A 72,089-nucleotide genomic window follows, 5' to 3' on the forward strand; every position below is an offset into this window, starting at 1 on the left:
GCATGTAAAATGAGAGGCATCTTTTGATTCTCTTTACCTTAGACATCTCTGCCTTCCCTGATTGTGACTGAAGGGCTTGCTCATATTTCTCTGGGTCATATTCAACTGAGAATGTTTTGGAAGTGAGCTTTTCAAATTTAAAAATCAAAAATTCAAGATTTTTTAGAAGAGGGAAATAAAATACCCTGTTTCTTATCATCTTCTTCTTTGTGAAGAAAGAATACTTAGGAATTTTGAAAATCTGTCCATTTAGTTGCCTAATTATACACAGTTGAAGTTTTTTATTCCTCTTAAAAAAGAGATTGGTCTGCTTTTACTCATTAGTTGATGCTAAACATACACTTATCTTGAAAGAGCTCTCATTAGAACAGGGAAGATTTACATGTTAAATGAGATTTGTATTGATAATTTAATTTGCTGGCAATAATGTCTCAGATAAGTAATACGTGTTTTAGAGCCCCTGGGACAAAATCTGATAGGAATATTCTAAGATTTCTAGATTTCTACCACTAAACCAGACACTGTTCTTGAAAAAATCAATTAAATCTACTGAGATGGAAAACCATGCAATAAAAAAATAAAAATCAACCGTTTTTGTGGAGGGTTGATAACATCTGTGTCTAGTTAAAAAATAACAAAAAATTATACAGGATATTTGAAAAGTTCTTTCATTTTGAAAATTCCAAGTTTAAACTTCAAGGTGTTTTTTTTTCTCCATAGAGCTGTTCTTCAAATACAGACAATGTTAATCTTTTTGCATAATTTCCTATAACAGCTTGAGTTAGCCTCCAAGTTATGCAGAACACTCATAAGTGTTACCTGTCCAATGTTCCTATCTAATGCATTTCTGGGTGTTTAGAGACCCTTAGATTTTAAAGTCAAAAGTGTATGAAAATGTCACTGGGGATCACATTTTTCAGGGAAAGTAACTATGGTACGAACATGTGATGAAAGAAATTTTTAAAAGAGAAGAAATAAAATGAAAGTTGAACAGTGGCAGGTTAGGATATGAGAGGCAGGAAGGAACTGTCAGATGCAGGAGCTGAGGCTTGTTTTGAAACAGGGAGAGTAAGAAAAAAGTGACTTCTAGCAAAGCCAGAATGAATCTGCCTAATCTGGCAAGCAGATTAAAGCAGTTTTGCAGAGCTCAAAGATCTGCATTGACCACATGAATCCTCTTCTAATAACCACATTTGAAGGAGCACAATTTTGAAAAAGAATCCATACATAAAGTTAATAATATAAAGTTCTTAGTGTTACTGGCTTGGATATTTTTCTGCTCAGTTGTGAAAATTGATATCATGATAGTTTCAATAACCAAAGAAGGTCTTGATCTCACTATTCCGTGAAGCTGTGAGGACATTGATCTCATCACTATAGTACTGTTGATGATAATGAAATTTAAAATGCTCAAAAACATCCCAGGGCCTAGTAGGAGCAATAGTAATGCTTAGCATCTTCATGTGCCAAGCCTAACATTCTCTTCTACAGAATTATTCCACATATTTCATAGTGTTGGGACAGCATAATCCTTAGGAGGCACAGAAATCACCACTGGATTTACATAATTTTTGTTACAAGTGGAAGCTAATAGTAACAGGGAAACAAGTACCTGACTTTAAAAGATTTTGTACTTGTTTGTTTGGGCTTTTTAAAATATCTTTGAGGCCAACTGTTTTCAATAAACTGTCTGAAGAAATTGGAATGTTCTGGTTTCATACACCCTTGTCTAACTTAAAATTTTTCTTATTTAATAAGTTGTGCCTTCTTTCCTAAGCAAGGAAGAATGTGCCCACCCATATGGATGATGTCAGAGCATGTGATGAGTATACCTCTGCAAGCTACAGAAAATGCACCTGGTCTGGAGGAGAATGTGGGAAATAGCGAATAGCAGGCAATTCTGTCACTGGTTATTTCTCTTACAAATGAAAATCAGTTGTAATGAAGGCAACCTTCAAAATTTGAGCGTGTCACCATAGTGGCCACTGCCAGTTTCATCAGTGGTTCATGACCTGATAAAAAGCATTTACTTCTTTCTGGGGATGAAGAAAGATATCAGCTCCATGACTGGGATGATCATATTACAGTAACTTTTGATTATGATCTTCCTCTATTTTTTTGCTCCCATAAATCCATGGGCCTGGTATCCAGTCTGAATTATACAGCATTGTGGGAACACATAGTGAAATTCAGCCTCAATCAGAGCTAATGATAATGCTGTGGCACAGCCTAACTGCTGTCTTCTCCTAAATGTCTTGGGTGAGATCCTGAGGCAAGAGATCAATGGAATCGGGAACCATGTCCAGCCTGCCAAGGACTGTGGAAGCAGTTGGACCATTTTTCTGCACTGAGACCAAATATAAACAGATGGATTTTAAGAATTGCCAGACCAGTGCAATAATTTTCAGCCCGTAGTCAGCAAACCACATAATAAAGGCAGAGCAAGTAAAAGTGTACTGAGCAGGAGGCACAGGACTTTTGCTGAACTATGTAAGAACCCACAATTAACCTTAGGTTCTGAAAAGGTCTGTCCAGATTTTGTCTTACATAGTTTTTTTTTTCCATGCATACAGGGGTACTAATGGACCTTTCCCCCTTTGAAGAATACTTTGACAATTAAGGCTTTTTCATGAATGATCCTTTACATAAGAGCAAGAACTCCCTCCTTTAATTTATAATGAAATAGATTCCTCTATATTGAATCAGCGCTTGCTTAGAGGTAATGCCAAAGCTTATTGATTTTGTCTTCAAGCATTTCCAGGCACATTGCTCTTTCTGGGGTAAAGCAAATTCTGAAGTATTTTCTTATTTCTGTGGTCTCTGTAACAGGCATTGTGTCATTCCCTTTTCTGCTTAGCCTCCAGCTTTCTTAATTTCAGTCTGCCTGGAGTGTATGAGTGCAAGAAGTCCTTTTTGACCTTGGAGATATTTTCACTTTATGTGGAATGCAATTTGCTGCTTTCAGTCTCAGGGGGAAATATGTTTTTATGAGTACCTTTTGTAGGCCCTGATTCTCTGTTTGGCATGTCATCTAGAAAATGTCATACAAAATATTTTGAGCTAAATGAGGAGCATCTGCAGCCATCAAACAAGGGATGGATGTGTGGGTTATAAAATCAAAACTGGTTACCAATGGTATGCAAATTGAAAATTGTTCATAGCTTGCTTTGAATTTTACTAAAACACTTGAATACTTTTCTGAAGTCTCTTCAAATATATTCAAATACTTCTGCCCTTTTGAGTAAAGATTATGATGGCTTTAAATGGACTTTGGATACAATGCTACTCCACAGATGACGTGGAACCAAATGATGTAACAAATCAAGGTAAACACAATATGGATCTTAAATTTATAGACACACTTCAGGAGATCTCCAGGACATCTTTGACAGCATACAGCATTTTTTAAAAATATACAGTAGGGGCAGTATCCTATAGAAAACCTGTGAAAAATGTAACTCCATTATGTGATCAACCAACTATTAACCTGACATATAGGAATAATATTAATACAGCATCATATTGAAGGATTAGCCTTGCTTGTATGGCTTCTTAAATTGGATCTGAGATGATGCTGACACTTAGGAACCAACTGTCTAGCCATTATTACACCATGACACCTCATCTTCCGAGAAGATTCTATGATTACTATATAAGTTTAGCACTCCTAACCTGTATATGATGTATCTCATCTGCTCAAATGTTTGCATATTCTTTGGTTTCTGTTGTAACTCACAGGTTTTTTTCTCTTTTCTTGTCATTAATATTTTATTTTGAGAAAGCTGTCCCTCTGTTGAATGTTGTGCTTTGAAATACTTCAACAGTTGTTCAGATCTCCAGCAATGCACAGACCCCCAAATTCTTATCAGTTAATTAATGAGTAGAAATATTAAATGAATGGACAAAAAGCAGAAATAGAATTTGAAACAGAGTTCATATTAAAAAAGAAGCAAGTTTAAAGGGGACTCCCTGGTAGACAGAATGAGAGGATGTCTCTACAAATATGTGTGTGGTACTATTCCTGACTTTTTCCCCCTTAAAGAAAATTGTAATTGTGGTAAATTATCCCTTTGTTCTGCTTCCACATCTACACCAAAGACAGGGGAAGACATTCTCAAACTATGCAACAAAATGCATGACAACTCAAGCTGCATTACCAGTGCATGCCTGCTTTGAGTTCATCACTGCTGAAGGGAAAAATATTTCCTTATCCAATTGTACTTTTATATGAAAGCTCATTGGTTTTGTCTATATGGAAAAGAAGTCTTCAGATTTTTTTTCCCCATTGAAAAAAAAAATAAATAGAGTTAATTATAAATCTGATATTGTCAGCCAGCAGAAGACAAAACTAAGTCTGTCATCTTGTATGGCTTCTATCACACATGAAAGAGAGAAAAAAGCTGTTTGCTCAGCACTACTCCATTTGAGAAGAAAAAAGAACTCAGCTTCAGTAAAGGTATTTCAAACAGCAACACCAGGAGGCATTTTCAAGCATCTCAAATGAAAGAAAAGGGAGACCCCAAACTGATGTAGACAACATTGCCATAAGCACAATTAGTACAGGTGAATCAATACCAGGGTAGTATACCTCCAGGCCTTGGTTGCTCAAAATGTTTGAACCATCAAGAAAGGTTTCCACTGGGAAAAAAACCCATGGCTTATCAAAATTTCAGCTGGACATGTAAGTGCTAGAGTCGGGGCTTTCCATTCATTGTATATTCAATTTTTGCTACTCTCACGAGAAGATTTCTTTTAATATTGACTTTAACTGAGAAATCCAGCTGCAGATCAAAATATATATATAGCCATGTCCCCACCTCCCACAGTCCACTTTATTTTTGACTCAGATCTGTCAATGAATGGCAGCATCTTTTTTTTGTATTTAATTCATGGTCTACTCAGTATGACAACACCTGCAGCAAAAATTAATTCTTTTTTTATACTAAATATGCTCATTACTTCAGGATTTTAGTGGAAGAAAAACCTCTGAGGTTTAAATAGATAAAATTTAAAATAATTTTAAATTTTGTTTCTTGTTCCATAAAAAGGTAAATATTTTGGAGAATTAATTTATTTATTTAAACACTTTCTAAGCATGAGCACAATATGTCATACTGTGCAACAGGCTAAGCTGTGCTCAACTAGGATATATTAGTGCCTTGCTTTTGTGATTTATGTTGCTTGAGGAGATTGTGCAGAGCAATATTCATTGCTTAAAGGTTGCAGGAGAATGGAAAGCTAATCTTGGGGGAAACTGGCCTGTGGAAAGATTCTGGAAACCTCTCTCTCTGAGCAATTCTGAGGACAAAGGTAAAAAGTGTCCCACAAAATACTTTTGAATCTGCAAATAAATTTGCCTTTGATAAAGTTACTTAGAACCCTTGCAGAGGTATAAGAATTAGAAAAATTTTGAAAGCTGTCATTTGAAAATAACTCATGGATAATGTGCATTTGGGGAATGTGTATTGATGGAAGCACTGAATATATTTTTATGCTGTAAAACTACTTCTGTGTGTGGAAAACCAATGCTTTCCTTAGAGAGACAAATCTATTTTTATACAAGATAATAGAAATTAAACATGAAAAAGACTTTATTAGATCATTATCTTTGTGCCCTTCCAATTAAATTATTTTGTAAAGTTGTAGACTGGGTTTTTGAAAGACAGCAATTTTATTCCCATGTTAACACTATTTTTCCCTAAAAATTTAATTTTATATTTGCTATGGCACTTTAAGTAGTAGTGCCTTTCTGCAAAATCTTTCTAGGTGATGGCAATAACTAAACTCTCACACAGATAATTTTTTGGCCACGTGTAACATGTGGAAGACCAGCCTAATGTACAATCCAGTGTCCTTTCTGGCTCTGATTTCTGTGACTCTGATTTTCTGCTGAAATAAATCCAAACATCTGTGTGCAAGCAGAAAGAAGCAGTGGTATCTGTGCAGTATTAAAAAAAATATTTAGTCAAAGTTACTGTAAAATTACAAAGTGTATAGGAAAACACTGTTCCTGCCACTGGCCTCCCAGCAAGATGAGTGGTTAGTTAAGGTATGGATAGTAACTGTGGCTAATTTTGTGTGTGTTCTTTGCTATTTGCTTGTTCAAAATTAGGTTTCTGTTGTTCAACATGTAAGCATATAAGAAAAAAATTAAATAAAAACCCACCAATGAACTAGCCAACCAATAAAATATACTTAAAAAATCAAACCAGACCAAAACACAACACTACTACTTAATTGAAGAAGTAAATTCAAAGTTGTGTAAAACTATCTTGTTATGTCTGGAGGGCTTCCTATGTCCACTTGTGCCTTCCTCAGTACAGTGTGTTATTGTTATTTCTTCTTTGGGAGTCTGAATACATTGTTCTTAAAGACATTCAGTAAAAGCAGGGTAGATGCTGTAATTTGCACTGTTTTGTGATACAATTACTAACCTAAGTAATTGTAACCTAACCAAACAGGTTGCATACATTTTAGGACATATTTTCTCCGTTTTGTACTTGTTTTACTGTAGGGGTTTAAGATTTCTTCCAAAAGGGATTATGTGTTATGCTATTTCTCTCCCAGAAGTGTATTTTAATGTGTTGTTTGTGAAGCATGTAACTATTCAACCTTTACAGTACCATTAAATCAGGTGTGCATGTAGGCTGGGAGCAGTAGCAAGCAACAAAAGAAGAAAAGTTCTTTTGTGTGCCATTAACACATCTTTGCGAGTTTAGCAGCCCACACCCTGTTTTAGTGTTGATATTGAAAATTGTTTCTATGAGAAAAAATAGAAGATTTTAATAACATTTCCCTCCCTGCCTCCCAAACTCCCCCCCAACCCACACCCCCCTCCACACACACACACAGTTACACATCAGTTTGGGTTGCACGGAGAGCTGTGCTGTGTGTGCTGCTTGGACACCAGAAGGATTGCAACCCTATTAACACTGTTTTGTGCCCTGGATACCAAATACTTTTGAAATATTCTATGCACCTCTTCTATCTTAATTAGCACATCTGAGATTAGCTGTGAGACCTCCAATCGCATCAGCACATCATTTATGCATCTTGTAGTACTTTTCAGCTAACAGATTTCAGGTTCCTTAGGCAAGAGATCAGTGCCTGTGAGATAGCCTTGGATAAAGCTGAGATTTAACTCTGGTATCCTCAGACCTTGTTTCATCACTCACATCTGAGGAAAGTGAATGTTGCCATTCCAACATACTGATGCACATAATTTCACCAGGTATGCAAATCTGCAGATGAGCCCAAGCTGAGTTGACACTCCTGAGGGACAGATGCCATCCAGAGGGACCTGGACAAGCTGGAGCAGTGGCCCATGGAATCTCACCAGGTTTAACAAGGCCAAGCTCAGGTGCTGCCCCTGGGTCAGGGCAATCCCTGGTGCCAGCCCGGGCTGGGCATGAACAGATGGAGAGCAGCCCTGCCCAGAAGGACTTGGGGGTGCCGTGGGTGAGAGCTGGACACGAGCCAGCCATGGGCACTGCCGGCCCAGAGAGCCAAGCGTGTCCTGGGCTGCAGCCAGAGCCCCGTGGGCAGCAGGGCAGGGAGGGGATTCTGCCCCTCTGCCCCGCTCTGCTGAGACCCCACTGCAGAGCTGCCCCCAGCCCTGGGCTCCCAGCACAGGAGGGACACGGAGCTGCTGGAGAGAGCGCAGAGGAGGCACCAAGGGGATCAGAGGGATGGAGCACCTCTGCTGGGAGGGAAGGCTGAGAGAAGGGGGATTGTTCAGCCTGGAGAAGAGAAAGCTTTGGGCTGATCTAATTGTGGCCTTCCAGTCCCTGAAGGAGCTCACGATTTTTTACAACAGGATGTATTGACAGGACAAGGGGAAACTTTTCAAATTGACAGAGAGTAGATTTGGATCAGATATTAGGCAGAAATTTTTTTCTGTGAAGGTGGTGAGGCCCTGGCACAGGTTGCCCAGGGAAGCTGTGGCTGCCCCATTTAACAATGTGGAAGTGTTCAGTGCCAGGCTGGATGGATCTCTGAGCACCCTGGTCAGCAAAAGGTCCCTGCCCACAGCAGGGATGCTGGAACTGAATCTTGCACATCCCTTGCAATCCAGGCCATTCTATGGTTCTGTGGCTGACACTAAGACCTTCAGCAAGGGGGAAGCCAATCCCAAGGCCTTCTTCTGGCACATATCAATTTGTGTTGTCTCTTCTGACATTTAGCAACATTATTGTACCTTTATGCTGTTAAAAAAGTAAAACCAGTCTCTCAAACTTCATAGGAAGACAAAAGTCCTTGTGAAAATGTATTTTGAGGTAGTGCATAATTACTCTGTACTAAGGCCTGATTAATCTCAATAGTTCAATTACTCTCCTTGTACCATGTGATCTAGCACAATTATATAATCCATGTCAGGATTTAACACTTGGTTTTACAGAGAAGATTTTGCAATTGGAATTACATTGAAGCCAAACATTTTCTTTCTAGAACTAAAATGAATGAGATAAACAAAGGCTGACTGCTTTCTCTTATCCAAAATAAAACTCATAGTCTTCTCATAGAGTAAACAGAATCTAATTTGAAGCTTATTTCTTTGCTTCATGTTGAAACATAGTATGTTGGCTATACGGCCTGAGTAATTTCATTTTGTGTTATTAGAGTGATGCTATTACACTCAGCTAGCAGTCATTCAACTATAGAGATGTTTCTCCATGCCATTATGTTGGGTTTAGCTCTTCTGACCTTTATAGGCCATATAACAGAGAGAGAAAGCATGAGAGATATATCTTATTGTGTCAGACAATATATACAGTAAAGACAAGCTGCAAAGAGCCATAGTTTAATAGTATAAATCTCTTTTGCCTCAGCCAGGTTGGAAATGCTCAATAATTCACAGGAACAACCTTTAATTTACTGTTTTCCTTGAATACCACTGAGGGCTGGTAGGAGGGAAAAAACTCATTACAAAGAGCATCTTTTCTCTATTGGAGAACAAATATGAGAGCCAAAAGATGCCAAGGATTGCTTATCTCTTGAAAACTGAGCTTGAAACTCTTTGTAAATTATTGTTTAAGGATGTTATAGCAATTTCTTTAATTTTGTAGTAGGAAGAAAACAAAATTGGAGACATGGTTAAATTAATTTAAACTGCTACTGCATATTTTAATATCAGTAAGCTCTGAGGGTATACTTTTTCCCTGCCAAGATAAAATGTCTCATTCTGATCAGGTTCTGAGGTCCCTCTATAAGCCACAAATAAAATTTTCCAGGATAAAAGATTTGCAAGGCTTTGTCACAAGTCTTGGGAAATTTGTTTTCTTTGCGCCCTGGAAGAGTTGCTTATATTTCTCAGGTGGAAAGGGGGAAGGAAAAATGCAAAAATGTCAAATATGGGGAACTGCTGCGTCTTTTCTGTCAAGCAAATATTTTATATTCACTTCCCCTCCTGCTTTGGTGAGTTTCCTGCTTTTAGTGACATCAGGTGCATTTTACATTATTTAGTAGATGGAGGCATGGTTGCCGGTGCCAAAACCCAGTGTTTTTCAATGCTCCTAGGCAATGAATAACTGTAGTGTTTTGGGTTACTTCAGTTACTGCAAGTTCCATGGGCTCTATTGAAAAAACACACACAGCCACAACAGAGAAATTTTCACAGTATGAAGAAAGACAGCAGCAGTAGAAAGCACACTGCTTCAGACCATGGCTTCTGATTTCTCAGAGGCTCATTCACAACACTGTGCACTTCCTGGAATAGAAAGTCAAGCCTCAGTTCTTCAGAAGAAAAGCTTTTCCTAAACAAAAGCTTAGCATGGTGTTTCAGGGACATTCTGGGAGTTCCCAGAGTGTTTCAGGTAAAGACACTAGAAGAAAAGCATCAAATAGTGTATTTGTAATCCCTAAGTCATCTGAAAGGACATCAGAACTGGACTGGAGTGTACAGAACAGAGAGAGGTAAAATAACAAGCAATATCTGAGATACTCTTGCTCTGATCTTCCTCTTTCATGTAAGAAGTATAACCTCAAAATCGTAATATTTTTTCCATTATCGATGGAGTTTCCTTTTTACTAAAAACTATAGAGACAATTCACTGAACACTTCAGTAGGGAAAGTCTGTAGAAAATTACTTTAATCTGAAGATCTGAAATAGAAATATTTGAAATTTCTCTCCTTTAGGTTAGTAATGTGTAATGTTAGTAATGTTAGTAATGGATTTCACTAGTACTCTACATACTTTTTTTCTTCACTGTTAGTAGAATTAATGGAGCTTTTATTTTATACAGTTTTGGAGATATTTTATTTCAATAGTTGACAATTCCATTCCATGTTTTTAATATTTGTAATAATTTTTATTTGGATAACAGTTGAATTTGCTTTATCTGGATAGTATTTAATTTTATATTCAGTGTGTCAATTATTGCTTATGTTGGATGGAGTTGTTGAACACCCAGTGTGCTTCTTAGTTCTCTGGCCTTTGTGAAAATTTTCCTAATCTGGCCTTGTTACAGCATTTAACAATGCTGTAAAATTGTCATTGTAATTATCTCTAGAGGTACTGGCAGGGGATTAAAGTCCAATTTCATTTTGATATTTCAAAGATTCATTGGGTAACTTGCTTTGTCTGTACTTAAATGAAAGCAGAGAAATCTGCTTGAGCAATAGTTTTAGGTTGTCTACATGTTGTAACTGACAAATGGGTACTGAGGCAATGTTTTCAAAATGAGGGTGCTTATACATTTTCATAAACAGAAAGTACAAGATATTTAATTACTAAACCATAATTGTTGTTGTTGTTATATATAAGATTCTTTCACAATGTCTGAAATTACTATTCTACCACTGTTTACCTGGCCTTGAATTTTTACTCTGAGAGAAGTTCCAGTGATATGAGTGAAACGATGTCGGGGCCTCATGGAATATTTTGTGACTTCCTAAGTACTTTTTTCCAACTTATTCAAAAATTTAGGACTAGATGCTGCATCACACAAACTCACCTTTCTTCTTCTTCAAAGGCATTGGAAGTAATGACATGTTATGCTGAGTTGGGTAAGAAAAGCTGCTGTCTGCAATCATCATAGAATCATTGAATCATTCGTTGGAAAAGAATGATTGACCACTTAAGACCATTGAGTACAGCCCAGTGCTTCCAAATCCATCCTCAAACCATGCCCCTAAGCACCACCTCTATGGGTCTTTTAAATACCCCCAGGGACAGTGACTCAGCTGTGTCCCTGGACAGTCTGTTCCAGTGCTTGACAACCATTTTAGTGAAGAAATTTTTCCTAATATGCAATCTGAACCTTCCCTGTCACACAGGCAGGTTTAATAAACAACCTTCCTACTGCTGTCACTGGCATAGGGGTTCAGAGGGGGTGTTCCTGCCATGGTTCTGCCCTGAGGAAGAGCAGGGAGTCTGCCTAAATGATGTACTAGCTCTTTGAGCTGCCTGTGTGTTTTATACCTCACAGTGCTAGGAGCTTCTTTCTTGCACTTGAAGTGCATTACTGGTTTTGGGCATCCTTTTGTGTTGAGGGCCATTTTATCTGAGCAGGTATTTGAGCAGAGCTTTATCATTTTGCCAGGTCATATGTGTTGGTAGGCATTTATAGAGGAGTGGTGGAAACAGAAGAGAGGGTTGTTTTGAAGCATCATGGTGGAAGGAAGAATTGCATTTTTCTGGCAAATGTCATCTTTGAGCAGGTGTGTGTCAGCATGAGTGTGCTGGGCTGTGTTAGCACAATGCCACAGTGTCATCCTGCCTTATATCTCATGGCAACTTTTATGATAATATATTTATGTCAGTGGATAAAATTAGAGCTGCTGTTATTAACAACTTGGGATTACCTAGATTTGCATCTCTTAAATATTTTTTTCTGTGTCATGCAGTTGTTATTCCTCCTACATATGATATTAAAAGTAATGGATAAAAATTTATTATCAATAATGTAGTGCTATGTTGCTTTACGTTATAACAGTTATGGTGCTGCAGTACTGAAAATGGCTTATTTTAAAAAGTAAAATTCTATTGTCACATTTTAAAATCAGAGTAAGTGTAGCTATACAAAAACCTGTAATTTCTTAGTGAGAAAGCTTCATATTAATTAATGCCAGTTCTTGTTCACTTCTGTTATAAAAAAGTCCTTGCCCTGGTTTAGGGCGAATTTGGGAGAAAACCTTTAAAGGGGTTCCTCTAGAAAGCAAATTCAAGCAGCCTCCTCCCCAGCTGGTCCGGGGAAAGATTTCCTTGGAGAAAAGTGGAAACAAACTGTTTATTTAACAGTTAAAGCATTTACAATCAAAAAAAATGAACAATATTAAACAATATTAAAAAAAAAAATGAACAATATTAAACAGTAAAACCTCTCGCCGCTCTGAAGAGATGACAAACTCAGAAAGTCCCCTCCGTGGGCTGCAGCTCAGCTCACTCAGTCTCTTCTCAGTCCCTCCTGGAAATGCTGGCTCGGCCCTGGTGGGCCACAGGGGGGATCCTGCTGCTCTACTGGGTGGGTGTTTAGACCCTGGAGAAGGTCTAAACTGTTCCAAGAAAAAGAAAAACCACAGTCCAGGGAACTTCTCTGCCTCAGCTAGCTAAAAACTAACTAAAAGCAAAGGAGAGCTCTGTCCCGCTGTCTGTCCATCCACAGACAGCACAGTCCAGGAGCAGGAATGTGGAGGAGTGAGTGCAGTTTCTGATAAGGAACTGCGCGCTTCTTCCTCCCCCCTTCACTCTCCGAACCAGTCTTAGAGGCACAAAACTTATTTCTGGGCTAAACAGATGAATGGGGATACAAGCATCATAAAGGGCAGTCCTTCAATTTGTTTTGAGAACTGAGAACTGTAGAAACTCCAGATGCTATTACATTTCATTAAAATCTGTATATATAAGTAGAGAATGCTGATAAATAAATGAAGCCTCTTAAGTACCATTTTTTAAGCTGAGAGTGATGCCTAGGTAGGAAAAGACCAAGTCCATAACTTGGTCAGTATCTCAAAGTTTGTCTCATGTGCTGAAATGTCCCACAATTCTGTTATGAGAACACATTTCTGTTGAGTCTAGTGGTATGGTAAGCACACATTTGGCCTCAGATTCTCTGAATATGTGAGGTTAGATGCAAGCCCTCAAGAGCTCCTTTGAGCACCCCCCCCAGTGGAAAACATACCCAGCTGGTTGCAGCACAGCCCAGCACAGCTCCTCTCTCCTGTCCTGAGTCCCTCAGTGCCAGACTCATCTTGGCTGCTGGATCTATGGTCCTTTGACTTGCTCCTTCTACTCTGTTTTGTCTGAGCATATTAAGTGAGTTTTGACACAGCTGAATCTATGATCAGGAAAGGAATATAAATCTTTAAAATGTAATCCTCATCCAATTCCTTGGCCAGAAGTCATTTTTTTGCTGTTGCTCACTGCTTGAGGGTTTGATGCAGGCAGATATTTTAAAAGTGTGCAGGAATATCTGACTGTGGTACATGAGTCTGCAGCTAATGGCCATGGAGATTATGATGGAAATTTTCCATGGAATATCTGGTTGAATGAATGCTATTGCATTCATTGTGTTTATGCTTCTTTTGTGAAAGAAATATGTCTATTTTTATCATTTTGTGCCTGATGATACCTACTTCTCTCATTTTTGTTGATTTTAGAGGCTTAGACAAAAAATAAATTTAGAAAAATTGAATTCACATCCCTATGGACAGTTCATATTACCCTGAAGGTCTGACGTTAGAGCTTGTGGGGTAAAGTCTGATCCTCAAGACAAAAGTTCTAGATTTCTCCTAATTTTTTCTTTAAATCTAACTTGAGTCAATTGGCAGATTGTGTTACAGGAGGATAACTCTTGGCAAAGTCTCAGAACTGCTATAGTAATGACATTATGAATGCAGAGACAAGAGCAGCAAGCCTTCAGTTTATCACACTACATGTTCTTTCCTGCAATATTTAATTGCACTCACCTATTTCTGATCTACAGTTTTTCAGGCCACATTTTCAATGAGCAAAATACCCATCGTACTACTAAAGACTTTGCTTTGTTGATTGATTTTTCAGACTGCTCCTAATTCTGCTCTAATACACTGACAACTGGACTCTGCACCTAGTTAAGCCTCACTTCTGCACATGACGAATAAGTAAAACATGTTACAACATTGATTTGTAATTGGAAACCCAAACTTTTTCAGATTTTTGATGTAGGCTTTACAAGCTGCTAACTCAGAATCACTGCCACCACGAATCCAGCACTTGTATGAAATAAATTGGTGGCCTCATGATGCGCTAACCCTGAGATCCTAAGATCCCAAGCTGGCCTAAATAGAATTGATTTAGGACTGATGCCCTGTTTTTCATGGTGCATTACAAAGACCTCTCTATGTTAAGCTCCACTGCATTCTAAGAATATGCCTTTAGTGCTTGCACCCATGCAAGTGCACTGTTAATACTCTCAGTAAGCTCAGGAAGAAACTTGCAGAGAGTGATAGCACTCCCACCACCCACGGTGAAGAGGATTAACTCTGCCCCAGCAAAAACCAGCATAGAGACAGAGACATTTGTGGAAGTCTGAAGTAAAACATGAAAAAAATCTGGCAACGTTACCAGGCTTCTTCTTAGGAACAAGCAGAACATTAAGTACATAGGGATGAAGGATTTAATCAGAACATCAGAGGATGCAGTAGAAATTACTGAATTCAGTGTTGGTTACATACAGCTGACTGGTATATTACAGCCTGGATTTTCTGTTTTCCCTTTGGATTAATTTAATAGTCATTCCATTATTAAGCAAAGTTTGCAAAAGTCAGTCTTTCATACATTTTTTCATTTCTGTGGAGGGCGAATGAAAACTCTTCTGAGAAGTGAGTCTGTGTTTTTGAAAAGAGATTGTGATGCAATAAGCATAGTTTAAATGCAATATAACTGGTTTCCTTACATTAAAGGAGCATTGCATAACTATGCTAGCAAATATTTTTAAATAACTGAGAACAATTACACCATACTGAAGATTTTGGATATGGAGGTTTCAAATAAATTATTTTTATATTAAAAATATAGTTCTGTTCTAACAAAAAAAAAAAACCAGTTTGATGGAAACTTACATTATTAATGAAACTGAGACAGTTTAAAGAAATACCCATTGAAACTCAACATTAGATATAAAAATCACTGCATTATTTGAAAGTCTAATGTTATCCTCTATTGGTTTTGTGTATGTATGAATGTTAATGTTAACTTACATTCAAAAAGATAGCACTGTGTCACATAAATATCCCAGCTCATTTAATTGTTGTTTTAAACCACTGCTGTCCAAAACCTCTAGTATATTTTTAAATTTAATTTTTGTGATCAAAGCCATAAAAAAAGGCAAGCACAAAAACCCCTGCTACAAGTACCTTACACCACTGTTACCTAGGGTGTAAATTTCTTTCATTTTAAGAAGAAGATATTATGAGTTTTCAGTAGTATGAACTCATCAGAGATTAACCATGGCTTTTGTCATATTCCTTGGCTGTTCAAAGTTGTTAGAAAAATGGATGTAGGAAATGTTTGCTTGTTATAAAATTCACACAGACCAAGGTCAGGCAAAGATTTGAAACATATTTTCGGTATATCTCACATTTCCTTCTCATCTTTTGCTACCCACAGTGATATGTACTGGGTTTGAAAATATATGGTTAGAATCTCAGATATTGCTGCAAGCTTCCCAAAATCCTCTGGTGCATTAAAAAAAAGAAAGCATTTTGAAGTCCTTTGTTGCTGTGTGTAATTGAAACATCTGGGCTGATTTGTTATTAGCAGAGATATGTGTAAGAGGAGGAACTGCTGCTGAAGTTTTGAAGGATGTGAACCTTTGCAGGACTCTGATGACAATGATGAAGAATACACTAAAAGTTCTGCAGCAGCCCTTACTGCTGCACTGTAAGCAGAACTCCATATATTCTCAAAACCAACAGAGAATTTCATTGCTTATAGCTAATTAATGCTCTCTTTCATCAGTTATTTATCACTGGTCACATAGATCTTAAAACTAAAAACCATTCCGGTCATCTGCATTTCTGTCTTTTTTTTTTTCAGGCTCTATGGCCTGTCTAACTACTCAGGTGGTGGAGTTTTTCCCCAAGGTGAGAGCTCTGTTGCAAGTAAGATCTGTAAAGATAAATTTTAACTGTAGAGCCAAATATCCAAAACTTTGTAGATGCATTCCACACAAATATTTCTCAATGTTTGAAGTAGCAAAAGTTGAGATATGGAAAGCTCTGTTGCTGTCTGCAATTGCTGGTGCCACTTCAAGATGGGATTAATGTTTTTTCTAAAGCAGAGACTAAAAACTAAGAGTCTTTTCAGTAAAAGTCAAACAACTGTCTGCAGGGTTGGTTATGACCATGAATTGTAGCCATGAGTGCATGACAAAACTGTTTTGCTTGTTCAAGCCATTTATTTTACCCTAGGACAAACAGAAATATAACTTTGGATATGGAAATAGTTTTTTGTATCAATTGAGAAGTCCTGTGCAATTTTTACAGTCAGGGGCATAGCACCAAAATTAAGTGTGCTTTGGCAAAAATGAAGTTAATGTCTTAGGAAGACCACTACATTCAATGAAACATATGAAAAGTTAAACCTTTTATTAGGTTTATAAACTATGATTTATTATTATGATGTTTTCCACAGGATGATGATCCTTCAGACAGTCATAGTTTGCTTTTAAATTTCATGTGCTGTTTTCTGCCATATTTTTCAGAAAGGATGGATTCTCCTCTTGGCCTCTGGCTACCGGGACCTGGAATTCTTCAGAGGCATTTTCTCTATTGCTGGAAGATCTAGCCTGGAAATAATGAGTAATGCTTGCTATTTAGAAAGTAAGAAAGCATTCTGTGAGGGGAAAAAATTAAGACTGTATAATCTAGGAGAGGAACCTTGGCAACTGGCTAATGTGTCATTTAAATAAGAAAACTAAATAGGAGAAGTCTGAATTACAGGCAGAATGATAATCCCAGCAGCTCACTCTGTTCTCCCTGTTTTCTTTCTTTAAGCAGTCTGGTGGATTGATATGTGCAAGGAAAGAGAAATTCAGCCCAGATACCTTTTTCTGTATTTCCCCAGGGAAGAACTGAAATTATATTGTTTGATATACAGAGACAAAAACTCCAATGCTGTACTCAAATTCATCCCATGTTGGTGTGAAACTATGTGAGTTTCAGTTTAGTGCCTCAGATAATCCATTCCCATCTGGAGGAACTGATCCTAAAAAAATGGATTGCCCTCTACACTCACCTGGGCAGCACTCACCAATGGCAGAGCTGTAATTCTCTGAAAAATGTATTGAATTAATACATCAATTTTTTTCACTATTAAGGAAAGACCATTGCCTGGAATCTGTGCTTTTAAATTTCCCCATCCTCTCTTTAGGCACATCATATATTCTGGCCAGCAAGTATGGTTTGTAGCCATTGAAACCAGTATGAAACTGTACTGAGTGTTGGTATTCATTAAGACTGCATTAGGTGGGCTATTTAGCAAGATATTTGAAAAAAGGCTAATATTAATGTGAGGTAGATAGCATCCTTCCTGTTTTGCTCTTGTGTTCAATAATAATGTTCTTTAAACATAGACTCATGATGAAACAGCTACCTTTTTTGTCAGATTCTCGCCTCATGAAAAAGCAAGCTGCAGAAAACTAACTGTATACTCAACAGAGAGCAAGACAGTGCAACAGTGCTGGGGTGGGGAGAGAGTTTCTGTGATTTTATTTGTGAAGGCTGTGCTCCTGCTAAAGAGAAAAAATTTCACAATATTAGCATCTGAAAGTTTGAGCAAAATAAGCTTCTCAAACTTACCAACTAGTAGGAAGGAAAAAGATGAGAAAATCTCTGGTATTTAGCACACTTTTGGAGGGGCAGAGTGCACCCAGTGTAAAAATTCATAACACAGGGATGATTAACTTCTGTCCTCCATCAGTGTTACATCAACACATACTATAATATCCTGATAGTTCCTATAAACTGGACTCCCAAGTCCTTGGATTGCAGTTCATGACAGCTGCAACCACATTTGTTTTCTTCTACAGGATTTGAATTCTCAGAAAGCCTCCACTTCTCCCCTGCTATACATATTACCTGTGGTCACTGCAGCACTCAAATTATGTGTTTAAAGGCAGCCCTTCCATTCTGATAAAATTTTCTAACACTTCACTTTGTCAGTCGTATTCTGCTGTCAGTGAGGGAATGAGAACTCGGCCATTGCCTTGCTCCCTCTTATAATAGAAAGTGCATAAAACAAAAGGCCCTTATTAAAAACATATCTTTTGATATTTTTTTCAGATCACCTCATTCTTATCTTTTTGTTGTTTGTTTTATTTATAAAGTATGCACTCTCTGCCTAAAAATAAATTAAAGGGGTTTTTTTTAACAACTCCCTACTTTTATTTAAACCTTCCCTTGCAGTTTCTTAAAAATCATTTCTGTTTAGGCAGGCAGCAAGGTGTGCATAGTGTGAGTAATTAAAGTGATGATACTTACTTTTTCTCCTATTCTTCAGTATGTTTAAAAGCTTTAGCTGCATGAATCCAGATTGCTAAGTCAAAATAAAACATGAATGCCATGATTTTGGGCTGGGCTCTTTATAATAAATATGTTCCCTTTGTGTGTGTGCTTTTCATTTTCCAAATTTCAGAATTATATTAGAATTCTTGACTCCAACTTATTTTTGTCAGGTTTCCTCTCCCTTCCTCTTTGTTTTTTTTCAGTTTAAGCTAGATGTTTGTTTCTTCTCACCCCCAGCATTTCTGCCTTTAAGTTCAGATATTTTAGTTTTATTTTATTTTCAGACTGCGTGTGAGACAAACAAGAGGAGATGAGGAAAACAGGTGTAATGTAGCTCACATGGTTTTGGTTTTCATATTTTTTAATCACAAACATGTTTTGCCTTATTTGTTGTAACAATGACTCCCTAGCTGCAGTGATGGACATCTCTATAGACCGAAGTCTGCCCTCACACTCCTCAGTATTCATCTGAAGTACTACTGTACCACTGGTAGGATCAGAACATTACTTAGAATTTATAATGCTTAAATAACTGAATGCATTCATTATTTATTCTCTACCTGTTAGTTGTTATTTAGTGGGAATTGTGATAATTCAGGAGAAATACAATCTGCTCATTCTTAGATTAATTTATTTTCTTAGATTTATGGTAATTGCAGTTTTCTCTTATCTCTTCTACTTCCTGGAATATTCACTTTGCTCACACTATACCCATGTACATCATCCTCTGACCCTGACAGCCTTCTTGCTTGAGGTGAGAAAGTAAGATCTGATTGGAGACACACATTTGATGATAAAAAATGAATTCCTGTCTCCTGATTTCTTTATAAGATGCAGTCAGCAAGTGAAGGGAGCAGTATAATAACAAGGACATTGAATTTTCTTGTAGCAGAAGGCACACATTTTTGTGTTATATATAAGAAAGTTTCTTAGAAAAATGCTTAAATCCTTCTTCATCTTTAGTCACTGTCTTCATGAATTGAATGTTCAGGCTTACTTCAAAAGGTAACTATTAAGATCATCTCTCTCTGTCACAATATGTCTGTCATGCATCCTTCAGCAAGATAACGAAGCTTGAGGTATTAGAGCAGTTTCTTTGTTGTTCATACATGCTTTCCAACATCTCACATTCCTATATTAGTAGTCTTTCAATCTGGAAAATATAGCAATTTATTGGTAGCCTTCCTAAGTATGTGAAAGAAGGGACACTAGCAATACATCACGCACAAGTTGAAATAAGCTGCTCAGTTGTTGGCTAGATTTTGATATATGAGGCTTTGATATATGTACACAAAAGCCATGACTGAAGTGTCACATTCTTACTCATACGGTGTAAGTTAAAAAGGCAGTGTGTTTATTATACATAAAGTCCTTAGAGGCTTTTCTATAAGTTTATACATACATACCTATTAGTAGGTAAATGTAAAAATGCAGTGTCATGAGGAAAAAATAATGCTTTTATTCCTCAGGAGTGTATTTCAGACTTGTGCATCTAGTCCACCAAGATATGGTGTCTTGTAAGACCCAGGGCCTTGAGTACTCAAATTTCTTTCCAAGATCATGTATCCCGCTACTATAAAGTGGCCCTATATACTTATTTTCTCTTTTATAATAACTCTTTGTAACTGATTTTTTTGTTAGGGTAAAATCCAACAGCTAATATTTCTGCCTGTGAGATTCTCCATTGTCTTCTCTGTATAGCCTGGCTTAAACCTTGGAAAGTTTAATTCCTTTATTCCAGCAAAATCTTTGCAGCTGGAAAAGCTCTTCATTAGCCTTGGTTCCTCCAGACCTCAGCTCCACTGATCCCAGTGCTCCAGCTTGCCTTCTGGCTCACCTCAGGGTGGTCTTTGATGTCTGCACTTCAGCTTCTTGCTTGCCACCTGCAGTATTAGAGGCTGAAGCAAGTGTGCACAGTCATCTCTTTTGCTGGCTGTTTTGTAAAAGCCTGCCACAGATAATCTTTACACTGTTTAGATAACTGTGAGAGAATTTTGAAACACCTTTGGCAGAGGTAATTCAGGAAATTTTATGATTGACTGTGGGTATCAGGCAAAACTGTTTTCCCACTTCATCATTGACTTCAGAGTCCTGCTTTCCTGATGCATATCATCACTTGTCTTTAATATCTCTGCTGCAGATTATGCATTATGCAGATACAAATAGTTACTACTGAACTAAGGTTTTTTCTACAAGTGGGAGATAGGGTCTATCTATTCTAATTTACATATATAGAATTTCAACTTTAAAAGCACCTCAAATTTAGAATACCTTTATGGTATTCATTTTCTTTAGCTAGAAAAGGTTATTAAATGTGTAGATTTTTCTGGCTTAGGAATATACCTCTCTGTATGTGTAACTACCCAAACTTATGCTAATGTGGGTTTGTGTTATTGGCTGCTTTTCTTTAACTGGCCCCTGACTTTCTTTAGTTGGCCCCTGATTTTCTTTAAATCTGATTCTAGGATTCTGTACATGTGTTCTGTACATGTTCACATACACAAACATAGAAAAATGCCTTAAAATCCAAGTTCTTCATCTCTTTCTACACTTCAGTTGGCTTTGAAGTTGACCAGCATGAACTCTTCAATAGTGTGTATCACTCCATTAACAATTATATTGAAATTTCAAAAAAGAAATTTCCATTCTCCTCTAGGGATCCAATATTTAGAACACAGCACTTCATACAAGCAAGGGCTGAAGGTTACAAGCTGGCTGAAAGATATTCCCAGAGGTTTGCCAAGATGTTTACTATCTTACAATAATTTTACAGGCAGAGGATATTTCTGTGTGTCTTGATAAATCAAGCAAGAGCTTTCTGTGTGTGGTTTGTGCCCCATCCAAAAAAAAAAAGAGATTCCATCAAGTTTTGTGTCTGGATGACGTTTTTAGGCTCTGATGAAGTTAGAGCTTTGATTTTTGCACTATATCATTTCACTTCAATAAAATAAACATGTATACAAACTACTGCCACAGGCATTGTTAATACAGAATAGTGAAGGCATCCACTATTCTTGTTACTGTGCTTCCATATCTGCATGTTGTGGAAAAGTGTAAGATTGCTTCCAGTTTCATAATCTCTGCTAGAAATGAGAATTCCAATGAGAATGAGAGTATGCCTACAAAGGAGACTTTCTTGAATTTGAACAAAAGGGAAACAAATGCAGTGCAGCAGTCAAGGAAAATCTTGATGTATCTTTAAAAAGAGAATGGCTCTCCAGGAGGTAACGTCATTCTAGCTTATTCATTTTACTGTTAGAAGATGATATAATTGTGTCTTTTCTCCAAACCACTTTTCAAAAATGTATTTTGACCTATGTCTGGCCAATGCCTCTAGCTGTATATACTAAATAGCAAATATTGTGAATATTTTACAGATATACTGTATTTGTAAAACGTTCACAATAACATTCAAAACCCTCACATTTCTGTGTCAATGATTTCATTCAAGGAAACTGTATCAATCAGTGTTAGAATCACACACACAAAGAAAATTCCTCAGCGAAGAGCTGAAAACATTGTTATGGTGATGTTACCTGTTTTCACGGTTCCCCCTTATCCTATCTGCAAATCACATCAGCCCCCTTGAGGCCCTGAAGTCATATCATAGAATGCAATACATTTGGTGGTGTATCTGCCATTGAGGGATGGTGTGGAGGGATGGAATGTAAGAAAATAGTGCAGGAGGCAATCTCACAGCTGAGGAGGTGCAGCTGTACAAATCACCAAAGATTAGGAACAGGCCTGCCCTCAATAGAAGAGTGGTACAAAGAGTGGGTTAGCTGGTTGAGCAGGGAGATGGTCATTGTTGGCTGTGCTGTGAAGAAGAAGAAATCAGTGCTGTGAGGAGCTGCCCATGAGAAATCACCGAGAAGGTACGAGACTTCTGAAATAAGATGACAACAGGATGGGTTTGGTTAAACAGGTCTGAACAGAGGTTTCATACAGATCAGGGCTCTGTTGGCCGAAATCTTGCTTGTTGTTTGAGGTGAAATAGATGAAAAAAATCAAAGAATAAATTTTATGTTGTACTGTGGTGTGGAAGTGCTGCTTCTTTCACACTGGGATAGGCAATTCTCTTCTTCAGAGGATTTTGTTTCATTCTGAATGCACAGGAGATTAATGTTTATTACCTTGCAGTCCTGTGGAAGGTTTCATGCAGCTGAAGTAGTGCTTCAGAGCAGCATTTCTCTGTTATGAGAAACACAACAATTCCAAGTCTGATTTTTCAGGTTTCCTTATAAATTTGTCTCCTTGAGAGCCACAAGACTGTGTTCAGCATATATTTGGAGGGGTGAGGGGGAAGGGTGTTTCCTGCATTTTGGGGGTCCTAAAATGCTAAATCCTTTACTATTTAAAAGCAGCACTTTATTTATGTACATATTAGATCCTTCCATCATGATTGAACTGATCCAACACAATTTGAGATGGCTTACACCATGAGACAACATAACTCTAAAGATAGGCAGGTATCTGCTTAGGATCCTTCAAAAACCTGATTACCATTCTATATGAATCTGTTTATCAAGTAATCCTGTTTCCTGGGGGTTGACTGTTAAACATACTTGCACAGAAATATGATTCTTGTGAGAATGTTCATTTCTACTGTTTCAAATCTAACTACAAAGATAAGCACAAAAAATCCTAAAATAAATTTTCTGGTTATGACATATGGCCTTCAACCAAAGTGGGTGTTTTTCCTTTGCCTGAAATAAGGAAAGATTAATTTATTTAATCAAAGTCCATTGGCACCCTTGTCTGGAAGAATATCAAATGTGTTCAGTGTTTTTTTTCTACCAATTACTTTTAAAAAACAGGTTTTTGAGGGCAAGAAGACAAACTAATAAATAATATAGCTGCCATAGAAGACTATATGACAGATTGTCCCCAGGCAAAGGCGTGGGAAGCATGGGAAGGTCTCAAAGGAGCGTCTGGATTTCATGTCCTGCAGTCATTTCCTTTCGCAGAACAGGCTAAAGACTGTGCTCCCTCACTTGACTGATTGTGTGACGAGGCAGTGTGGCTGTGTTTGCCATATTAGGGATACATGTTAAGGGCACAGCATCACTTTGCTGCTGTGTGCTCTGCAGAGGCTGCTCTGGCATGGTGCTGGTCCAGTATCACAGGTTTGGTAACTTCAGGGAAGCACTTAACTGTAGGCCACTCAATATTATGAAACTTGTAAGTTTGCCTTCTTCTCCAATCTTTAGGGTCTCTAATACCTCAGGGGAGGTATAATGCTTAATGGATTTTTTGATTGAGAGGGAAGTTGTTTTTCTGACCATATGTCAATTAGCAGGACTCAAAAACCTTCACTACTATTTTTTCCTACTGTTGATGAGCACATTCTATCTTGCTCCTCTATTCTTTCAGTATTTATGGTTTGTATGAAAAAGTCATGGCCTGTAGTTGGAGGTTCCTTTGGGCTGGGAACAGCAAAAAGCTGGCCAGTTGTAGTGTGGGGTAGGATACACTTTGCAGAAAGTTGCTTGCAGCAGCAATAGTTCCATTTAGGTCTCTTTCAGAATGAAAAGGGGACAGCTTTGTGAGTAAATGCCAACCACCCAGTGCAGCCACCTGCTGTTGCCATAATGAGGCCAATAGTCTCAGCTCCAGAGAATGAGAAAGGTAGTTTTGAGTACAATGAATGAATGAAGCTGGTTGTTAACTGTTGTGTTTTCATATTGCTGGAGCTGACTGGATGGCATTTAAAACCCTTATCTTGGAAAAATTTCTTCTTTGGCTGGATGGATTTCCATTTATTTATTTTTGTAGTATCTCATGCATAATTTCTAAACATAACTAGAAGTGGACTCAGCAGCTGTCTTAGCTCTTTTGCGCTTCCCATCCGTATCAATGAAGGCATTCATTAACGTTCCGATCCCCTTTATTGCAAATATAAATAAAATCTGACAAAATGGTAGGTACTTTAGTGCTGGAAGCTGACAGAATAGGGAAAAAATCAATTTTATGCATGAAAAGTCTCATTAAGCAGATCCACAGAATTAAAGCAATTGGCATCAGAGCCCATGGTCAATGCTGTTCATTGTTTTGTCATCACGGCCACTCAGCCCAGTTTGTTAATGCTGCTTGTGTGACCCATGTTCTACTTTGTGTTAGTCTACCTAGACAGCAAAAAGGTCAGAGGGTTCTCAGGGAAAAATGCCCTTCTTTTCTCATATGTGATCAGAAAGTTAACACAGATCAGCTGAAGCAGCATAGTGTTCTGGACCATTTTTCCCCCGATATGTAGCAGTGACCTGTGGAAGCTATACAAGTCAGAGAAAACCCAGAAAGGTCATTCAGGACTCATAAAATCCATTAACTAAAGTGCACGAAGCATTGCTTATAATTAAATTGTATTTCACAAAATAAGCGAACACACAATCCTTCAAGATGCAATTGCGAGGCATGGGCTCCTCTTCTCAGAACACCCCACTTTCCAATTTTAACAGCAGGAAGTGTCCTCCAGGTATGAAGAGGAGAAAATCAAATGAAGTGGGAGATTTAAAAAGGCCAGAAGAAGCACTTGCTAATTCCCCTACATTAAGGGTGGAGAAGCCTTTATTGCCTTGTAGAAATACAAATATTGCTACTTTTTCTTTCGAGCCAGAGACTGGTAATTTTGATTAATAGCTGCCTGGCACTAAGGATGTCTAACCAGTGCATCTTCTGATGATTGACTCTGATAATTTTAACATCAGCAAACCCTTCAGAATTACCTTTTTGAAAAAAAAAAAGTAAATTATACCTTATTCTGAAGAGGGATTTAATCTCCTGCTTATTCTGTATTATGAAGTTCTATCAATTTTGGTTTTTATGTGATATGCCAACTACAATTAATATTTTATGAAGGAATAGTTGTGTCGCCTGTAATCATTTATTTAAGTATGTATCTAACTAGTTCAGTAATAAGAATCTTCAATTTTTAATGAAGTAGAAGTTAGTAACACTAGTAAATAGATGCAAATTGTCATCATAAGAATTTAATGATTCTTTTTTGATAACAAATTTATATCATATTCACATAAGCACAATGAATAGTGCCAGGTTACAGTTTCAGAAAGGTAGAAAACCACCTCACTCGCAGCTCTCACTGTAAAGCAAGAACAATATAGCTTGGCAGAACTCTGAAAATATTGCTTCCACCTGTTCTCTCCACCTGCAGGGTCAGACATCTGAGACGCTGGTGCAGATGTTCCTGAAGCACTGTCGTTAACGGGATGGTGTTTTAACACAAAGTGGTACTTCATCCTAAAGAGATGTGGTGCAAGCTCTCTCCAGATGCTTGGCTGAGTTATTAGTGTCTCAGCAGTCACGATATGGAGACTGAGACAGGTGACTGGCAGTAACTGAGCACCCATTTGAAACAGTGTCATCTCTGAGACACGCTGAGTCACTCATTTGATGGCTGAAATCCAAAAACAACATGTAAGACATTTTTTTCCCCCTCTTTTCCAGCAGCTCAGAAATCCTCCGTTATCTCTAGGTATGAGAAAATAATTAGAACAGTGATAGACTGAAGTCCTTTCATAATATCTCTGACTATCACTTTTAATATCTCTTTATCCAGACTGGGATACCCTTTGGATTTCGTTATCTCTTTCTTCTTAATGATAATCCCTTTTTAAATCATGCAGCTCCCCTATTGCTTGGGCCATGTGTTAATCCTGCTGCTGGTTTGGCCTTTGTTTTGTGGAAGGCTGGAAGAGATAATCTCCTGGCTATTAACACCTCATTTGGGTCTGTCCCGCGGGTGGGGGAGGGAAACATCTAAATAGCTATTACCCATAGAACTCATTAGAAAATTAGCTATTTATGTATTAGTGAAGAGATTCTGTTACGTAGTAAAAATCTAAAAATCCACTAATATGGGGTGCAGTCTGTTCTTGAAAATAATTTCTGACAGTACGGCTAAAAGACAAATATGAAAATGCTACTCATGCAGTTTTAGGAGTTTGCATTGTATGTTATTTTCTATTTTGGCACCTCAGTAAGGTAGTTCCTCCACTCCATTCAAATAAGCACACCAGATGAGGAAAGCATGCCAGTAATTTAACAGCCTTAATTAAGGAGTATTACGCTGAATTTGTTGTATTTTATCACATGATTTGTGCTAGAAATTGCACATTTATCAGTTAGAGCAAAGTGATTGGCCAGCTGTAAGACTGATTTAAAAATTGTCTACAAAAGAGTTTCAGAATGAATTCTCATTCTCTGTGTATGGCTATTTTCGCTTGAAAATGAGTAATATAACATACCCTGTAATTAAGGGAAAGAGCATTAGGCATTGACTATGCATTCCGCAAAATGCGTTACTAAAAAATTCTAAGGGCTCCGTGGCTTTTTCCAGATGCATTTCATAGGACTCTTTCTGCATGTTCAAGCTGCAAAAACAGGGAAAGGTCCAGTCAGCAGACATTATGAATCCATTAGGTCTATTATTTTTCCCCACTTTGCCTATGTTCAGTTTTAATGGTTTGACAGAAAAGAAGAAAGTGTATGAACCTGACAAAATACCTTTTTTTTTATTATTGTTATTTGCAATCTAAAGCCATAATGATCATTTAGCCAGAGCCTGCTCAGGATAAAACTCTCATTAAAAGCTTCAGGTATGAAAACTCTCCTGTGTGAGACTGAGTCCTGCTGAGAAAAATCTAGTGTAACTCCTAATGGTTCTGCTGTGCTGTCAGACACTTCTCTTCTACTCATTGTGCTCCGTGTCCTCTTGCAGCCCCCGGGGACCCCAATTTGTGTTCCATCTCTGAAGCTGTGATTGCCACACTTGCAGCAAGTGCAGCCACAGAGTGTGAGACTGCAGTAATTGCTTAAGTCAGCCCAGAGTGTATATTCCCTTGTCAGCAGACACTACCAGCCTAGCATTTAAGTAGCAGCATAAAGTTATATATTAATCTTTAATTTGCTTAGTCATCATGATTTTATTAATTAAAATGTGCAGCAGACTCCACCAGCTGTCACTGGATTTTGCCATCACAGTTATTTCCCCACTGGAAAAACATGAGTGCAAAAGTTTCTATGGCTTGGCTTCATCCTGTTGCAAATACAGTTCTTAAGGATTTCTGGTAGTAAATTTTGCATCCAAACACCCTTATGTTCCAGGAGGTAGAAATAGTAAGAATTTAAAGATATTATCTCCATGACAAGTTGTGGGAGTGGAAGCTGAAACAAATGTTCTTTCCAAATTTTCACTGTGGTGCATTGTGTGGGTGATGTCTATTTAATTCAGCTTACAGCCACTGGTCATGCCCTCTTCAGAACTGGGAACTCATCACAGAGAAAGGTAAAAGAGACATATATCAAATTTGAGCAAGTATAACAGAGGGGAAATATTAATTCAGTTACCAGGACCTTCATCTGACCACAGGAGGGCAGGATTTAGAAGAGAACTTTGTGGCGTCTTAAGATTAGAGAAGAAGAAATGAGAAAATATTCTGACGCTACACTGAGATTCAAATATCATTTTGACTGAAATATTGCAAATTATTGCAATAGAAACTTTTTCATATATCCACAGCATGTCTGCCTGGTCTCATCCATCCAAATTAAACTCTGATGTTCAACATGCCAGCATTAGAGAGCACTCAGTAGAGTAATGCTGCATTTGAAAGCATGTTACACAGATTACTGTAGTTATCAGGGCTGCTTGTATGTTCCAGGACTGATCTTCTCACTCCTGCCATATCAAGGTAAAGGAAATAATGCAATAGTTCTTGTTTTGTAAATGTAAACCTCCAAACAGGTTAATTAGAGGTGGTGTGAGGATTTCTACTCCTTTTCAGATGAACTAGATGACACTTGTATCTTCTGTGTGAGAAGCAAGATGAGCCACCTCCTACCTAAGGGTACCTGATTGCATAAGTGCTCCTGGTTTATTATCCTTTACAGCAGTGTTATAAAAAAACATTTTAGCCACAGACCTAAGGTCATCTGTGTATTCTGTCATTGAAATCAGCTGAAGCTGACAAACACAGCTTCTCACCTGCCTCATCCTAGGTGGGAGCAGTGGTCTTGTGTCTCCCCGTATTGGAAGAGAGGCACAGAAGCTGGCTTACTCCAGACCCAATGGGATGTGAGTGCTCCTTCCTTTCAGCCTCTGTGAAGAAATGAGCAGCTCAAGGTCGCAGTGTTTTGGTCTGAGATGGAGGGAAGAGCTCAGTCCTGTGCATTGCTCAGGGTCTGTGACTAACAGCCGCAAAGCTGTTGTGCTCCAGTACAGCACAAAACACTGCTCATTTGAAATTAGCGAGTCTGAATTTGTGCTGAAAGGGAAGGAAGCAGAAGGAGCAGCGCTCACAGTTGGAGTCAGCTGAGAGGCACTTCAAGAAGCTATTTCTCCTCAGCTGTAGCTGGTTGTATCCTGGCTTCTGACACTGTGCCTGGCTGGAGCAGCATGAAAGGATTTTAACAGATGCTCACACCTCGAGTTTGAGAGTGAATTTGGTGTGATTACAGGTAAACTGTGGTTAAGTTGGAGATTGTGACTTCATCTGCCTTGCTGTGCTGGTGTAGCTCCAGATTCTCTCTACACAGCCTTCTAGAGCATGTAGTGTTGCTTATGGCTCAGCTTCCTCCTAGCTCAAGCATGTTCCTGGTGGATGTTGCTGCTTCAACTCTGTTGCTGCTTTTTTTTGTAGGAGAACTGCAAAAGGGGAATGAAAAATATTAAGTGACAAAAATGCAAGGGTCTGGATAAGGACCCATCCTCGGACAGACTACCTGTGAATAATGTTCTTAGGAGGAAGAGAGAAGATCTCATTAATGACCAAAAATTATTCTGTACAGCAGGGATATCAAAGAGTTACATTGTAGTTGTTTTGACTCATTCTTTTTTGTGCTTTAGCCCTGAACAAGGAGTCAGACAAGTTATCTTCTGCCAGCTTCTGAAATCTAACCAAAAACCCCAATTCAAACCTAAGTAATAGCCTATGGACTCTATGGCAGTTTCCTGCCTATGTATATTAACACACAAATTAGAAACTAAACATTTCTAGTTTCCTCATGGTGAACTAAGGAAATAGCAAAAGGTCTAACAAAGGCAAAGGATGAAAAAAGACAACTTTGAAGTGAGAGTGTGATATTATTACTGCAAATGGTAATGCTTTCTACAGACTGGCAGTTTTTGACACTTGGATTTTTTTAATATTTGTACCCCTTTGAAAGCTTGAAAGTCATACTCTAATGAAGGGTCTGGTGAAATAATCAACTGGTATACATTGCCAAAATGCACAGACAGATTGACCTGAAGCTTTTCAAGCATTGCAGCAAACTAATATATGGTATGTAAATGACTTGGAAACTGAATACTTGGAATCTTACTGTGAACACTCAGCTCCACAGTAGCTCTGCCAAAACCTAAAGAAATTTTAGAACTAGTGGTTACTGCAGAGCTGAAGAAGTAACTCTCCAAATTGATCAGAAAAAATATGAAACTGAAAAGGAAAACAAAATAAAAACTCTGGAAAAGCAACTGTACAAATACAGTATGGACATTAGGACAAAAGAGAAAAATAGAATCATAGAGTCACAAACTCGTTTAAGTTGGAAAAAAACCCTTAAGATCAAATCCAATGCAAATGTGAACAAAACTGATCCAGATGCAGGATCTTGCACATGAACCTGCTGAACTTCAAGAAGGTCACACAAGCCCCTCTCAGGCCTGTCACAGTCTCTCTGGGTGACATCCCCTCCCAACAGGGTGTCCACCACACCACGCAGCATGCATGACAATCCTGTTGGGGTTGTGCTTACCCTTTCCATTCAGACACACAAATGCCCCAGAATTCAGCTGTCCCTGTACCACAGTTGAGAGCCACAGCCCTACAGTAAAGCTGTTCTGACTGCTGAAGTCACCAATGCTGCTGGAGAAAGTTCCAAAAGCAAAATAAAATGTATGATCAGTCATGTCTGAATTAAGAGTCAGTTTCACAGAATGTCTTGTCATAATGCTTGATGTGCAGATAAGGCCTCCAGTGCCAAAAATATCACAGTCAGCAAAGAGAAGTGTCCGGGTTCGGGCTGTTATTTGTCTCTGCCCAGACAAGGGTGAGATGGGCTCGCTTTTCGGGCTCCAAAAAACAAGGCTGGACTCTCAGGTTCGGTCTTCAAGGTTGTTTATTATTTCTTATCTACAAAAATTTTCTTTCTGCCCAGCCGGGGTCTGACCAGCAAGGCAGCCAAAGGCACTCTGACCGCCCACAGGGCGGCCACCTCCTTTTATAACAAAGTTTACGTAGACTATATTTATCTTTTGTCTCCAATACTTATAATTTTTATTACTAAGTGTACCTTTACTATAAACCTATCAAAAATACCTACGTCACCCGGAAAATGGAAGACAAGAAGAAGGAGGAAAAGCCATGTGGCAGGCCTAACTCCCTCCATCTTGTTCTTTTCCAACCCCCCTGTACCAAATCTTAAAAACTGTGCTTAAGCTTATAAATGTTCTATTTCTATATCTTTTACACGCCAGTGATTCTTATGTCCCCACATATAGGTGGAACATCTCTTGCAGGGTCAAAGTTGAGCCACCAGGTACTTTTTGCAACATCCCAAGGCTCCCGAGCTCCCCAAGGGTTCTCTCGGTAGCTCTGGCCCTCAGGAGAAGTGCGCTGAGTTCCCACAGAGAAGAGAAATAACCAAGAAAAATGAATCAGTAAAAAGTCAAAGCTTGTAACAACTAAGGAGCCAACCCTCTGAAAACCAAAAACTTGGTAGTTTAGAATCATAAATTGTCTACAATGTATAAATAAGAAACCAGGCATTGTAAGGAAGAAGGGCAACCTTTTTAAAGGGAAAAAGCATATTCATTTGTTTCCAAGCTAGTTAAGATGTGTCTAATTGTATTAAAACAAAAACATAAATGTAATGATAGAATGTGAAGTACATGTGTAAGCTATGATAAACATATTGAATTTTGTTATCTTGTGTAAATATGATGGAAATCGAGTGAAGAGTAACAGCTTTGCAGTTGAGGTGAATATCAGGTCTGGAATGAAAAGCAGGTTTACAGATCACCAGCTAGAATGGTATCCAAGGATTGGGGAATAATAGGTTCAATGTTGCACTGCTAAATCTTGTACTGCCCTTTGATGTTTATATGTCAAATAAGGAAGTGGCTCCTTTTTGCAGGCGGTCAGATTTGTACCTCAATAAATTAGAACTTTTCACTTTCTATAGAAAAGCTAAAAAAAAGGAGTATAGTGTAATTTACTGTGTAGAAAATGACCACTCTAGAGCCAGCAATTGCACCATTGGGGAACACATGGAGAAAATGTTACTGCTAAGTGCAGAAAGCTTACTCAAAACAATACATGTTTTTTTTTTTTTCACAATATAGCCTTTTACTTAGTGTTTTCCAAGTATCAGGTAAGTTATGCCAAAGTTTTCTTTCCTGAGGTTTTTGAGCTTTCTTGCAGGAGGTAACATCACATAAGCTCCCTTCTCTTCCTTGACATGGCTTATTTAATGAATGTATTAGGTTTGAAATAAGCAATGTGTCTCAGCATGCTTATTAACTTCTAGTTGTACAATGGCTTGAATCAAACAGTTGGCAGGATGCCCAAGCAAGTAGCAGGTGCTTGCTAATAACTTTTTTCTGTCTATCTTAAAAAACTACTAAGAAAAACACAAGCCTGCAGGCCCTACAAGGAGGGCCTTTTTATTATTGTTTTTTTAAAATAAAATATTGTATGTCTTTATATTAACAAGTTCCCCTATCTTACTCCAATTCACGCTAAAGCGGAACAAAAATTTTACATTTTCACCAAATGAAGATTATGTGTTGGCTCTCCATAATGAGAGGGAATCTTTTACCCACATACATGACTATTAAGAGTGTAAATGTACTTAACTGCTGAAAAACATTAAAGACAGTAATCTGGTTTTGGTTTCTCACAGGGAGAATTCTTATAGTCCCAAGTGATGGTCCAAATGCCCTCTCTTAATTTCTTCTAAATACACTTCTTTGATATATCTGGAATTGAAATAGGGAATATGTCTTGGAGAACTGTGTACCTAAATTTTTTTCTCATTGCAAAGCAGTATTTCACACTTAGAAGCTTGGATACAGTGATATTCTTCCAATAATTTTCTGCTGTGTGAGTACTGGGCAGACAGCAAATTTAGTGATAAGCACAACCTACCTTGTCTGTGATAGAAATTATATAATTCAGATAAACTAATTTTTCAAAAAGTTGATTATCAACTTATAATTTCACAAAGGCTCAGTCACCACTGCATTTAATGACAGAGACTTACAAAGATAATTTCAGACCGTGTTCCCTGCCACCTTTCCCTTTTTTTATCCATCTTTCTGAAAACAATCCTGGCAGCTGGTATCTCCTAGGGGTTAGCACCAACAACACAAGGAAGTTCTAGGTGTTAAGACATAATACTTTGTTTTTATTTAAAATCATAGTATGTATCATGGTGGACAATATTCAGACTTTTATTGCAACATAAAATCTAATTATCTTCAAAGAAACATTTCTAATTCTGTCAGTTTTAAAGTGGTGAATACTTCACACTGAAGTGAAAATATGTAAATATCTAGGAAATCAGAATTTTCTTAGAGGAGCTATTAGTGGACAACTCTGTTTAAATTTCAAGATGATATTCTGTTTAGTATAGCAAATCCAGTCTTCATTTCTTATCATGGAATGAGAGTTAGCTATCCACATTTGTATGCCCACTAGTTTTATTCAGCTAATTATTACCTATCTTCAGTAGGAGTGGAACAAAATTAGAGCCTCACATCCTTCAGTGTGTCTGTCTTTAGTGACCACAATTCTGAATAACAAAGCAAAGCACAAGAAATGCCAAATTCAATGACTGCTGTTGGGAAATTTGCAGGAAGATAATTCCCCAAAGATGCTGTTTTCTCTAAGAAAGTGAAGAAGCCTTCCTTTAACTCCTAGAATCCTTCTTCTAGAAGGCAAAAATGGAAATAGTTTCCTGAGCAGTTGGTTCAGTTGTAGAGAAGAAGTCACAGGGAGTGAGGGTCATTGTTGTTAAAGGTAAACTCTCTCAGATCATAAAGTTCCTCCCTCTGCATTTAATCAATAAAAAATACACATTCTTCTTACAAATGGTGAACAGGCTTAGCCTGCTTTCATGGAAACCATCAGTTTTTTATCAGGACTGATCACAGCCTGAAAGCTGGGGCAATCCCACAGTGGTTTAATTTGCTGGCAGAAGCCAGGTTCACCACATCTGAGCTGATCAAACAAGGCTTGCCTGGTGGCTACAGAAATTAAAACATCTGTTTAGTGCAAACTTTGTGGATAATGATTTTGCCACACTGGTGACTTCTATACTCTGCTTTGGTCTGGTGAACCATGAAAGCATCCAAATATCCCAGTGCACAGTTTTCTGATAGACAGAAGGAACATCTGAGTACTGCACATCCAGAAAATTCAATATAGTTCTGGTGAATGTCTACACTTTAAAGAAAAATTTCCAAGTGTAGGCCAGAAATGATCCTGCTGCTTGCTTGTTACACAGTATATAGATAAACACCTGGCAGAAACAAGAACTGTTGACCATTGGATGAATTTTTTTTTGCCACACGGTATGACTCCTAAATTTTGGCACATTTAATTTTTATTTCTATTTTTCTTTTTTTTTTTCATTCTGGTGTTCATACATTTTGTAATTACTGCTTGTTGAGGCTACACAAAAATGAAGAATAATAATGAGAATAAATTTGCCTGTTCAGTCCTGAAAAATTTGGGCTTTACCTGCCTTTCTCCCATCCTTTATGGGGTCTGAATAATCATCTCATGACACTTTAATTAAATTATATTGCTCTTATGAAATATGTATTATGAGGGATAACTCAGACATACATTATCAAAGTTTCTGGTTGCTTGAAATGAAATCTAAACCTTTCAGTATTGTGCCAGGCAAATAATAGGTGACTGGAACACCAGTTTTTATGTCTGTTTTTTATGTCATTCTCTCTGGTCCTATTACAATTTTTAACACACTATAGACAGATAACTGTTGATGAATAACAGCTTCCAAATCACCACATCAATTCAATCATTTGATTAAATTCTCAGTTGAAATGGCTTGGTTTTGTGCAATCTCCTTCTCCTGCCCCAAGGAACTTCAAATCAGCCTACTTACTTTAGGGTGGCTGGGGGCTGAAGCTCGGAAATGTCCTGCTGATTAGGTGGGACCCCATTTTTCTGAGGAAAAGGAACAAGGACGCACCAAAGCCTGTGATGGTACCTTATCTGCCAACTGCATTCAGGACAATCAGATACACACAAGGCTGTGGACATCAAATGGAGCAGTCCTCACCACGCTCACAGCTGGAAGATGAGGCAGGGTTCCTGTGATTTTTCTGTAATAACCTATCTCACTGTGATCACGGGCCCTGCAGCCTGTCTCTCTGTCATCTTCATGCAGGAGGGTAAGGAAGGAACTTACCTCCAAATCTCTGAGTCTCTGTAAAATTTGGGACAGAGCTGGATTATCTCCCATTAAGCCAAGGCACTTAACCAAAAGGAGCACATGAATCATGGCACTCAGTGGAAAAAGAGCAAAGATTCCTGCCCCTCTCTCTGCTCTTTGCTTGAATCCCCTGGCGTTGGACCGCTGGGATTTGGCACACAATCTCCCTGCTATTTACTCAAGATTTTGTTATAAATCTGTGAGATTTTCCCCAAAACAGGAGAATGGTGTCTCTGCTACTCTTTGCACCAGGCTGCAGTGTCAGATGTTTTCCTACCTCACGCCCTGCTTATTGCACTACCACCTTCTCCCCACCAAGTCTAGAAAGACACATTACATGAATATATTTAGGGAGCCTTACCTTGCCCTGCATCATTTTAGTGTCAGAGTATCATCAACTTTCTATAATTTGACCAAAAGTTAACTCAGTTTTTAACGTTTTATTTGAATTATGTTTAATTTAATCTGAATGAACCATTTATTCATATATGAGAAGAGAGGAAAGACATGAATAAAAAAGATTATAAATTCCTACCGTTCCTAACTGAGTGGTGTGAAAACAAAGCTCTTAAAATTGACATAACCTTGAATTAATGGAATCTCACCTTGAAATCTCACCTATTTTATCTGGAAATAGGCTGTGTTTGCTTATGGGCTCAATGACAAGAGGCTCTCCAAACTAGATACTGTTTTAACATAAGCACGTCCTCAAAGAAATTATCTGAAACACATCCAATTTAGTGTCTCAAGAAAGAACTCATCCCTGCATGCATGCTTACTGGCAATTTCGTTATGAGGTTCACACTAACCATGTTAGTGTGCTGTCACTCACAAAGTTCACATTTTGCCATATACAAAATGTAGATGTATTCTAAACTGTGACCATGTTTTCCTGATAGCAATGCACAGTAAAGGGCAATATGATGCCTGGCTGCACCAAGCCGTTTCAGAGAAATATTGTATCTCATTAGGTATCTGTGGAGTGGTTTGGCTTGAAGAGACTTTTAAAGGTCATCAGCTTCAATAGATCAGATTGCTCAGAGTCCCCATCCTACCTGACCTTGAATGCTTCCAGGGATGGGGCATCTGCCAGCTCTCTGGGCATTCTGTGTTTCACATTGTAAAAAAAAAATCTTCCTTATAGCTAGTCTGAATCTACCCACTTGTAACTTAAAACTACTACTTCCTGTTATGGCAGGTCCTGTTAAAGAGTTTGTCCCCATCTTTCTTGTAAACATCCTTTTGTACTAAAAGAAAGTCCACTCTGCAATGTGCAGAGCATTACTGGACAGTCTTCTTCGCTCTTCACTCTCCAGACAGCTCTTCTAGTTACTGGGGAGAATGGATGGCCCCTTTATAATCCTGTCCTGCTTCTGTGCTGGTTGCCCAGTGAATGCTAGAACGCTAGAGGAGTTTTGATAGAAATAGTAACAGTCCTTTTTACAACAAGATTATGAATCTTCTGCTTCCCTCTGAAATGACATTGACTGGTGATAAAACCAGGTATAATCCAGCTATCAATTTTTACATTCACTCTCTCCCTCTCTCTGGGTAGGACTATACATTTCTGTTGGTATATTCCTTTGATGCTATAATTTCATTTTTCATTACCCTTGGTAGCTTTGACTAATTCAGTTAAGGACCATTGTCCCAGAACAAAGAAATACAGTTGCATAAAATGTTGTCTCCCTGAACAAAGCTAATAAATCCACACTGGTGTTCAGTGGAAGCCTAGGTCTTTAAACAGGTAAATTCCAAATTCACCCAAAGATCTATTTTCAGATGAAATCTCAGGTCTGAAAAAATATTAGAGCCACATTGAAATTACAGGAATAAGATATTCAGCTGAAGTCAACTAATGCTATTCACTTCTCAATGCTGTTCAGAAGTTTGCTTGTGAACTTCTGGCTCTGCCTTTATTGTTCACTGACTTTCATTCTGAGAGCATAAAAAAGATGTCAAAAACTGAACAGCCAATGGAAACTGAATTTATGGGGAAATCTTGTAAATCCCCAGTTGGCATGTTATGCCTTCATCTCAAGCAAGATTGCTTGTCACTTTCACCACCAGTATATTGAATCTAGGACACTGAATTATAAAATGTCATTATATTGTTCCATTTTCTCACAGATTAACATGGCCATGGAAGAGAACCTACAGCAAAAAATAACTTTCTCCTACTTTATATAATTACTGACACAGAGAGATTGATAAAGGATTAACAGCCACATATATTTGTAGGTAGGAACAACAAGTGGAGAAAAGCTAGTACCTTTCAATTATGTTCTAATCATCATCTAATGCTCTAGGAATTTATGTACTGCAAACATATGCAATAGTGTTCTTGCACTTATCATTTGAGGGAGATCACCTCGCCTCACCTCGCCTCCCTTCCCCCTCCCTCTGAAAAAAACCTTCTCAGACTAGTTTTACCTCTTTAGGAAAAGTTTTTACTGTCCCTGAGAATTGTAGATATCACTTCATTTCTAGACACATGGCACAAGAATTCACAATATCATGTTTCCCAAGACTTTGTCTCAGGAAATCATTTGAGAGCTATTGAGATATTTCCACAAGGCAACCTTTTATAAAATAGACTTCCATGTTACTGATCTTGACTTTCGTCTCAGAGAAGTACACTCTAAATATAAAATTTGGATATGTTTTGTGGAGAAACTATGGATCCCATCTGGAGATATTAAATTATTTCTCTACAGCTTTTGTCTTTGAACCAAACAGGTTTGCTAGTAACTTCTTTCTAAACCTTTTGACAATTCTTCTCACAGATGACCCTCTAGTTTCTACAAATCGTGATTGAATTTTTACATATTTTAATTATCTTAACAAATGAGTATATGATTCAAATTATTTCTTCCCTTTGAATCTCAGTAGTCAATATATTCAGATCTCTGGATGCTCCTAATATGTGAAATTGCTCAGTATTTCACCTTGCAACTTTATAGCAAATAAGGGAGAAAAACATCCTCTCATTTTTAGAAGTTCTGTAGGAAGCCTACAGAAAAAAAAATTATAAATCAGCAGCCATTCTCTATATATGAAGGGGAAAAGAAAGCTCAGAAAACAAAATATCCTTAATGTCCAATTTTAACCAAGGGAAAAAATGTAATAAAATGGCATTGGAAGACAGTTTACTTTTGATGTAAACCATAAATTCATTTTGAATATGCAAATCAAAGATTAATTCCAACACTGAAAATCATTACTATATGAACAGGGCTTGATTCATGTGGGTGATGATAGCACCTGATATCAGAATCACCACAAGGAGAGTGTGGCTGTGGTGTAAAATTGTTGCAACGTAGACTGTCTTTTCTGGGGGTACAAACTCCAGAAGAGGGTAGCATTGGTTGAAAAGATACATGGCCTGACTGACTGAACCCTAAGCTTTTTATGGGCAGGCTCTGGCATCTTACTTTGAAGATAAAGCTGTTCTTGTCTGTAAGAAATCTCTTAAATCAAATACTGCTCTTACTGGGTAAATGCCAGGGAAGTAAATGAAGCCTATAAATACAGCTATGGTAGAGCACATCCAGGCTCCCAAACATCAAAGATGGCATAAAATTCATACACAATATGTCTACTGTAATGACTTCTAATTAGGTGCTCTATCTTTTTTCACTGTTAGCTTTCATGAATCTCTGCATGGTATCAAGGCTGGGAAAATTCCAATATCCTCTGCCAAATTTCTTCTGGATGAACCTATTGCATTAAATTATCAAGCTTTCATAGGAACATTGTAAAATTCCTTTTTTTGCTAATACATTTCTAAAGTCTTGCTGCATCAGTAATTTTCATATATAATGTTAATAAGAGAAGATTAATAATTGCTAAAACAACTACCGACAAAAAATTGAAGTCACCTTGCCAATATGTTTGGTAAAATTAGTATTAATATTTTGGCCTGAAAGACTGGTTGTATATCACAAAGGATTTCCTACCAGGAATGATCGATACTATTAGTCTTGTTATAGATGTATGGTTAATTCATGCTGTAAGTAAATATGTGTATGTATAAAATATTACACGAATCCACCGCGTGCCTTTGACCACTCCAGCCGGGAGCATAGTCCCATTTCTCTTCAATCAGTTCCCAGACCACGCTAAAGATAATATCAAGTCTTTAGCTTAAGAATGAAACCTTCCTCATCTTCCTTGAGATGATTAAGCCTTTCAGGAGAGCCAGTGCCAGGAACAGATTACATCAGTTATCCCAAAGCACCACCCGAGTACATGTGAAAGACAGCTACACAGACATCGAGGCACACCTTTTACATATGAAGAAACACAAAGGACATCCTGTGTTATTCAGACCTCAGGGAGAGTATAGGTTATATAGGGTACAGGGAATATAGGGAATATAGGGTATATAAGAGACGGTCAGGGTGAGCCACCAGGGAGACCCTGGCACTCTGTCAGTCGGATCCAGGTTCACCCAGCGCCAAATTCCGGAGTTGACGCTGTCTTGGCTGTGGCGGATTTTTGATAATTTGTAATTAATATAATAAATCTTTGTCAATTTTTTTTTAAATCTGGCTGCGGATTCAATCATTTATAACTGTCTTTTCCAGAGTTACCCCTTAATGATAGAAATGTTACCTCTTAATGAGAGAAATGTTTCCATTCTCCTCTGCTCCCACTTTGGAAATCCAAATTCTGACAAGATTCACAATGTGTGCTGTACTATCCAATTTTGTTCAGGAGTGGAGTAGAATTGGAGCTGTGGCAGATCTCGGATATCAATTTACAGAAGCTAATATCCTGCTTTCTACATTTCTTTATTCTAAATCAAGTATGTTTCTCACTTGGTGGTTTTCCTGGGTATCTGAATGGACATGTTGTTACCTGTGGCATCATTACCACTGCTCTGCTGTCTATAGAAGAGATTAAATAGAATTTAGAGTCTCACAGACCAAAGACTTCTGGAGTTCAGGAAGAATGTACAGCCAGCTTTAATGTAAGGAAATAATAAGGCTCAGTCTTAGGACTCTCATGCACTTGGGGTCAATATGTGCAGAATAATGTAACATTTTTGGATTTATTTTTCAGATACATTAAAGCTATATTTTATGGGATGAATAGTATTTAAATTATTACATCCTGATTGTTTCACTTACAGCTAAAATCCATAAATATTTTCAAAAATTTTTCTGATCTTTTTCAACAGGAGAAAGAGCTCATGGTAGTGGTTATTAAAAATAAAACTTCATGATCCAATGTTTATGATGAGACTTTGTACAGCAAATACAAATGATTGTTTTTTTCTGTTTTCTTTTAATGAATTGATTAGATATTAGCTGCAGGGAATTTTGTGTTTGTCTTTATTTTTCAGTGAAAACAAATCCCAAGTTTTTCACAGAATGACATTTTCCTCCACACTTACTGTTGGGGAAAAGTGCTTGACACCCCTCTAGCTTTCCATCAGAGAACAGAATTCTCTTCATTAGCCCATGAAATTAAAGAATACCCATTACCTGAGAAAGTGGTTCAAGATCAGACATAAGTATATTCCTCCATCTTTCTTCTTCATGAGCTATTAGGAGGACAAATATTCCCCTTCTTCCTCTGTTTCCTGATTTGGGACTTGGAAATTATTTGAATTTCATGTCTTCTATTGCCAGTTTGCATTTCACAGCCTGCTTAAGTGAAGCTATTGGGGAAAGCAGTCTATCAGACAACAGTCACAGCACAAGTGCTAATAATGGGAACTTCACATAATCTCCTGCTGGGGCAGTCATGTGAACTCACTATTCAGTGGAGCAAAATCTATTTCTCTCCATGCCCACATCTGCATAACAAATTGAAAAATCAATCACTAGAAAGGCTTAAATAATGTTTTAGCATATTGTTTTATAATTTGTGATTCTGTGGAGAGTGCAGTTGCCTTATTTTTTATTTATCTTTTTATTACAGGTCGATAATCTACTGCATTACATAAAATTATTGTATTTCATGCATTTAAAAATCAGATATTTTCAGAACTAGGTCCCATTTTGTGACAGTTGATTCTCTTACTTGGTATCATCTTGTGATCTTTTGCATGTCTGCTGAGTTACTTGCCTGAGAATTTTTTTGGGGGGCAGGTGTTCCTCAGTAAGAACTAAGTGCCAAGGAGTAAAAAAAATGGCAGTCTTTTCCAGGGTCTATCAACCACTCAGGATTCAGTGACACAAGCTTCAGTGGCATCTAACAGCCAATTTCCTGCTAAACTCTTGAAGTAGTTTTCCAGGAAAACTGACTGCCAGCATTGAGTACTGAACAGCCAGTCCTTAAACTCCACGCTGCTGTAGGAGTTCACGTGCACTTAAGTTTCAAAATTAAACTTTGTGATCCCTTTTCTGGTACTGCTGATTGTTTTCATACAAATATTGTAGACTTTAAAAACAAATAAGTTGTAGTTGAACTGTTGAACTCTGTCTCTGAACTCCTGTGAGACTTCCCAGCTCTAGGAGTGAGAGGTCAGGGTGGTTTGAGGTGTGATATACTTTTTGTTAAGAGGTGTCAAATACAGTAAGTAGATGAATGCTAATTCAGGCCATCATATTTAATTAGGGCATCAAGACTGGAATGAAGTTTTCACTCTGAAAATGAGCTCTCATGATCAAAGTACAGCTACCTTATTTAAATAATTTAAATGAAGATCAATTTTAATCAAAGTTGATATTGAGTATTGCATATGAAAATTACTACATTTTTCTTTCAATTTTGATGTTATCATGTTAATGAGCAATTCCCTTGTTTAGAGTTATGTGGCATCTGGCTGGTAATATTTCCTTAGTGTGGAAAATTTGAATATCTGCTTAAGGCTGACTGCATAGCTGACACCCTCCATGCAGAAGTCAGAAATCTGTCTTTCTGTTTTCCCAGGTATATACATTCTTTTCAGTTTAAGATACTATCTGATTCCAAATGCTTTAATTTTTCTGTTATTGAATCTAACATTTATATATTTAGAGAAATTGGAGGATAATAATATGGTCAAGTTATTTGCTTCAGGGAGGATGGACATTAATTAGGGTAAATTATTTAAGCGTAATTTTTTGTTAGTAGCTTCTGTGAGGAAAAAATATTTTAATCGCAGGTCTGCTGATGTGCAAACCTGGAAGAGCTCATGGATATATTTATACAGAGATGTGCATTCATATGCAGACATTTACATACCCAGAAGCACATCTGATATCACAAAATGAATGCAGAACTTTTTATTTGGTTTAATAAAAAAAGGAGATGCATGCCTTTATAAGGAGAAGACAGAGGAAAAAGCGGAGTGGGGGGTGTGGAGAGAATGAAGACAAGGTTAAAGCTCAGCATAATATGCCTCTTCATGTTTCATCTGAACAGTGTGGGTTTCTTCAGGCCTGAGCAGAAGCCCCCATCTAATCTTCCTGCAGAGACTGAAGAGCAAAAATGTAGTCACCAATTTGCTTCCTAACCTCTCACATTTTGAGAGCGATTGAGACATTTTTTGCTGCTTGTGACAGTCCTGAGTCCTCACACAATTTCTCAGTGTATTTAGATGCACAGTAGGGAGGTTCACACATCTGACTAGGTACAAAGAATCAATTTACAGCAAAAGGAAATATCAGATATTGGTACTTAAGCACCACAGCGGTAGATAACTTGGAAATACCTCAAGTAAATTGGAAAGACCTAGTGCTTTAAACAGTGGATGAAAAAGAATACAACTTCAGAGGTAATGTGCTTTTGGTTTTGACTGGTACTTGAGTAAATTTTAATCATATATTAGGCTGATACTAAAAAATACGTTTACACGGCTCCTTTTGTGTAGCATTTGTGTGTTTAAAAACAGCTGGTCAAAAATTACCAGCCAGAAAGTCTTCCTAATGACACAAAAGATTTTTTAGAACAATGCTAACATGAAGGTGTGCTGTTAAACAATTTTAGAAGTCCTAGAATTTTGGGCATCATAAAAAAAAAATAAATGCATCCTGAAAATAAAATAAACCTGTATAATCCTCTGTGAAGTTGATTTTAGTTTTTTGCTCTGATGTTAAAGCTGAATTTCCCTTAAAACTTGCTGCAAAATTGATTGTTTATAAAAGAACAAATGTAGTTTCTCTAAAGCCTGCAAAGGAGTTTTCCCTTTTCTATGAGCACTTCAGGAATATAATATATATAGCTGCACTGAGAGGCATGCAAGAAAGGTTTATACAGCAGACTTACCCTTTTATGTGAACCCACTAAAAGCATGGAGTATGGCTCACCAAATATCCCTGAAATTGCCTGGGTATGAGTAAAATATCATTTCACTACAGGATAAAGTGTTCCATTTAAAGTGCAAGTCCATGCTCTGGGGTAATATTGACAAAGTGAAGTTATTATGAACTAAAATCTCTTTCTAGAAAACTGAGCAGATATACCAGTAATCCTAAAAGCAATACCTGCTTCCCTTATGGCATAAATAGTGCATATCAGAGAATTCATTATTTGTACATAACAAGGTCTCTAAATGCATTTTATAAAAGCAAACCATAAAATACTGAGAATAACAGTGCAGGACTGAGAAAAAAACCTGGTTTCCCAGATGTATTTTCTTGTGCCACAGAGAGCATAAAATGGACATAATTCTTCATTGGGAATGTTCTCTTTCCAGCAGTACTTTTCATGTCAGGAGGGCTGGAGTAACGTGTGCCAGCCTTCAGCCTCCAACCTCCAGATTAGGTGGGCTACCTGCCTGAGGAGAGGACCAAGAACTGTGGCTGCAGTGCTCTCAGCTACAGTCACTTTATTCTTCACAGGGCAAGCAGTGGAAAGTGTCTTTTTTTTTTTTTTTTTTTTTGAGGTAAGACATCCCAAAGGAAAAAGGGGGCACAATGTGAGAAAGAATGTTGGAGTTTTCTTTGTTAGAAAGGGAGAATCAGCTGTAGTATTTTGGAAAACAATGCACTTGAAAGATATGGTCTAGTGATAAACCATTACAGGGGTCATCTCACTTCTTGTTACTTACCTTGAGGGAAAAGAGTTTCCTCATGCAGGCACCCACCATTCTCTGCCTGAGGAGGCACTGGTGGATTTAAGCCTATATGGGATGATGACCAATGTGTGTATACCAGTTGAATCCAGGTTGTGACTACATTAAAAAAAAAAAAAAAAGACCCTTTTAAAGAAAAGAATCAACTGACAAAATAAAATTAAGGCAAAATTACATGTGCTGGGTGAAAAACAGAGATATCTGATGACAGGTGAGCCAACAGTGATAAGCTGCATAAAAATACATGACAAATATATCTGTTTAAGCAAAGATGCACATTTTACCATTCCTCAGATCTCACAATTGCCAAGCATGGCTCTGACTTCTTTGCTTTGCATTTCTGATCACGCAAATTTCTGATTTGTGTCTCCTATTAAGGGAAGCGGACTTGTAAGCCTGGGGGCAGGTTTTTAGAGGAACCAGACAGGCTTTTATATCTCAGCGGTTGCCTCTAAACTCCTATGGTCATCTGCCACTTTTTGGAATTGCTGTTTTCAATTTTGTGAACTGGAACTTTCAAAGCCTTGTCAAAATAGGTGCTGAAGGAGCTCCGTGGAGGAGTTAGAGGCTGTACACATGGCTCTGTACATTTCTTCAATACCACACTGGACCCATCTGCATGTGTTGGACATCTAACAGCTGCTAGACTTTGATTTTCTCCCCTCAATGCATCATGAATATTAAAACCTAATAATTTAAAGCTCAATGCAGCATCCATTCACACCAAAGCATCTGGACAGACATTACCATTGGCCTGAGCTTGGCAGTAAGCTCATTGGGGCAGACATTGTTTCCTCTGAGTGTTATAATCCACCTCCAGCCCCTTACATGGTGAATGCATGTCCAGGTGATATTCATGGAATAAGTGATATGCTTTAAATTCAAACACCAGCTTGCCTCAAGGTAACCATATCACGTGATCCTGGACATGGAGTTTGAATTTATTTTTGTAGAATGTATTTTATCTCTTGGTTTGCTTTGAAATTTATTGATATGAGGCAATTTATTCTCTATATATTTTTAATCTATTCTGTAATAAAGAATTTTGCAGTGTTGTCTAGAACAGACAAACTGAAGGATAATTCTTAAGTAAAGTTATCCATTTCACCATCTCCTTAGCTGAACAAATTGACAGGTTTCTCAGACCCACCTTACCTGGAATGAACTTTTTTTGTTCTTTAGGCTATTCTCCTGCAAAGCTGACTTTGGGGTTGTTCAGCAATGCTGTTTGACTGGTATTCCTTTCTTAAGTGGTGAATTTAGAAGGATTAATCATGGCAGAAGGCTAAATTAAATTATCTATTTTTCCCTGTCCTTTCACCTCTATAACATTCCTACTATTATTTTTTCTAGATTGCCATGTATAATGAAGAGGCAGTGGAGATGGTCCTGTGGAATAGAGATGGTCCAAAGGAAGACCCTAGTGGAAATTTCTGTAACAAAAAAAAAAAAAAAAGAAAAAGTACCTGAAATGAGATTGTGGGAGAAGCAGAGGAGCAGAATGTGTGGAGGGAACACAGGTGCTACTGAAAGGGCCTGTCTCTTTCCAGAGTACTCCCTGTGTATTTGCACCATTTCCACTTCAGACTCTTCTACCTCATAGGTCAAAGTTTCATGTAAATATCCCATTGCTTTGAATCTGTAAAAAAACTTTTGGAATCTCCTCAGTTCCCTTGATTTACTGACATATATGCACTTACAGATCTTTTACAACTACATAAAATACAAAAGGTATTCAGTATATCTGGACAAGCAACTATAAGTTAATTCTGGTAATTTAGTCAGTATTCTAGGATATTAATTGCAGACACTTGGAATGGACAGATATGTTGATATTGTAGCATATTTGGGGGTTTTCATGGTTACTTTGCCACTGAAGTTCCTGCACAGCCACACTGCAACAGAAGTGTAAGAAAGCAGTGGCACTATCAAGAATATTCAAGGGCTTCTAGTCTTCTTTAAGCCAAGAGGCCAAGAGCTAAGTGGCAGTAGCCTTCTGAATAAAACTCAGTTAATTTCAAAAGAATGTACTGCTGGATATGTTTAATTTTGAATTTTCAATTACAGCTATAAGGAAAAGGTTAGAAAATGAATTGGAGGAGCCTATACAAAGCTGTCTACTAAAACATCAGGTGTCTAAAGTTTTTTTTTCTTATCTTTCTGTAATATAAATCATAGAAACACAGAATGGTTGAGGTAGTAAGAGACCTTAAAAATAATCTAGCAATGAGCATAGATACCTTCTACAAGATCAGGTGGGAAACAGTTCCATAAAGTAAAGCACTCTGACATAAATAAAAACACATATAAGCAAAGGAATGTATTAGGCATCTCTTAAATTTGATAATCATATATTGGGATTTTTTATCCCCTGAGAGTGAAATTTTACTCAGCCCTAAGACAATGTGTGGGCTTAATTGCTTTTCCCACATTATTTCTGTATCAAAGGTTATTTTAGTTTAAAATTCCATCAAACAAAGGTGGCTGTCAGCTTGTTAAAAGTACCGAGCACTGCTGCTCTTGCATCCTTACTGCACTGAAACTGGTCCTGTTGCTTCCACTGGGGAGGCAATGTGTCTGGTTATGCCAAGAGGTATTCCTCTGCACAGAACCTCAGTGTCCAGCTGCTGGAGCTTTTACCACGGAGCCTTGGCTGTGTTTTCAGCAAGGATGTGAGCAAAACCTTGGAGTGTCCTTTTGCTGTGTCTCTTAGGCTGGCGTCTGGAAGCAGCAGAACTCCTTTGCTTTGGGCAACACTGAGGTCAACACAGAGGTTGCACGACGCTTGCGTTTGCAGAGCTAGGCAGCTCAAAAGAAACAGTGGCAGCATTAGAAATAGCATTTTAAAAACTATACCAAGGGTGTGTCAGTTTTCAATTGCATTTTTCTTCACAGAGGAAATAGGTGTTCCTTAGCCATTTCTTCTTCACTCTTGCAATCACAAAATTAATTTGCTTTCATAGTCATTTACCTCAAAAAAATAGCAGGATATTGTTACAGAGGAAAAATCAGGTAAGTCAGGTAAGTGGTTCTTTCGGCCTGACAGCAGTGGCCATGGAACTTGTTCTAAGAAACTCTTCAGAGAAAAAGGGGAGGAGCTCCCCTGGACTCTCATTTGCATTATGCTTGTGAATTGAGAATTGGACATTGTGAATATATGACATTTCACCCCTTTTAGACCAAGCTAAAGGTGCAGAATGATATCTTCTTCTCACAAAGCGTGAATCAGAAATTCTTTCATTCTTGTCAGTGGAATTGCATTCAGTGAACTTGGCACAGGTTCAGGGCCGGTGAAACAGGGCTATTAAATCTTCAACCACATAATTTACACATTTTAATAGCTTAGAATAGCATTTTGGTCTTACCTTAGCTCTTATCTAACCAAAATAGGAATGGAAGTTTTGAGAGGTTTATCTTTCAAGCACACTGCACCTTCAGTCCAGATTTCTTCTAGTGAAGGATTTTCACAGCAAAATTTAGAGTGAAATAGGGACAAAAAAAACCCCTGAAAATTCAAACACACTCAAGATGTGGCGAAACTGCTGACATAAAGCCAAATTTCCTTTGTCTTATAATTCATAAATAGTAAAAATAGGGACTATCAGGTTCTTTCTTTTCTGATTATTTTATCCTGAATCTGCATTCTCTGAACCAGAGGCAGTAGTACTAGAAAGGCATGCTGTGGTACACCATGCCAGCATGGAAAGGCAAGCAGAGATGCAGAATGCCAAAAAGCAGAAGCGGGAGGATTTGAGTTGTCTGTGTGGGATTAGGAAGCTGCCTGGCCTCTTCTGCCTGTCAACAATAATGGAATTGAGTTCCACCCTGAAGATAATTGCCTGAAGTCATTCTCCAGCCACAGGGAAGGAAAGATTAATAAAGAGCATTTGTTATAATTCTGCAACCAATTTATGTAATGGAACACATAATAAATAACCACGTATAGCACAAGCATTTATCATAGCCAATTTATGCATCCATTTGTTCAATGTGTGTTAAACCAACCATTTGTATGTACAAGAGTGATTCTCTTTGTGTCCCTTTTTCTCTGTTAAATTAAAAATTATTGTTATTGAAGGGTTTTGTTGTTGTTGAGCTTTCCTCTTTTGTTTGGTTTTCTTTTAGATACCAAAATGACAGTGGCATACACAAACTTCCCAGCAATTGAAATACAGCATAAAGTTTTCCACAGAGCCTGTATTGCTGCCTGTTGCAATTGAAGATTATTTAAAGAAGATATCAACAAGGACAAGAGCCCTACTGCAATTACACTGTATGTATCCCCATGTATGTTAGATTTGAAACTAAACGGCACTGTCACACTAGAGACAGAAATTACTGTGTCCTAAAAATCTGATCTGGAGTTATCTTCTTTAAAAGATGGTCTAATATGGAGGGACTGAAGTCTTCTAAGTGCTGCAGAAAGTAATCAGCTGGATATGGTAAAATACTAAAATAAAGGATTCATTTTTGGATGCTGAAAAAGTAAAAGATAAAATGTAGGTGCATCTCTTGAATATCATTTTAAAGAAAGATAATTACTTTATTAAATTTATCTTTCTGTGTCTATCTGATTCAGTGCAAAAATAAATTTTTTAACCTACTTATTATATCTGTTTCACGAGGCCCTTCTGTCGTGATACGGTCTACAGTAGTATTTTTCCACATCAGTGGCATTACTATGTGTATTTTGCAGGAGATCCATTCTCTTAGATTATATGCTGCTGCAAATAAAATTATTTAATTGTGCCAGCTACTGCCTGCATCTTTTTTATGCCATTTTGCCTCTCATCTGTGAGATGACAGTTTTCATTACAGTTTATTTTCCAGTAGTTGGTAGCACGTATAGCTCAAAGCTCAGATTACAGTCTAAAAATAGTGTAACCAGACTGCATCTATTGTTACTTAATAGGAACCTGAAATATCAATCTGAGCTTTCCTCAGGCTGTTGCTTCCTCCTCATGGACTTTACACACAATCACTGAACTATACAACCAAATTTTGTTTACTTAGAGTGGCTTTGTTCCTACCTCTATATATATGACATGAATGCAGTGATGTAAACTAGATGCTATAAATGATGTTAACTAGAGTTCTATAATGAATTCTCTGCTATTATATGTTGAAAAGAACAGAGACCAATCTTTTCCTCTTCTTTTCCTCAATCTTTTCCTCTTCATCTTTATACAGTGAATACTTATGTGGTAGCCCAAAGCAGCTCTGATAACTTTTGAACAAAAGACTGTGAAAAGGATTTGTCCCTTTTTGTTACATTCCTTATACCAGAAAAACTCCCACCAGCAGTCATTGTAACTTAGAATGGGAAATAAAAAGAACCTTTTATTGCCCTATGAAGAGCCATAATCATGTTGTTTTCATCCTGAATAAAAAGTCTTTCTGATTATTTTGGTACAAGGAAAACTATTGTAATAAGTAGATGTTGACTTCTGTTGAGATGCATATCATTATTTATAGATGGAATACATTAATGTGGAACAAGGGAAAGACAGAGTCAATATTTATGATGAGGGAAAGTAAACTGATGTTCAGTGAAACAAGCCATTTGATCCTCAGTCAGGAAGACAATCCCCCTCTGATGCATGCAAGACAGATATATAAATCTCATCACTTCCTTGAAGTCAAAACGTTAAGTATTAATATAGAAGCTCTACAAAGTTTACATTTGCTGTTAATTTATCCCAAACTGACACAGTAGTCCAATACTTTCCTATTTTTAGATATTAATCTAAAAGCCTCAGACTGTAAAATCATAAAATCATATATATTCAAAAGGACCTTAAGACTATTGAATCCAACCATAAATCTGACATTGTAAATTCTTCTGCTGGACCATGTCCCTGAGCACTTCATCCACATATCTCTTAAGTACCTCAAGGCACAGCAACCCTGCCATTTGAATTAGTTTAGATGTGAACAGTTTGTTTTGATATAGGATTTGTAGCACTTTTTAAAATGTTTCTTTTATGTTATACAATAGATGAACATGAAACGACTTGTAAGTCTGGACACCAAATACTAAAAGCAATAGCAATTTGTTCCAGGGTACATCTCCAAAGGAGAAAGCCATCTGCAGTGAACTGTGACTACCTTTGGGATCTGAAATCAAATTAGATTTCTAACATTTCTTTCCCCAAAAATGTCTTCCAGGAATCACCTTTACAAGGGGCCATGTAGTGCAGAAACTGAGTAATTCGCACATATTGACACAAAGCTGCTGATGGACAACACCCTGGGCACTGATTATACCATCACTTTGTGATTTCTATTGACTTGTAGTCTGCTGCAGGTGGGTTGAGTGCATGCACACACCACTGCACTGCACTTTGTTTCCTGGGATGAAAAACGTGTCTAATGGGTTTCTTGCCATTTGGTGTAAATATAACCACCCCATTCTGTCTCCAAAGTGACCGTAATGTACCTCATTAACCTAAACACTGATGACTTTTATGTGCTTATCTGAGACCCACCTTGTGCTAGAGCCATCTCTGTCTGGTGTCACAGTAAAACGACCTCGGATCAAATAGCAACACAAATATAGTGTCTTAAATTGAAACAAAAATATCTCTTCAGTTCAGCTGAATCCCTCTGCAACTGCTTTTGTGAGTAATATTACTCTTTGCAGCGTCCTGTAAGCGAGAATCTCTGCTTCTTCCATCTGTCCCTGCTTCTTACTGCCCCGCTTACTGGGAAAATTGTATTTTGTTATTCAGTCAGAGATAAAAGACTAAATAATTTAAGATGGATATATGGGATTCATGGCATAAAACTGATGTTACGATATATATTTTTGGTGCATTTATCCTGCTAGTAATAGAAATAAAAAGCTAAAATAATGACAGATTAACTGTGAGTTACCATCATCATCATCATAAAAAAAAAATGCTTTCCTAAATGTTAGTTTCCTCTAACAATTTCACATTCCATCTATACCTTCTTGCTCCTGTGTTCCTATTTCTTATCTAATTGCATTGTCTTTTTCACTATTACCATAAGACATAAATATTGATTATGTACTACAATCCATAGTGCTGATTATCAGCAATTTAACCTCAAATACTCTAGTCTAGATTCTGAAAAATTAAATCAGCTTTGCCATTTCTGCTTTGAATGTTTAATCTGTCTACTGAAGCAGTTCCTCTGGAAATTTTACTCCTTAAAACTGAAGGATAAGCTATCTGCTGGAATAAGTGAGGTAACTAGCTAACTGAAATAAGGAATGCAACCATGTGGATGCAGCTATTTTTCTCCAACTTACTGTGTGTGAATGATATAGGGTCTGATGTGCTTTATAGATAATATTTTGCATCTATAAAAACATTTATTTTGACACTTATAATGCTGTTGCTGTTCTAGTAAGACAGAACAACAACTCCATTGCTTAATCTTTTATGAAGTGGGAGAGGCTAAATAATTGAATACTGTCTTAAAAGCTATTTAAAACTTACGCATAAAAAAAGAAATCTTCTCAAGTTCAGAGACTCATTAGAACTTTTTGAATCTCATAAAAATTACCTTGTGATAGTTTTCTACTCCAGGCAATATACCTTATGAATTTGTATGTTGCAGATAAAATCAAGAAACTATTCCATTGTTCGTGATGTAGCTCTAAAGAGAGATTTCTTTTCTTTCTTATCAGCGATAAAAGGGAATAAAACAAGTATGAGCTGTTTCTTAAAAGATTCAACATTGGAAAGAGATTTGGAAAATAATTCAGCAATCTATTTCTTAGCAGAATAATCTTGAGAAAATATATAGATCTCTGCTCTAGTCTTTAAACAGTTCCTTTGCAGCATTATCCAAACTAGAATAAAGTTTAAAAAATGCAGAATAAGATTCTTCCCTCTTGCATCCTGTATACAGTCAAGTGGGTTTTTTCCACTTATTTCAATAGTCATTTATTATGTACTGCTATTCCTACACTTCAGCAGAATCCATATGAATTTGACAAGTATCAGCCAGATGTCACTATTACAGAATCCCTCCACTTACTTTTTAACCCAGACACTCTAGTTATTCTTCCCAGGAAGTGATTTCAAATCACAGGGACAGATCATCAGGGACTGTAAATCCGTATAGCTCCATTGACTGCACTGACATATTTACATCTGCAGATGATTTGTTTCAAAGTACACTATAAATACAAGCAAAATACTTCTAATGGTATGTCATAATGATTGACACTTTTCATTTTAAAGACCTTAAAGCACTCGGCTTTTCAAGTGAATGTTTGTATTTATGTAGAAAGATAGGTTAACAGCATTCCCAGAATGTAGGTGCCAACACTTATTTAATTTGAGTTCTCACTGCACTGTAGTAAAGGCTTCATAGCAGATAAAATGTTACTTATCTAAATAAAAAACATAAAAACACCACTGAAGAAAATGTGCACTTAAAAAACACATTTATTTGATAATTAGTAAGCATATTAGAGACACAGAAATTGGTAAAACCCTGGAAAAGGTGAATGACCTGTTTTCAGCAGTTGTCCTCTATGTGAAATTCGCCTTTTACACTGCTCCATGAGCTACTAATCCACAACTATGCCTCCAGATACAGAAAATCTCTTTTATTGGGATTTATCAGGCTAACTGGAAATGCCCCATATTTGTGTCCTGATCTGTGCAGATTCGTCTATCACTGAAATGTCAACGTTTATAATGTCAGTGTTGCAGCTGGGAGAGAGGAACCCTCAGTCACCCAATAGACTTTAAAACCGTACCATGAGACAATATTTAGAAACTGTGACTTTGTAACACAGTTGCAAAACTTATTAAGAAGGAGGAAGAATTTATGCTGGAGGACAGAATTACAATAGGACCTCACAGGGATTCATACAGATATATTAAAAATTAAATTGAATTGAATTTGGTTTTATATTGAGCCTGTCAGGCTGAAGACATTCCAAGTGCTTAAAAAAGCAATGAGTTACTTACCAGTACCAAAATGACAATGTGGACAACCTTTATATGGATTAAATGTTTTAAAGCATAATTTTAGACAGTCTTAGATCAATTCTTCAACTGCCAACTAAACAATGATGGAACATTATATATACATATATATATGTATACACACACATAGGTTTAATATATAATATACTAAAATGAATGTTTAAGTAGAAATACCTTGTCAATTTGTTACTTTTTTTAATATTCATATCATATATCTTACATGATACATAATACGTATTTAAATATTTATATGAGCTTTATCGGCATTAAATCTACTTTAAAAGATGCAAAATGGATAATTTTTTAGTTATACATGCAAATGGCTAGCTTGGAAGTGCAGGTGATGTTTATATACATTTGGGAACAAAAACTATATATACCAACAATAAATAGACTGGATAATGTACACCAAGTAAAAGCGAGTATCATTCCCCAAAAACATGTTCTTTTTTATTTTTCATTAAAAGCTTTTCATAAAACTGACTGATTTTTCTATAAACAAAAAGAAATTCAAGATTTTGTAGAGTAATCTTGAAAATAAAGAGTGTTAGGTATTTCATTAAACCTTTAAACTCTTCCTCAAAATAATAATGGGCTTTTTTTGTGAAAAGCTCTGCAAGTAACTGCTGTAATCCATGAAGGGCTTTCAAAAAGCTGTATCATACAATTTTTTTTTTTTGGGGGGGGGGACTGCATTCCTTACTCTGATTTAAGCAAAACCTTTATTTTCCTTAGTGGCAGATGCAGAAAAATGGCTTTGCTGCAGAGAAAAGAAGACTTAAAGACTTAAAACACTGACAGTAGAATAGAAGCTGGCTTAAAATGAAGTTGGAGGTTGATACAAGCCTGCTAAAATTTTGTATGTGACCACAGGTTCACCAGATAAAATACTTAATGATCTATTTCCCAAAATGCAGTCTTTCAACAGAGATTTTGAAACCTGTAGGAAGTTTATTGGGAAAAAGTAAGAGCATGATGAACTGTGGTAGAACAAATTCATGTTTGGATTTGTGGTAGAGGCTAAGAGTTAACAGAGACAGAATGGCACTAAAGCTGGAGAAGCAAGGATAGTAAAAGCAAATGGATTTGAGTCACTATGACTTACAGGGAGTGAAAGAGAAATGCCAGAGAGCACATAAAAGATATGGTGTTTGGCAGTAGATAATCTCCAACCTGGCACCAAGAGATGACAATGCGCCTTTCTGTGGAGCAGAAAGTCACGTAGGCAGAAATGCTGAACTTGCGTCTGTGCTCTTGATGTTGTTATTGTTTGATAGTTTTTTATTTAGCTCTGTTTTACCACAGCAAGTTGTTAATATGGTCCATTTCCAAGAGCACGGCCTCACTCCCCTCATTTGGGGCTCTGAGTCTGCCAACACACTGCCTCCATCAAGAGCTCTCCTATGAATCTGAACCGCAGCAGCTGTGTAATTCCTGATGATTGTTAAATTCATATAATTACTGCAAATAACAGATTACTCCATAGCAGTCGTCTCCAGTATGTCCAGAACAATGTAGCTATCACGGGAAGCAGTATTGAACTGTAACACAGTTGTTTCTGTGCGACCTGCTATGAATGCATTGAAGCTCTCAATGCCAGAGAGCTTTTCCTGAGTGGATTTTCCCCCACAGTCTAAGAAGTTGCTAGGTCCTCAGCTCTTCAGAGACAGAGTTTATGAAAAACATTTACTTGAAAGTTTTTTGGACCTGGGACATAATTTTTTAGTCAAAACTCTGAACCATAAGTATCCCGATGGTTGAAGTCAGGTTATAGTGGGGACTGAAGTGACAGGGGTATAGTTCAACACTTCCTTCAGGAGACCTAATGACCTGTTTTCCCAGCAAGTGCGGCAACCAGAGGGCTGCATAGCTGGTTTTGGGTCAGTTCATTTTAATTTCAGTCTGAATCAGGAGCAGAGTAGTTCCAGCCATGTTAGAAGTGAGCAAACAGGAGGAAAATGTCATTATAGCACAAGGATTTCGTATCGCCAGAGCTTCACACCTCCTCTGTGCACTGCCTGTTCCTGGTCCTTACCACAATCATCCAACTCCTCTTCCTCCAGACCCCACCAATCCACTCTTTTATACCACTTGTTCTTATGGGCTACAGGTGTGGCCTGCTAAAATCAGGCCTGCTTCTAATCTTTGGTAATTGCTCCAGCTGCAACTCATTGGGGGATAAGATTACCTTCTATACCACCTTCATTTTCCCATACTGTAATCACCTACATCTGAGAAAGGTAAAAGGACTGCGCATTTTGACTCTACAGAAACAAAATTTCAGATTTTGTGGCTTCTTCACATTGCTGAAGTAGACTTACTGAAACGATGAGGTCTGCTAGGACAACTTGCCAGAATACTAGAACAGCCCATCCATAGATTTTTACCACAGAGGGAAAGGTCCAGAGCTGTAGATCTGTCTGGATATTTAGTCAAGAAAACAAACAGAGCACACCAGCTTCCACAGAAAACATTTATCACTTTTTTAACTGAGACTGTTACAATATTTTTGTCTGCTTTTTTTGCCAAATAATGAGAAGAAATAAGGAAGGAGTACACCAGCAAGTAATATGGAAATTTGTCCTTAGCTAGGGGCTTTATAAGTGCTTGTAAATAATACTGAAGCTAAATGATCCTTCAAATCTGATACTTTACAAAGAAAATTGCAGCCTGCTTAGAAGTAAGAGAATCACCAGTGGCATTTGTAAAACTCAATGAATATCTTGAATTTCTAGTAGGGAATTTGACATTTCAAAGTTAGCTTTGATGTTAATAAACAAGATTGCAAAAGTGCATACTCTGCCAGAACTTAAAACCACTAACATTATAATACTGAGTTTTCAAAAGTGCTTTAAACCTTGGGTGCTCAATCTGTGGTTTATAGAGTGAATCAGAACTGAATCCATAAGAAAAAAACCTTCTCAGCATTGAGATTCTGAACCTGGCAAACAAATATTTCCCTTTCATCCCTGAGAGCAGGGATGATAATGTGCATCAGTGCAGCAGCAGCACCGAGGTGAAGCGCTCAGAACCTTGTTAAGTGGCACTCCTGCTATGCATAAAAGAAGGAGAATTGCTGATGGCAGGGAGACTTTTCTGAAGGGTTGATTGTTTTGATGTGATGCTGATTGATATTAACAAGGAGAACTCTTATCAGAGGATGTGAGTTTTCCTCTAAGACCAGATCAAATGCCACTGTCCGTGTCACGTTGGTGGCACTGTGGTGTAAAACTCTCCTTCCTCCCACCCCACAGACGATGTTTATCATTCTGGTGGCCAAGGCTGTGAGGAAGGAAAATTGCAGGATTGGAAAAGACAAGGTGAATGTGTTAACTGTGTTTCATAGCACTACAAACATACCCTGCTGGGATTTTCCGGAGAGGGATTGGTGTTATAATAATTGAATCAGTCAGCATGAAGTCCCTTGTGCTCATCCTGGCCATAGAAGATTTTCCCTCTGTGCCTCAAGACAAAGCTTGGGACAGCTGCTAGGTGTGTGACACAGACTGACTTCTGCCAGAGTCATGCTGTGCTGAAAAAAAACAGAAGCAGATGGTGCCAGGAAGACGGGGAATGCTGCAAAGTTGTTGCACCTTTCCTGGTTTATAGTAATTCCTCGGCTTTCCCCACAGCCTTTAAGAACACCTTAGATTGCACCTTAGACCTGTGAAAATAATTCACCAACTGCAGGACATGAATCTCTGCAGGGTAGCATTATGTTGAATCACCTGAAATATGTGTGCTTAGGAAAGTATACACCACTTCATTTATCTCAAGGCCCCATGCTGGAAGAACTAGATCATCAAGTAATGAAAGAGTGTGATCACATACAAAATTTGCAGTGGCATTCAGCTCCAGGAAATGAGGCCACTTGCTGTCAATGAGAAACAGAACAGATTTGATGAACCTTACATCTCCAGTTCGCTATAACAAAGACCTTAGAATGTCAGCCTTTCAAGAACCGCTAATGTTTGAATTCATTTTTAAAGTACTTGACAGATATTGTAGTCAGCTTCATTCTTAGATTCCCTGTGATAAACACAGGGCTTAACTGACATTTCTGCTCCTTGTATGACTTGCCTCTTAAATGCTTTTTATAAAAGACTTACAACTTATTAATATTTCATTGTTTAGCAATGAATATCAACTACTTCTATTTATAAATGATGAAATTAAGTACGCTTTATGATCTGTGTGATCACAAGTCAAAAGTTAACGGAAAGAAACTAATTATAGTACAGGAAAACAGGGGGAAATGCACTCTAGCAGGATCTCTTGTTGAAGTAGCTATATTGACCCTTTTGAAAAAAATAGGAAAAAAGTGGTAATTGCATCAATGTTTTTTTTGTGGTTGGATAATAACTGATGCTGTAGACCTCTAAATGAACTCTTGTCAAATTTAGCTTAGAATCCAAATGAGGCCTAGGTACACAAACCTTAACAAGCCCAAAATAAACATGGAAGATATATGAATTGTCTTTGTTCATGGTTCTGAGAGCAGATAAGGAAAATCCTACCAATTTCTATGCTGTTGGACCAAAAGGCAGGTGATATATGGAGGCTTTTATTTTGCACTTGAGGATGCTGGAATTGGGAGTTTTGATTTCCACAAGAGCTAAAAACTGTCTTCCTGTACAAGTCAAGACAAAGCGAACAAGAGCTTTATAGCTGAGATCTAGAACCCAACAGAGGCGTGATTTACCCTTTCCACAGGGCCATGACAATAGCTCCTCAGGACTCACAGAGGAAGACAGTATAAATCTCTGCATTATTTCACAGCTGCCAGGCCTGCCCATAACTTTTAGAGCTGTTTTGGAGTGTAGATTTCTGGAGGGCACTACAAGCACATTCCTCCACTCTGAAAGGACGCGTGATTTGGACTAGGAGAGGAAATGACTGACACCTGTATTGTCAGTTCAGCAACACCTGCTGCTCCAGCCCGTGAACAAAATGCCTCCTCATGACCAGTGGTCTCACACTACAAGTCTCTTGCTATAGGTTTACAAAGAAAGCACAACCAGGCACTGTTGAGGTTTGTTTTTTTCACATTTTCACACTTCTGGAAATATCAGAATCAAATTGAACATAGGCATTAGAATGATGCCTGTATGGCCAAATATAATGGTTGGGAAAATATAATGCTCTTGATTTATGAGATCCTCATCTTTTCTTTTTAGAGGCAGCTCATAGAGTTTGGTTTTCTTGAAGAATTTTTTTTCTCAGCTTTCATAATTTCTCTCTGAATTTCTTCCTCCCTTCTTCTAGGAGTGTGTCCAGTTCATTATGTCTTATCTAAAGCTCTTCCTGCACTGTTTAGAAATTAACTTGGCTTTGAATTCTTTATGTAAAATAATACAGAAATTATACAGAAGTAGATCCATCAACTCAACACAAACAAACTTCTTTCCAGAGAATTTATTCTGGTGTTTGCAGTGTTTGGACATAATAATTTAGCATGTTGAGAGAAAGCTGATGAATTGGCAGTCAGAGGTTTCTTTCATGCTGATGACATGGAAAAGAAACGCATGAACTGGGAAAACAGCAAGTACAGCTATTGTAGAACACCTTTCAATTCCTGCTGAGGCCTAAATTAGACATCATTCTGTTCGTGTGCTGGCAAACCAACAAAACCTGTGTATGGAAGATATTCACTTTCTCAGTCTTCACTTCAGGTAATTTTAAAATTAAAGTTATTGGGATGAAAAACTTTTAAATGCAAAATGCTGCAATGAAGAAGCACAAGTTTGTACTCTCCTATTTTCTTACAGTAGTGTTATTTCTGGTCTACTGAAAGCCCTTCAAGTACAAATTAAAGCACACTGAAAAATCCAGGCCTGAGCAATGCAGGAATAGATATACCATTTCATTTGAAAATAATATAGGTGCTTTTCTTTTTCATTGTCAAACTTTGCTTTATGAAGTCAACAATTATGAGATCACCAAATAAGGTAAATCATATGGAACACATATGGAGAAATGTTTTAAACTTTATTACAGTAGGGTGAATATGGGAAGGATTTTAGGGATAGCAATGCAAAAGAAACAAGAAGACCTTTTGGCTGGCACTGGGAAGAAAGATTATTTATTCACTCTTTTTCTTTGAGAGAACTGGAGGTAGAATCTTGACCTAGAAATTCAAAATATAGGTAAAAATCACACTGTGTAAAGCTTTATGGGACTGGATTAACAGTATCTTATGTTCATCCCTAGCAGAACTCATTGTCTTTAGCAATATAAATGAGGAACTTGAAAGTTTGAAGGGATTTCAAGATGTCATCCATTCTATCCCTCTGAAAGGTTCTTCCTGAATTTCTCTCTAAAGTTCCCTAGGCAATCAGCTACAGTCTTTCACCACCCTTGCTCCTAAAAATGTTACATAATGGCTGATGGAAATCTGCCTTTTTGTGATTTAAACTAATTTTGTTTGTCTTATACAGCACTGTCAGGAAGAAATAGGAGAAAAAAATCTCCTTTCTTTTTGCAATGACCTCTCATGAATATGAATATTCTTTCCACTCTCTTTCTAGAAGTTTTCCCTTCTAGACTAAACAACCAAAATTTCCTCAATCATCCTTTAGACCTAATATCCTGCCTCTTGTTTCCACTGGCCTCTCTTCAGCTAGCCCACAGTCTTTCTGGAAGTATGACACTCATGCCAAAGTACAGTATTTTAGCTAAGGCCTAGCATTTGCAACAGAGCAAAAGGATTAGTTAATATTAATATCTCTGCTTTTGATTCTGCCTTCCAGTGTCCATCCTTTTCATCACAAAAACGTTGCATCCTCATCATATTTGCATTGGAGCAACACTCTTTAAAGGTGTAGGGATTTGTCAGAATAACAGCCCCTGGTGTTCCAGCTGGTCCTCAGAGACCTGGGGGGCTGGATGCAGCTGGGCTTAATCTCTGATTATGATTAGTTCAGCACTGTAAATCTGCTTGAGTCCAGTAAGGTCTCAGATGCAGCAATAGTGTCAGTCACACTACAAGCCTGGTCATGTCCACAGCCCCAAACTCACCACTAATGTGGTTTATCAATTTGGCACTTTAAGTCAGTTGGATTTCAAGAAGAACTTTCACAATCACAGATTCACAAATACTGAAGTTAAATGAAGTGCTGGATTATAGAGTGTTGCTAGATTGCCTTACCTTGTTAGATAGCAGTATGTCCGAGTGATCTTGGGTTTTCTCTGCTGCAGCCAGAGGTGAAAATCTTAGCCCACAGCAGTGTCCCTGCTTTAGGGAGGAACGAGGAGCAAGACCACTGACTTGTCTGCAAGGTGGCTGTAGTCTTATCCTCTGCCTTGAAGGATTTCAAATACTAAATCCTACTTTTGGGGAAAGTAAAGGTGAGACTATAATAAAATATACTATTAATGATGTCCTAAGTGTTGGGGGGACAGCCACTGCACATATAAATGTTGGATATCAAGAGTAAAACAAGGAGACATTACAAAGCTGTAGGTCTTGCACAAGGGTGGAACAGAACCCAGCAATCCCTTCACCACATAACTCATGGCACATCTCTTGGACATTCCTTCACCATGTATCTCACACGATATTCCACGGCTCATTCCCACAAGCAGCTGCCTAAGTTATTCAATATTCTATGTTTGCATAGTTAAAATCTTCTGGTGGATTTCACTTTTCCCTGTGGATGAAAGATCCATTTTTTCTCAGTCTCATCTTCAGATTGAAGACATTAAGTAGCATCCTGAACTATAGTCTGTCATCCAGAAAACACTTAATCCCTTCACTAAAGGCAGAAATAGGTATTATCTATAAATTTGTTAAGTAAATTTATATCTGTACTATTTAAATTCACTTATCTGTTTTGTTGTCTAACTAGTAACAGCTGTTTTGCATGGCCTCAAAACCACACATCTCCACTTAATTCTTGTGTCATTTTGATTCAGACTTGTGCACAGAAACATCAAGTGCCATTTGGATACCTGAGACTATTTCCAAAGGCCTGGAAGGTAAAACACACTGCCAATAGGAGGCTGTACTTGAAGAGTAGAAAGACTACCTAAAAAACTAAAAGAGAAATACCTCAGTTTAGAAGGAATTGGATATTGTTCTTATTTCTCTTTGTTCAGACTGTTAGACATTCTCGCATGAGTTACACATTCTATTGTATTCCTTCCCAAGCTGTCTTGAATGATTAAGAACACCAAGCACCACCTGTAATTGAGCAGCAAACCATTTGCTTCTGATTTATTTTATGTAAACAGTTTGCAAGGCCAAGCTCAGTGTCATTAGAGCCAGTGGGTGTTCCTGGCCAGGGAGATGATTCCTCATTCCCAATGATTACCTGAGTATGCCTGAGGGGAAGAGAAGCTTCCAGAGGGCAAGGTGGTGCCAACAGGCAGAGAAAGATGGATATTGCTTGGACAACCTGATGCTGCATGACTGATCTGGAGCAGTACATGGCCAAGGTAAATGCTAACAATTTTCACTGGAGAACATGCAAATTGCTCAACAGATTTACAGGCACCCAGAGGAGTGGGGGTAAGGAGAAGTGAGTGATGATTGCAGCATGCAGTCTTGTGCTAAATTTCTTTCATACTCAAGGAAGGGAAGGAGGCTGAAGTGCTGGCAGTTCATGAAAGAGTTATGGCAGAAATTGAAGGGAATACAGACCCTACAGTTAAGCTGATATCCACTTTGTATGAAGGATAGATGCAAAGTACATGGGGTCAAATATTTAGGGAAAGAGCTGACATCATTTTGTAAGAAGAAATTATGTCATGTGAATCTGTGGAAAGGTTTTGGCTAGTTTGAACCTTTTTCTGATGGAAATTATTAAATGAAGAAAGGATATCTCATTAATGAAGTCAACCTGGGTATATGAAAGGTTATCCTTAGTTCAACAAAGGCTCTTAAAGCCCGTAAGCAGCCCTGGACTTTTCTGTGCTGTCTACTTCAGTCACAAGTGACCTAGGGAAGCAAAAGAATGAAAAACTGATTTGTAATTGTATGTGGGAACAAACTAATGTGAAATGTGGATTTTAGAAGGCAACAAAATAGATAAAATTTAGCATAGGTAATTGGGAACTGATACATGCAGATAAAACCACCCTGAATGTCCTAGGTAACATTATCTGAGCAAACCATTACTGCTCATGTGAGACCTTGATATTTTCAAGCAACTATTATAAACTCAACTTAGCGCTTAATCAGCAGGAAAAAAAGCAAAAATAACATCAGGAATTACTCAAGAAAATAAAGAAACTAGAAAGGAATGCAATTTACACTGAAAATCTATGGTTCACTCCATCTTCTATGTTGTGCCCTTAACAGAACAGGAAAAGATCAGCAATGAACAGCAAGAAGAGGCAAAGATTTGGAATAATGTCTTTATGGGGAACAACAATTTACCCTAGGACTATCAGTTTTTAAAGGGGCAAATGAAGAAGAAAAGGACACAATCAAGTTTTCACTTTCTTTTCCAGTATTTTATTATCATAGATTATACTAAATAGAGCTTGCATTTTGTGGGAAACAAAACAAAAGACACAAATCTTCACAGTTATGGTTAACCTGAGGAATTATTTTCCTGCAGGAAGCTGTAAATGCTGGCAGTTTACAGCGGGGTTCAAGAGTTCAGATGCATAGTAAAAAAAAACATTTGACAGTTGCTGAATATAGAGAAGTTATTTCTGGAAGTCTCAGTCCCAGTGTGACTGGAGCTTGGGTTGCATATGAGGTAAATACCACCACATGCTTCCCTTACTCCTGTATATTTTTTCTAAACCAATTGGCTTTAGGCAAGTAAAAAAAACATGATTTGGGCATGACCCAGTATGAACATTCTGTAATGTTAAAAGAGAGATGCTTCCTAGAGACCTGAAGAAACTGTAGGTTTGGCAGTAACCTGAGCTACAATTTAAAGTCAGTGAGCAGGACTGAGAGAAAAATCTTGAAAAATGTAGGTGCCTTGCAATGAAATTGTGGTAGGAGTAAGATAGTTTCAAATCCTTTTTTATACTTACATAATTTTCTTTAGTCTAAAGAAATACTATTGTCATATCTGTGGAAACAAAATATGATGCATTAGTATAAAAACTCTTCTGGTTTTGGAATACTCAGTTCTGAGGAAAAGATCCACTCTGCCCCAAAGGTTTAACTGACTTAGTCCTCTCATACCACTACCTCTTCTGGGTAAGCTTAACAATTTCACACCAAAACCTTTCTTTGCTTGCTGTCCTGATTTGAAAATACAGAAAAAATGTGGGACTTCAAAACTTTATATTGACAAAATTTTCAAAACAAAATCACAGCTGTTTCTAAAAGATAGTTACCTTACCCATGGAAGGCATATAAGCAATGCCAACTTATTAGAGTTTTCAAATTCATGATGATTTAATGGAATCCTTGGAGGATGCATATTCCAGATCACAGGGAGATTGTAAACCCCATCAAGTGACCCAAAAGAACGATTTTAAGAGGGCTCTTGAACAACAAGAAGCTTTTGAACAAATGAAAGAGGAGGTTCTTCAGGCTGTACTGCTGGGGCAGGTCAGGACCGAGCAAGATGCGAACAATGTGCTCTGAGCTGCAGCCAGGAGGGATGGTCCTCCCTGGATGCCCTGGAAAAAAGTACCTTGAGGATGACTCCTGGGGCTCTGGAGCTGGCCTTACAGAGGATCTGGAGTTAGTTGTGCCCTGACTGAAAAAGAGATCCTGGCGGCCTGTGAAAGGGCTCAGGCTGCCTCAGAAGTGATTGTCCCTGAAGCAGAGCTCCTCCCGGCACCCCAGCTAGGGCTGGGGTGATTGTTCAAAGCAAAAGTGCCCTCCACCCATCATGCCATAAATGCAATGTGCAGTAAATGGAACACTCTGATCACACAGCAAACCTGGACAGGAAATCCCAATCATCCAGGGGTCTTGGAACACACCACAAACTGGCCCAAAGGCGAAAATTTTGCACTAGCATCATCTGAGAAGGAGGAAAAGGTGCCATGTGCCAAGGAGCCCCACCATATAACCAGCTACCATAAAATTGATACCCTCTCTTCACTGTCATTTTCTGCCAAATTGTAGGACCACACAAAAAATTGAAAACTGCCATATGGAGTCCTACACAATGAGTCACAGAAGCTACCAAGGGAAAAGTTTGGTAGAATCAGGTTGCAGAGGTGAAATCTGGCTTTGGATATAGCTGAACAAGAGAGGTGTCTGCACTCTACCTCTACAATGACTCATGCATGATGGCAAATGCTCTGTGGGGGTGGCTGGAATGATGGAAGCCAATTGGCAGTGCAGAGGGAAACCCACCTGGGCTGCTGATTGTGGCAAGACAGCGTTGCCCAGGTAGAGAATCGGGCTGTAAAGGTTCATCATATAGATAGATGCACATGTACCCTAGACCTGGGCTGCTGAAGAACATTCCAGCACTGGACAAGTGGATTGGGCTGTCAAGACCAACATGTCCCAGGTGGATCTGGCCTGGCAGCACAGTGGTGAATTATTTCTCACTAAGTCCATGAGGCCTCTGATTCTCACGGAAGGGATACAACATTCAGTGAGCTTGTGATCAAGGGGCAGGCTTAACCACAGACACCATCTCCCAGGTGGTCCATATCTGTGAAACATGCTGCAATCAAGTAGGCCAAGTGGGTAAAGCTTCTATGGTATGGGAAATGATGCTTGAAACATCAATATGGGGAGTCCTGGCAGATTGATCACATCACACTCTGCAGACCTGCCCAGGAAAGCATTATGTGTTCACAGTGAGGAAAACAACCAATGGATGGCTGGAGACATACCCTGTGCATCACACCACTGCCTGGAACACATCCTGTGCCTTGAAAAGCAAGTCCTCGGGAGATATGACTGCCCCAAGAGAGGATTCTGACATTGGGACCCATTTCAAAAACATCCTCATAGACACCTGGGCCAGAAAGTACAGGATTAAATATGACACACCAGCCTCTGGGAAAATTGAATGGATTGCTGAAAACCACCTTGAAAGCAATGGGATCTACATTTAGTAAAGGCTACCATCAGGTAACCTAAAGGTTAACATCAACTGAGTTGACCCATCCCAGTCAAAATTTCCATATACTGTAGAAGAGTATAAAGTCCCTGGGGTGCATCTGAGAAATGTGTCAGGGAAGACTGTTCTACCTCAAGCAAAGATAAACCCAGGGAACTCTTACTCACTTTCAGAGGAGAAGAGTGTTCCTTCTGGTTGGGAAAAAGCATACTGTGCAAATCCATGTGGTATTTGTTTATTGTCAGGGGCTTTCTCTGTGAATAGCTTCTACATCTTAGCTTTTGTTATTGATATTGTTTCTGTTGTTGTCATCTTATCTCACTGCTGTTTCCAGTAAATTGCTCTTATCTCGACCTTGTCTTTGACTATTGCACTTCCAGTTGCAGAGGAAGGAAGTGAGCAAGCAGTGTGATTTTAGAGGGAGTGCTACATTTGGGAATACCTTTCCTAAACCCTGACACAGTCCTTTGTGTTTCTCCCGAGGCAAATGTGCAATTGCAAAAGCATTTGAAAGTATAGAGTGCAATTATACATAGATAAACAAATATGAGAGGCTGATCAAAGGAATGAAGAAGGTAAAAAAGTCAGAAGGAGAAGGAACATGGCAAGTATGAATACTGACCCTACCATTTCCACTCTTTCAACATTTCCTAGGTCAATAAAAATCCTTTCTTCTCTTTCTCTCACAGCCTAAAAACCTTTATCTTGTTTTTTATTGTATCTGTCAAAGAAGTTTGACATTTAATAGATATTTTTCTATAATTATGCCTAGGTTGCTTTGTACTTTGGAAGCCTGCAGTAAATAATAAACACTGAACCTAGAAAGACAGGTGTATTGCTTGGCTCCTAGAGGGAGCAAAGGTGTAAGAATAATAACTCATAATGATGTAAACACAAAGAAGATAGTCATAAGGATTTCTGGCAAGCCTTCTGTATAAATTACCCTCAAGAGATTGCAAACTCTGACAGAAAGTGTATATCCAGGCAGTCAGGGCTGGTAGATCAGCTATTAACATACTCTTTGCTTTAAGACAGCTGAAAGAAAAATGTCTGAAATAAAGAAGGCTTTTTTCTTGGCTTTCAAAGTTGTCATAAAACTTCAACATAGGTAGTCAGAAATTTTCCGGACAATGAAAGAGTTGTTTTGTTTTGAATACTCATTTTTGACCTGATCTTTTCACAAAGTCATGTGAGTTAAGTGAGATAGTGAACTTTGTGACAGATTTAAAATTCTCAGTGGTGCTAAACATGAATTGTTCCAGCAGTAGCTCTCTCCTGTACAGGATTTTCTTTATTTTTAAATCCTATTTCCTCTCTGTTCCTCAACAGGTACTTTTCCATACAAAAAACCTGATACAAAATTTTATTTGATTGGTGAACATGTTTTATACAGACATCACCACACCCAGTGCATAGAAAGACTATGAATGTTAAAGACTTGGAGTACCTTTGTATTAACTTGCAATTTGTTTGAACTAACTGTCCATCCAAGGAAAAAACCTTGACTGCATGCCAGCTCTATCAGTCAATCTAAAAGCAGACATAGAACAGAGGCATTACATGTGTTTTACTTGTTCTTTGGGTCAGATGAACATAAATTATTTATAGATATTAACATTAATTTTCCCATTAAAAAGGTAGCTGCAAATATCCAGTCTAGCAATAAGCTGCCCAAGGGAAAGCAGCCAGTGAAGGGTGAACACCATGATGAGATTGTAGAAAAGAGGATGTGGAAAATTTGTAGTAAGAATAAACTAAGATTGACCACCTTCTCTTTGGGAAAGTTGGACTGTTTCCTGCATCCTGAGTGTCCATGAGAGTAATGCTTAAAGGGTGCAAGAAATGTAAGCTATATAGCTAAATAGCCTTTTAAGAATATTTAGTTAAAGATAAATCCTTTACCTTGTTTACTTGCTTCTTTGAGAAAAGGCTTCTTTCTGAAACTTTGAAGTATTAAAAATCTCTAAGAATTTATTGGCTCCCTCTGTCATGTCAATGATGATTAATCTACATTTTTTGGGCCTTAATGTGCTATCTCTGAAATAGCACGTTAGTCTTTGCAAGTTAAACACTATCACTTACCTTAGGAGAATAAAATGTAATAATAAACCTTTTGCAACTTGCTGACAAAAAAACACACACTCCTTGTTACTCATTTAATTGTGCCATATTAGTGTCTTTCATGCAGAAAGATAATTTTTCTCCCTTTTTCTACAGGTCTTGGCCTCCAAATAATTGTCAGCTTGAAAAAGTTAAGAATTTCCACTGCATCCTAGGAGAACTACTGATGGGACTGAAGAGTGTTACAGGCTGAGATTCTATTATCTAGACGAGAAAAGTTAAAATTTTAGATGGGAAAAATTGTCTTTATTATGGAAGGTCAATTCTATTTTTAGTATATTGGTCATATTGCCATGAATCATTAAAGGGAGGCAAGAATCCCACAATGTGTTTTGATGGGGGTCTTGGTGAGTTTTGAGGGGTTCTTTAGTGGCTTGGTTGGTTGGTTGGGGGAAGGAGGTGTAGGTTTTTTGGTTGTTTTGGGTGAGGCATTTTTTGTTTATTTGTTTGGGGTTTTTTTACTGTCTGTTCTTCCTTAAAAGGTTTTTCTGACTTTGTCAGTCAAGCCCTTTTACTCCAGATAAAAGGGCTGCAATTTTTGAATGGAGTATATAATTAAATCTAGCATCCAATTGACTGAGACATATATTTAGCATTGCTGCAAGTCAGTAGCATCTATGACCAGATGATTGGTTACACTTGCCTCTCCTTAGTTCTATATCACCTCCTCCTGAATTTCATTCTATGCAACATAGCAAAACCTAATTTAAAGAAACAATCCAAATTCCTTGGATTCTCCAGGATTTTGTAGCACCTAAAATAGAAGTGGCACTTAGCTCAGCTGCTCACTGGGTACCCCAGAATCAGTGCAAGATGAGCGTGGTGTCAGTAGGTCAATTCAGGGCATAGTTCAGACCATAACTAAAAAAGGCAATATAAATTCTGGCACGGAAAATATTAAAGTGAAAGTCAATGCTGATTTACTTATTCTTTCCTATTTCCATGTGATGGATAACATAACCTGAATTCAGCAATTGTGAAACATTTTCTTGGGGGTGTCAAATGTTAAGAAGGAAAAACAATTCTCTCTTACACACCAAAGGATGGCTCTTATGAAAACAATAGTTCCACCAGTTTACCACCTTCTGATAGTCACCAGCCCTCTAACACTGAGAAGCTGCAGCAACCTCAGAGGTCTTTGAGGAAAACTGAAGAGTTGACAACTGCAAATTAGACTTTTGCTTTACTTTGTGGTTACACATTCTCACACTTTGAATAGGGGAAGTGAAATTAGTGCCTCAAAAGGGTTTGATGCAGGACCTGAGTGCACTGGTGCAGCAGCAATATTTTGAGTAAACTGGCATAGTGAATGTTCCAGCTGCCCAACAGGAGCCCGTGGTCTGGACTGTTTCTGCAAGCAGCAGGTTGTGATTTAATGGTTTGGTTCTCTAATGTCAAACCACTTTAACCTCACACAGGAAGCCAAAGCAATAACCTGAGGGAATTTAGTGCTCACTCAGTGATCGAGCTTTAACTGCCTCACTGAAATCATGCAGATTTATTACCAAAATCAAGCTGTTCCCATCAAAGTGGATAATATTTAATATTCAAGTACAGGTAAATTGAAGCGTCCTAACTGTCCTGATACTGCATTCTGCATGGCCATTATATTTGAAATAATAAAATCTTTAAAACTTCTATAAAAAGCAAGTGTTGTCAGCCTGTCTTGTTAATTTTGCTTATAAAACTTTGTGATGCTGTTCTGATTTCTTAGGTTTCCAACTCAGCTAATGAATTGTGATAATTAACTTAATCAGACTCTTGTACTGTAAGTGGGGCAATTCTTCTAAACACCTCCTTGCTAAAGGGTCATAATAGTTTGAAAACAGAGCTTCACTACTGGTTTTAGAAACATCCTTTAGTGGGCAGAGCAAAATCATGAAGGCATGCTGAATAGTATGTCACTGTAGGACACGAAAGAACACACGCACACACCGCTCTCAGGATGAAGAAGAAAAGAGGTAGTTTATTTTCTGACTCCAACATTTATAGTTTTACAAAGGTGACAGTGGATTGGAGGGTGACAGGGACACCTGTCCACTGACACTGGTTTAACCAACAGTCCATCAACTCTCTCCTCCTCCATAAAGGAATGCAAAAACAATGAGTTGTTTACAGAAAGTGTGTGAGAAAGTTCGCTACAAGAATGTCAACATCAGAAGGCTTAGAGATTCTCAAAAAACCAGGGTGACAAATAGTATTGTGTAAGTATAGATATCTTTCATCTGAATATTGTCTTCTACCTCTATTTCTGGCCCTGTAAACTTTTTCTGAATCCAAACTATTCAGCAGCCCTCAAACACACCCAGCTGGCTGAAGAAGAAAGATTTTTAGAGTGTGACTTAGTGCGCAAAAATATTTGAATTGAACTTCGTGCTTGGTCCTGGAGGAAAGCACTGTGGCAATGCCCTTCCTGTAGCTCTAGGGAAGCTGAAGTGTTATAGCATTACTTTGTAGTGTCCCTTCATGAATTATTATGTGCTCTTTCCACATATAGACAGAGATTTCATTTATTTTGTTCCTATAATAAAACAGTTGCTAAGAGATTTTTCCTTCTTTTTTTTCTTTGACTTCTATTTGTAACTCCGGCCAAAGGCATCCACCTGAAATACTCATATATTTTTAATCTAAAAGGGCGTGGTAAAAACTTTTATGTTGTTGGGAAACTAGAAAAATATGTTCAGTTGGTGCTGTTGAGTCAGGGAAGGAAACAAAGACTCCAGTCTTCAGGGGGATTAGAAGGTTCAAGAAGAACCTTTACTAGGAAGAAGCAGCGAGCTTTTGTAGTCTCACTCACCAAGTGGGACTGGATTGGTCACAAAGTAGAAAACATCTCATATTATTGGTAGCTATGAATAATAGGTTGTGAAGAACTATAACTATGAACAATGGTTACAGAAAGAGAGATAATAATTTTTTGAATTCTTTCATCCAAGATTCTGAGGCTCAGCCTGGAAGAAATTGTCTGTGTTCTTTCTTTGACTGAACTGAGAATATCCACAGCCCAGTCACCTGCAGCAGTAAGAGAAGGTAATTTTTGGAGCTGATGTTCCCAGCTCTCTTGCACCAAGATATCATACATTCCTTCCTTCACAAGTTACAGCCTATGAACTGAGTGACAAGAACCCCTTAGAATGTCTCAATACCAGATATTCCTTCTATTTCAGGGTATTTCTAGAAGATGATTTCATGGCTACTGTCAGCCACTTGGATGCTGTAAATGAGGTATATTGCAAGAGAGAATCTGGCCTGGCTTTTGAGTCTTTGGGAGCTAAAATACTCTGCTCACATATAATTAGTGTCTTGGTAGCTATCTCATAATTTTCGATCAAGTAATTAGGAAGAAATTTTGTACTGCAGTATATATTATACAGCTCTTGAATTTCCAGCTGATTGTTTAATTTTTTTTTCCTTACACTTTAATAGTTTTTCTTAGAGCATTTGTTTTGTTTTTCTTCCAATGTTATGTCTGTAGAAGAATTGTGTATACTTTCTGTGAGTCAGTGTTTATGAATGGTTATTTTGGATGTTTCCTGGTTCTCTCCAGATTCCTTCATAAATATTGCCTCCTCAGTTTTCTCATCACTGAGTTATAGCTGGATCCTACCCATAAAAACTTTTCATTTTAAACTATGAATGAGTTGAGCTGTTACTTCTTAATTTCAGAAATTACTTCTGCTGATCTCACTATTTTGGTAACTGCCATAATTTTATTCAAGTTGAAAATGCCTATATGAAAAACTGCTCCATCATCTTCCCATGAAGCCTGACCTCACTTTCTGAGATCATACAATTTCTTTTTCCTCAGATTCCACAAGGAGTTCAGCTAATCTGGCCTTCTACCCTCTTTGCTTGTCTTATGACTTAAATTAAGTTAATATAAGATCACAGTTTTTAAAGATGGACACTGTTTAAAAAATCGTTCCCAAAACTGTGAAAATCAAACTGTCTTTTTTCACAAAATCAAATGCAGTGTTTTGTCATAGTAAGAATCAGGTAGAAATTTGTTTACTTTCTTTGCAAATTTTGCTATATTTCATCATAAAATTGCATCATTATTTTGTGCTTTAGTCAGGTTATGTCTTCTTGAAAGTTCAAGAGTTAAACCCCATAATTATATAGATATTTGAAAATATTTATCAGGGGAAAGGAAATAACAATTTGTACTGGTTTTAGCTGGGGGGGATCTAATTTTATTTAGAGTGGTAGGTAGAGAGCTGTGTTTTGGATTTTTTCTGAACACAGTGTTCATATTACAAAGCTGGTTTTGTTGTTGTTGAAGAGGGATTGTACAGAGCCAAGGCCTTTCCTGCTTTTCACACCACCTCACTGGTGGTGCCTGGGAGGCTGGGAGGGGACACAGCCAGGACAGGTGACCCAAACTGACCAAAGGGATATCCCAGACCGTGTGACATCAGGCTCAGTGTGAACAGTGGGGGAAGGAGAAGGAAGGAGGGGATGTTTGGGCTGATGGTGTTTGTCCTCCCAAGTCACCCTTACTTATGTGATGGGCTGTGCTCTGCTGGAACTGGCTGAACACCTGCTCAACAGTGGGAAGCAGGGAACTCATTCCTTGGTTTGCTTTGCTTGGGTGCCTGGCTTTTGCTTTCCCTATTAAACTGTCTACATCTCAACCCATGAGCTTTGTAGCTTTTGGTCTTCTGATTTCTCCCTGATCCTGCTGGCGGGGGAATGAGGGGATAGGTGGGGCTTTGCTGCTGGGGTTAAACCATGACACAATTTCATTCATCTTGAGAAGTATGGAATAATCTTTCTGAGTGTTGAGGAATCTCAAAATATCATATATTATAGCAAAGGAGGATGGGAATCTTGCTTATGAATTACTGCCAAAGTAGCCAGGTCTGCCTAAAGCCTGAGAGGCAGAGGGTCAGACCCCACTGAATAGTAATTAGTAATTTACACTCCCTCAAACACTGGCCTCACTGCCACCATCTCAAACATCTACAAGGCACCTCATATTCCTCATTTCTCACATCTAAATGAAAGCACAAACATATACATGT

Source organism: Fringilla coelebs (genome assembly GCF_963513975.1).
Source record: "Fringilla coelebs genome assembly, chromosome: Z".
Classification (NCBI taxonomy): Eukaryota; Metazoa; Chordata; class Aves; order Passeriformes; family Fringillidae; genus Fringilla; species Fringilla coelebs.